Raw genomic sequence first — 72089 nt, forward strand, 5'->3', positions numbered from 1 at the left:
CCTGCTGCTGTGGGTAGTCAGTATAATTCATCTATCCCACTGTCCCTAATTCAGACTGCTGTTGGACTTGGGAAGCAATGAGAAAGGCTCTGTAGTTCTCTCTCCTGTTTCCAAGATTTTTTTGTCAATACACGTTAGCCTTCATACACATTAATATCTGCAGGGCTTACTATCATCTAAACCTACCACCAACAAAAGACAGTGGGGAAAATTCCAATTATACTGATCCCAACATATGAACGCAAGAAAAGAACAAGTCAACTTACCAAGAAGTATTCACACTGAATACCAATATACTGTCAGTCACAGCTCTAGACAACTCCCCCATAACAGACAACCTAGATGCCATGAAAATAGCTTTACTGTATAATAGGCTGACTTTAGTATGTGTATGTGTGCTGGTCCTGGAGCTTCAACTATGGGCCTGGGCACTGTCCTTGAGCTTCTTTGGCTCAAGGCTAGCACTCCATCACTTGAGCTACACATTTTTGGGTTTTTCTGTAATTAGAGTTGAGAGTCTGATGGATGTTGCTGTCCAGGCTGGCTTCCAACCACTATCCTCAGATCTCAGCCTCCTGAGTGGCCAGGGTTACAGGCATGAGCCACTGGTGCCTAACCAAAAGTTAATTTTTAATACATAATTTTAAATCCTGGGAGAAAGATGTTCAAGGTATCATTGTTTAAACTGTCACATTACTCAAATAATAGAATAAGCCCCATTGAATCTCATCAATGAGACGTTCTGGCCTTTACAGCAGTAAAATGACTCTCCTTTTCGGCCATGAAGTATTTTAATAACTCCAGTATAATGGTGCTTACTCACAGATAGCTAAATGTTTATTAAACTTTCAAATTCTATGAAGATAATATGAGGCCGAAATTATTCCACCTATGATACAAATGAATGGCTTTCTACTAAAAACCACACGTATATATATTCCCTGAGAAGTTACAAAAGTTGCCTAGTGTGGTGATGCATACCTGTAGCTCCAGCTTCTTGGGAGGTTGTGGCAAGAGAACTACTTGAGCTAAGGATGTGGGGATCTGCCTGGGCAACAAAATGAGATTCTGTCTCCTAAAATTTATTTTTTTAATTATAAATGTTAAAAAATAATCCTAACAAAAAATACCAAGTATTTATTTCAAAAATGAAATTCAGGTGAAATAAATATAGGAATATACTGACCCATAACAATAACAATGTTTAGTTATTGAAAGTCTGAAAACAAAATTCCCTCACCATTTCACTAATGACTCAAACACACATATCAAAAGTATATAATTTAGTTCTTAATGCACATATAGCCAAGTGACAGTGGCCCACATCTGTTATTCCAGCCACTCCAAAGGGGAAGATCTGAGGATTGCCAGGAAAGGCAGTTCAGGCAGACAAGTGGTGAGAATCTAACCTCCACCAAAAAAGCCCAAAGTAGAGTTGCAGCTCATATTGCAGAGCACTCAGGAGCAATGCCCAGGCTCTTGGAGTTCAAGCCACAGTGCGGGCACAAACACACAAAACAAACTCCAAATATAAGAAAGGAAAGAGTTATGCAACGGCCATGTTTTGCTGAATCCTATTTGGATAGACATGTTTGTGCTTCTGCTTCTATCTGTTGGCATTTTCTTATAGCCTTGAGCACACTGGTCACCCTATTTATATTTTATTTCTTCATGTTTGTATGTGTATTTCAATGTGGAGTTTTCTCTGTTGTTTTACTAGGACATTTTTCAGTCCATAAACTAACTCAATGGCATTATAATAAAATTCAGTACTCATGTGCATGAAGACCAATACAGGTTAAGGTTTAGTTGATGGCACATCCACATGTATACAATACTCAGTAAATTAAACTATTTCAAAGAACTTGGATTTGCTCTCAGGTAAGCTTTACAGACAAACTAATTAGTAATTTAGTTCCAAATACTGAAGATAATCCTGAGCTATTCCACCCAAAGAGCTGTGAAGGTATACAATGGAATAGCTCAGTGATCCTTGAGCAATGAAGACTCTGGTTCCGTGCTCAACTACTATGATGTTTCTAAGCTGTTTCCAATTTCAAAGCTTAAACAGCAGTGACTAATGATGAACTATGTTGAATACTGAGACTATTAGTCCATGCTACTAAAAATCCAGACAATGAAATAAGATAGTACCTATAAATTGTTGGTATCTATTTTTTTCTAAGTAAAAAAAAAGTAGCTAGATACTGGTGGCTCATACCTCTAATCCTAGGTACTTGGCAGGTACCTGAGAGGAATGTGGTTCAAGGCCAGTCCAGGGAAGAGAAGTTTGTAAGATCCTTTCTCAAACAATAGTTCGGTGCTGTGATGCACATCTGTCATTCTACGTGGAGAGGTCAGAAGGATCATGGTTCCAGGCAAGCAGGACAGAAAAGTCCTCTCTCTGTGGAGGAAGACTCCCATCTCCACAGAGGGAAGCCACACAGAGAAGCAAGGACAGGAAGCTGTAAGTGAGTGGATCACAGCTCAAGGGCACTGGCTCAAGAAGTAGGACTCGCTCCAAAAAATAACTAGTGAAAACTACAGCTGGAAGCATGGCTCAGAAGCAGAGGCTCTGAATTTGAGCTCCAGTCAGCACTGCAAAAATAAAAATAAAAGTAACTGGCTTATTGCTAGATTGCTTGCTACCAAAACTAAAATACTAGTGCCTTACTTAAATGAAGACAAAGAAACAGGGCTTCGGTTGTTTCGTTCTCTTCTCAGAAAATCTAAACTCAATGCAGTAAATCAGAACAGATTCGGAATTCTTTATCAGATATGAGAAGAATTTAAATGATGTATGTGAAATATTCAGAGTAGAAGTGACAGGGCTAGACTACTTAAAACATTCCACTAAAGATATATACTTAGCAGGCTGGGTGGGGTAATGCACACCTTTAAATCCCAGCTCTTGGGAAGCAGAATTAAATGGATAGTAAATTTGAGGCTCACAGAATTGGTTTCTGAATTAGTATGTTCATCATTAAAATCTTAGTTATACATACTAGTTTCTAAAAAGAAGTATTCCATAGCAATATGCAGAAACATAGGAAGCCTCTCAATTATAAGACAAAACCATGTCACAGCTTTTCAACACAAATGGTACTTCCTTTTTCTTACAGTGGCAACTCCAAGTTATTTTGAAATAAAATCATTTCTGAAAGGAGAAAAATCTGTGAATATTCTCTTTCAAGCTGAAAACCTCTCACAACTTTTCTAAATTAAATTAAATACTGTAGAATAGAAGTACAGGCTTCAAGACAACTTTTCAGTCAACAAGAGGTAATTTATCTGTTTTAACTACCAGCATGTGAAATTCAAGAAAAAAAATTGCTAGCGTGACCCATGAACATAAAATACAGTTTTTAGTTCTGGGGAGACAAAAGTTTTTAGGTATCTCATATGGTTTTTGCAAAATTTTTGTTGTATTATATTGAAGTATTTGCATTGATATCAGGATACTCAGCATTTCTGCATAACTGCTGAGGAACAGTTACATTTACTTTATGATTTAAAAAAAGACCAGGCCAGGGGCTCAGTTACTCAGTTAACTTTAATCATACAACACTTGCAACACTCATATGGGTTTGAAAATACAAACATCTCAGTTCCAGCGCATTGTTTGGAGGGAGGATTATCCTCCAATATGTAACAGATGCAAGTGAGGACAACTGGGTGGCAGGAAGGAATTATTTTTACTATGGAAAGATGGGGAAAGAGATGGATCCTTTTCAAAAATGAACAGATCATATTATTAAGTAATTCCCTTATAAACTTTAGAGCTTGGGCCAAGTTTCACAGAAATTTTGGATGGGTATTAAAGTCTTACTTTCTTTCTCTTTTCTTTCTGTTTAACAACTACACACCAAAGGTCATCCAATTTCATAACCTTTCAGACAAAATATGGAAGCAAGTCTCAAATCAGATGCAGTATCTGATACAAATTACTTGTTTGTTTAATGACTCCATCACTTCAATGGCTGGCAGTCCATAACAGAGAACTTAAGCTAATTCAATAATTAGAGGAGGAAAAAATGAGAGCCACTAACTAAAACATGTTAAATATGCATCCTAATTCACTGAATAAATTAAATATGAGAGTTTCTAACTCACTCTTATGCAAAAAACACCTAACAAATTATTATTGTTATTTGGCATATAAAAGTGACATAAAAGTAGAGTTCTTATGTTTCTTAAATCCCATTTACCCGCTAAAATTAAAGACAATACTCCAAATGAGAAATACAATAATTTTTCATTTTACTACACTGACTTTCTCAACAGTTTATCAAAACAAAGGAAAATACAGACACCAATTATTCCTCTATAGTAGAGATATTGACAGGAAGAGGAATATGAACTTCAGAGGTCACTGTAATTAGGTGCTGGGGTTACATTTTACAGCTAATCAACATATATAAACACAAAAGGATCCTAGCAAATGCATCTCTCTGGTCAAACAGAAATGCTACTGTATACAAATGCTCCATGGGAAAAAATGCTTAGAACTTCATAAAGGTTGACAATATAATTTTTAAACAAAGGTTTCCTATAAACCAGGAACAATGAAGCAGGTATATATATCCCTATAAAAAATAATTTTAAATAAATGGTGTCTATGTAATTTGTAGTTTCCTGTCCGAGGATGAAGGATTTTTCTCGGAAGCAGAAATGGCGGCACGTCTGCTTCCCACATTATGCATCTGGCCCATCACTCTCCTTGTCCCAGTCTTTCATAGACGCTCCCATCATGAAGTCATCGCGGAGGATTGTCCACCCTGGGCCCTCTTCTGACTTCACCGCACTCTAAGAAAAATTACACAATCAAAGAATTCTGAAGTCAATTTAAAAGTCCATGCTACAAAACAAACTTCTCAATGCTTAGGTTTACAACAGAAGAGAAACCGAAACAACTCCTCAGTTCATTTTATTTACAGAATAATGAACAGGCCAAGAGATAATAAAGAACTATTTATAATACAAGATATTAAAACCCCATAAAAGATGAAAGCAAAATAAAAAAAATCCTGTAGCAAAGCAAAAACATTGTACAGTCTTGGTCTGGCATCCATTTTTAAAATTTTGACAATTTAGGGGAAATTATTTCAGTACAAACAGAAATTTAACAAATGTCTTTAAACCAAAATAAATTAAAGGCAAGAAAGCAAATTAAGGGCCGGGAGTTTGGCCTAGAAGTAGAGTGCTTGCCTAGCATGCACAAAGACCTGGGTTTAATTCCTGGTACCACATATATAGAAAAGAAACCAGAAGTGGTGCTGTGGTTCAAGTGGTAGAGCACTAGCTTGAGAAAGCCCAAACACAGTGCTCAGGCCCTAAGCCCAAGCCCAGGACTGGAAAAAAAAAAAAAAAAAAAGTGAATTAACCTTACTATTCTCCTAGGGTTTTATAGATGATATCTCATTTAGCATTTAAAAAAAAAATTGAACCAAATGTTCTTCATGTAGGCTATGATCCCTCTACCTGATCACCTGATCTAATCATGTAATCAAACACTAATCACATGCTAAATTTATAAATAACTAAAACAAGAAATAAGCAAAATAGGCAGTCAATTCATTGCACTGTTACAATAGGATTTAGGTAGTACATGAGTCTAAGAAACATGGTTGCATTCCATGGTACAACAGTACCACCTTGTGGTATTAATTAAGTAATACAATACCAATGCGCGCAGAACTCTAAGAAATCTATAATCAAGTATACTTCTCAGTGTTCCAAAGACTGACAATGTTAACCATCTATGTGTATCTATTTATTCCTCGTAAAGGTTATAGAACTTTAATGTCAAAAAGCAATTTTGAAGAAAAAATGCAAGTGGAATGTGCTAGATTACAAGAGATTATTTATTGAACTCTGCTAAAGCTTCTTCTTTTTTTTTTTGCCAGTCCTGAGCTTGAGCTCAGGGCCTGAGCACTGTCCTTGGATTTTCTCAAGGCTAGAGCTCTACCACTTGAGCCTTAGCACCACTTCTGGCTTTTTTCTATGTATGTGGTACCGAGGAATCGAACCCGGGTCTTCGTGCATGCTAGGCAAGCACTCTACCACTAGGCCAAACTCCCAGCGCTCTTTTTTCTTTTTTGAAACGCTCACTCTTTTTAGACAAAGGGGAGGAACAGGAAGCTTATTGGATCACTCCTATATTCCTGGATTCAAAAAATACAGCTAGAACTTAAAACCTGAAGATTGGACACCAAATGATTCTGGGTGAAATTTTCAGAACTATGTGGACACTACACAGTTGTATAATTTAACCAACATAAAAACATGTGCCATTTCAAAGCCATGTTCTTTGCTATGTTTCGTTCTGTTTCTTTTTGTGTAGGTTCTTAGGGCCGCAAGGGGTGCTGCTGCCTGGGCTGACACACAGCTCTAATGTTCCTCATCTCGTGGTAAGAGGAATAATATGGAAAGTGGTACTCTAATCATGGTTTGTTACACTTCTCCAGCCCTTATTTCTACAGTATGAAACCTGTTCTCTGGAAACAGAAATTCTGTTTCTACTTGAGTAGGCTAACTAACTGGATAAGAGGTCCTTTTCTCTAATTCAACCCAAGCTTTGTCAATTTCTCCACCTTCAATGAGAAAAGTTTTTTTTTCCTCCTAATTAACACCCCCAACTAGAACACCTTTCCTATAAAATAAGCAGTTCAAAACCCTCAAACTCTAAAAAATGTACTGCCATCCAAATTTTGTGGTACAAAATGACTTGTCCTAACTAATATTGTGTTTAGCAACATCTCAATGTTAAAGCTCCAAACTGAACTCCACCTTCCTGCTGTCAAGTCTCACCAAGAACGGGACAATGCCACATGACTGATTTCTATGCATACTTCCACAGCAGGACTTCCCTTGAATCAGTCCCCTCTGTCAGCCTGAGCTACTGTTCCTGGTAGCACCAGAAAAGCATAGGCAACAGAAAGGCAGGAAAAAACACAGGAAAACACACACATACATACACATACACACACACACACACACACACACACACACACACACACACACACACACACACACACACACACACACACACACACACACACTTTAAAACACTGAATAGAAAACAGAATAAGGAGGGCCAGGAGTGTGGTTTAGTGGTAGTGTGGATGCCTAGCATGCACAAAGCCCTGGGTTCAATTCCCTGGATCCACATACACAGCAAAGGCTGGAAGTGGTGCTGAGGCTCAAGTGGCAGAGTGCTAGCCTTGAGCAAAATGTGTCCAAGGACAGTGCCCAGGCCCTGAGTTATAGCCCCAGACTGGCAAAGAAAGAAAGGCAGGGGAAGGATAGAGAAACAGGAAGATTACAATAAGTCACCTCTGCCAACATTATTATTAACAGTGTAACGGGCCTCACCATTTAGCAGTAATGGTCCCATGCCATTACTTCTGAATAAGAAACTCTGGGAGACAGGTGCTAGCAAACCATTTTTCCAAGCTATCCAGTGATTCTGACACACACAAAACCTGAGAGCCACCAGTCTATATATAGAAGGATAAATACTTCTAAGCAACATTTCTGGCTCACTTTTATAAAGCCAAGTATATGGCATGGTTAAAAGGGAAAGATTTTTCAAAGTATAACATTGATTTTGTAAATCTATCATTAAGACTGGGCTCTGAAGGCCTTAAGTATAGCTACTCCTGAACCCACTGCTGCTTTTGTGTTTTAGTGCTATAAAGCAGTGATTTGCAGAAAATTTTAAAAATGACAACAGATTTAGTGTGAACAAGTATAGATTACCATTTTTAAACATATCTTCTATATAGCAACTGTCAGCGGGGCAGCAAAGAAAAAACACTATTTCAAAGGCACTAGGGTGGCTAATTTTAACACTACATTTGGGCTCAAGAAACATGCAGTAAGAAAATAGACAGAGGACCCATGGCCAACGGGCAGTTGAACATAAACAAGTTTCTGCTCCGGTGAAGAATTCAATAAAACTACAGAACAGTGACTCATTTAAAAGATATGTGCTAGAAGGACAATATCAGAAGAGACAAGAGAAGCATGATTTTATAAGGTCAAGCAGGCTTGGGGTGCTAGCATGCACCAAGCACGCTGTCGGGGATATGATCTCTGGGCACCTCAAAAGTGAAATAGATGGAATTGAAGAAACACATGTTGGGAAAAGGGGATATAGTACTGAGGTTTGAACTTAAGGTCTTGTGCTCGCTAGACTGTTGTGCAGACAAGGCCAGTGCTTTTGGCTAGGGTCAAACAAACACTTTTATCCAAGTCCACCTTCTGAGTAACTGATATCCCAAGCCTGCTCCATCATACTCAATTTTTTTTTCACACAGAATCTCCTTTTTTGTTTTTTACTTTTGTATGCTATCTTTAGTCTGAATTTATGATCCTCCAAATATCCACTTCCTGAGTAACTGAGATTATAGGAAATGACACCGTGATACCCTGCTAGATAAAGAAACTCTAGATAAATAGAAGGAAGCTGAATCCTAACAGTGCAATTATAAAGCTGATAGTCAACTTATTTATACTATGTAGCGTTCAAAGAATAGGAACTGGTAGTCTTGGTTTTTTTTCTAAGTAAGGGTTAGAGTGGAGGGACCAAAAATAAAGACAAGTGTGTCCTTGGAGAAACCAATGGATCTCTAGAGACCCCTTCCCATAGCCATGCCCCAGACCTGAGATTTTACCTCCTTGGCCTACACAGGCAAGGTACTGGCACAGATCTGAAAAGAAAACCCCAACTCTCTTCTGACTCAGGACTCCTACGACACTGGAAGGCAGAGATTCTTCCCCAGGGCAAACTATGAAAAATCTGAACAAAATAAAGATTTAAAAATCCCACCACAAAACCCTAACATTCACACGCTCAAAGCTGCTAATCTTCCTATTAGTTCTAATCATAAACAAGTAACTAAGGATTATAGAAGCTAAACAATGACATAAACACAGATTTTGGAAGCTGAAAACCAAAGCATATTCAAAGAGAAAAATTTTAGAGGAAAAAAAAATCATTAGTATCCTCAGGAAAATGTTCTGCATAAGAATCATATGAAACACTAAGAGACAATAGGTAACTTCCACAAAACAATGAACTAATACAAAAAATGACAAAGCAGGTGACCTCAGGAAAAAAAATATCTTGAGGATCAAAGTAAAAGATCACTCCAGAAGGACCACTTCATATCCAGCATAAAGAACATTCTGCAGCAGTATGACTTCAAGGAATGACATGCTAATGGTTGTCATCACCATGCTATATGCCACTGAACTACCATTCCCACTTGACAAAACCACTGAAGAATGCTTTGCCAAAACTTAGGAGTAAATGGAAAAAAGGCACAGATACAAGAATCACCAATGGGAAATCAGTCCAAGTGAAAACCTGAAAATTGCAAGAAATTTAAATCCCAGAAAAAAATTAATCTATGAAGCAATCTGAGAAAGCAATTGACCCAGACGAATGATAGAGAAGTCTAAGAAAGAATATATCATAAAAAACTATAGCAAATAGGTGGTCTGGTGAAATTTGATTGTGAAAAGTTAAACTGAGATTAAGTAAATACTAAAAGTCAAACAATTATAAATCATGAAGAACACATGGAATATTATAATATTCTGTAGTAGACAATACTTACACAGATAAAATATTAAATATCAAATAATGATTAACTATGCTTACAGCACAGAAAAAACACAGACCATAAGAGAACTAAATCTTTGTCTATAACAGGAAGACCGTAAATAACAGTTAAAATTCATGATTCCAAAACTACAACTATAAACACATTAGTTGTGAACAGAAAAGTATATATGCCAACTAGACTACATAAAGGACAAGTAGTAGTTTTCTTAGGGTAGAAGCTATGCAGTAGGCAGAATGAGGCAGGAAATACTTTTATTTTATTAGTAAAATGTGGCTTTCAAACTGCATGAAAAAAATTAATGTAAAAAGAAAACACAAAAAAAAGAGGGGTGGGGGGGTGGACATACCTATCATTTCTACAATCTTCATTTCCCAAACTTCTCAAAAGGTCTTAAAAAAAATTCCCCAAGAAACTATTTTTGGCTTTTTTAGAAAAGCTAGAGTCTGCTTTACTTTCTAACCTAACTTATTCAAAAAAAAAAAGCAAATCAATAAGTCAATAAGAAAACAGCATATTAAAAGCCTAATCACCTGAAATAACCTACTAAATGCACAGAATTAAACTAAAATATACAGACAATGAACATGTTTAAGATAATTTCCATGGAAATTATATTAATTTCAGTTTATACATTTCATCCATAAACGTGCTCTACCACCGAGTACAGGGCTTGGAGCACCTACAAAGGAAAAATGGATCAGAAATTAACTAACAGGGGAAAGCCTGAAGCACATTGCAAATACGCTTTTCATTGGGAAGAGTTCTTGGAATAATTCCTGAATAGATTTTAGTAACAAGTCATGCTAAGAATTAAGAGTTTTTATTTTGTAACACAGAAGTACAACTGCTGTTCACAAGAAACTTCCCTCCCCTAAACTGCCTATATAAGGAAGGGACTACAATGAGAAACTGGCTTCAAATTCTTCCCATCAACAAAATGTGTACAATCCTGCTCATTCTCATTTCAAGCTTGGGAGTCTGCAGCTGTTGTCTCAAATCTAATCTATTTAAGCATTTTCAGTAAACAAACATTAAGCTGAATTATTTACAAAGTTTGAATTCCACACATTCCATTAGAGTAGCTTTTAGATGAAGTAAAATACTGTTGCTCTGCAATAGGGCAATTTAAGGACAGGATCATCTTACCCCATTTGCAGCAGGACCTCCACACCCCCAACTCCACTTGAAAACTAAGTCCTGAAAAGGGCTTCCCAACTATCTGTATGCACACAAGTCCTTCCATTCCTAGGCTTCTTTCTTTAGGAGCAAGAACTCAGCATGTCTAAGAACCAGAGGAATATACAAGTTTAAAAGTCAAAGCCTGCATTATATAGAACACAAGGAAGAGCTTATAAGATACCAAAGAATTCAAGTATTTGAAAAGCATTCCAAACACTAAATACCTAGCTATTAAGAAATTACAAAGTTGTATTTAAAAGAAATGTGTGAGAAACAGAGCCCCCTAACCTAACTCTACATTTGACATTTGAAGAGTTCACAAGTCCAAAAAAATAAGAACTAAGCGTCTTCCAGTAGTTTTTTGTTGTTGTTTTTTAATGAACTTCTGTTGAAATTTGTTGTCTCAAAATCACTACAGAAATTACTTTCCAATTAAAACTAGCTATACTTTTCCCTCATTACAAAATTACTTTGGTGGCTTAATTACAAGAAAACAAAACCTAAACATTATGTTTTGTTTTGTTTTTTCAGGTAAGAGTATGTAATCCAAGAGTACAAATTGTATAAGTTGTATACAGAGAATGCTTTCCTAACTGCAGCCTACATACTCGGCCGAGACTCAGAGACCTAAGAGCATCACATACACTTGTGTCCTGTCTTCAGGGAAACAGAATGAAATCCCACCATGGAATCTGACAGGAATTTAGTTGGCTTTTTTTTTTTAAAGGAACAAAAGGAATAATAACATCCAAGGCTAAAGAAAAACACTAATACCTCTTCATTCATAAAAACTTTGACTAGGAGCCTGGAGTTTGGCCTAGTGGTAGAGTGGTTGCCTAGCATGCACGAAGACCTGGGTTCAATTCCTCAGTACCACATACATAGAAAAAAAGCCAGAAGTGGTACTGTGGCTCAAGTGGTAGAGTTCTAGCCTTGAAAAAACACAAGCACAGTGCTCAGGCCCTGAACCCTAGCCATGGACTGGCAAAAAAAAAAAAAAAAATTAAGTTCAAAAATGAGTATTATGATACAATTAAACTTGCTATTAAAACAAATCCCAGAAGTGAAGGTGTGGGTAAGTGAGGCGCTGAGCACTCAGGCTCTCTCTGTAGCCGACAGGTCTGTGCTGTAGGTAAGAGGATCTGAGTGCTAAGGCTCTGGTGTCTTGGCACAGCTGCTCTGGGGAATGGCAGCCTGGAATTCTATGCTGTCATCAGAAAGAATGACATCACCTCATTTGTAAGGAAATGGAAAGACTTGGAAAAAATCGTATTAAGTGAAGTAAGCCAGACTAAAAAGGAACATAGGTTCAATGGTTTCCCTCAATAGTAATAATTAGTACACATCTAGGACTCTCCTAGCACAGGATTACAATAGTGTAAAATCTAGATTCATAAGGTCATATGGGATGAGACTAAATGAAAGGATCTCTCTAAGATATGGAAACAAGAGCTTTATCTTGTGTGATTGTTGTTCTTAATGTACTGTTATTTCTCTTCTCTTTTGTTGTCCTTTGCTTTAATTTTATATTGTTACTATATCTAACTCTGTTACCTGGAACATTGTGTATACATTTGATTATTTGAAATAGGAAAGGGAAGTGGGGGGGAAAACAAGATGATTAGGAGGAGGGCATAGAGGGAGGGAAATGAGGAAAAAAACACAAGAAGGGGTATCAATGTGTAAGAAGCAATACACCTACTATCTGGTGAATGTAAATGTAACCCCTCTATACATTACAATTACAAATTAAAAATTAAAAAAAAAGAAGTGAAGGTGTGGCTCAAGTGGTGATACAGCACAAGCCTTGTGAGAAAAAAAAGCCAAATGAGAACATGAGGCCCTGAGTTTGAGACTTACTATCTGTAACAATAATAAAAACAAAAATCCCTTTGACTAAGTCCAGGATCATTATGAGAGAATAAACTTATTCATTTATTAACTTTTTTTTGCCAGTCCTGGACTTGAGCTCAGGGCCTGAGCACTATCCTCGAACTTTCTCAAGGACAGAGCTCTACCACTTGAGCCTCAGCACCACTTCCGGCTTTTTTTCTATGTATGTGGTACTGAGGAATCGAACCTGGGTCTTTGTGCATGCTAGGCAAGCACTCTACCACTAGGAGAAACTCCTGGTCCTTATTTATTAACTTCTTAATCAAAACCTTCCTTAAACAAATGTAGGATATAAGGAATACATTGTAAATCCAAAGGCACCCTTCTTCAAGTTGGTATGTGCGCAATGTGATTGTATTTATTTGGCCTAAGGGAATGATCACATATTCTGAACTAGGAGTTGCCCCTCTCTCTGAAAATTAATTCTCTGAATCTAGACACTTTCAATTTAGTCATGGGCAAAACTCTAAAGTGTGTAATTTACCTTTCCAGATTTGGCAACTGGGCTGACGTCTCAAAGACACAAAGCAACAGCTCTGGCCAACTGGGAGTCTCATCCACAAGACATCCTCTGCTTCTGAGTCATCCTTGTCATTTCTCATGAGGTTCTGCAGCGGGCACTGTCTCCAAGTTTCTACTTTCAAACATGTTCCAACTGTCCTATTCCTGATCTGGGGCAAAGCTGTCTTGTTATCTGTACCTCCCAAACTATGAAGTTCACTTATTTACAATTCCCTATTCTTTCTTTCTTTTCTTTCTTTCTTTCGTTCGTTCATTCTTATTTTTTGCCATTCCTGGGGCTTAAACTCAGGGCCTGGGAACCGTCCTTGGACATTTTTTGCTCAAGGCCACTGCTCTACCACTTGGATAGCACCACTTCAGGCTTTTTCTGTGTATGTGGTACTGAGAACTCGAACCCAGGGCTTCATGCATACTGGTCAAGCACTCTACCATTAGACCACACTCCAGGCCCAATTTCTCATTTATTTTATGCGGAACATGCTAGTCTCAGATCAAGTCATTCTGAATCTCCACACTGAATTCTCAAGTTTGAGGGATTTTGTTTTCTGCTTTTCATCAATATCCCTCCCTCCATCCTAATGCCATTTTTGTTTTTAGAGATAGGACCTTGATGGTTGGCCTTGAACTTGATCCCCAGGCTTAGCCACTGTAATGCTGGGATGATGGGCATGTATTCCCTTCTTTCAATCCTTTCTTTTCCTTACAAACAGTCAAATCTCACCACCACACTAACCTGAAGAAATTGGCCCCTGCTAAAAACTAAATTCCAGATCTCTTAATAGAAGATCTGAGATTTAAATTTTGATCCCAATACTATGGACACATCTTTACATTGTATGATAAGCAACCTAAGAATTACAGGACACAGCACTGAGATTATCTTAAAATACAAAATATTTTTTTCCATGGCCAAACGTAACTATTTATTAGGCTTTTTTTTCTTATAAACATTCAATTTCTTTAAAAAAAAAAAAAAAAGGAAAAAAACTAGAATTTAAATACTTCCCAACCCATCACATACAAGTTTGTATACATTATTTACACCTTTCAAATAAAACATATTACAGATCTTCTGACATTCTGTCAATATCCTCTTTAAAATAATGATGCAATTAAACTTTCATTACTAACAACCTACATAGTTGAGGCACTGCTTACCATGCCCAAGTTACATTTCCAATCTCAGACCATTTGTCCCAAACACCAGGGCTGCATCTTGTTTCCGTGCAGGTTCTTCAATACCTCAACGCTAGGAAACCGCCCTTATGCGGTTTTCTGCTTTTGTCTTCAAAAATGATTTCTATTCAAGTGTTTTAGTACTTATTATACTCTTGTTCATAATTCATGCAACTCTAAGTAGCAAAAACATTTTATATAAATATCTTAAGCAGTCCTGGATTTTGGTGTCCACAGGGGTCTTGAAAAATCCTCCAGAGACTAAAAGACAACTGCATAAAGAACAACAACAACAACAACAACAACACACACACACACACACACACACACACACACACACAAAACAAAAACAGAAAACTGGAGTCTGTCTCATCACTGTCCTATTTGCTTTGTGACATGTTAAATTAATGCTAGGCTTCTTAGAAACACATCCCGCCTGAAAGTAATATTACCTACGAACATCACATTGAATTTTTCCCAACTAAGTCTAGCCAGATGTATACCTATAATCTCAGCTTCTCAAGAGGCATACATCAAAAAGATAGTTTGAAGCCAGGCTTGGTAAAAAGTTAGAAGATTCGTGGTTCATGCCTATAATCCTAACGACTCAGGAGGCTAAGATCTGAGGATCTCGGTTCAAAGCCAGCACCGGCACTAAAGAATGTGAAACTCTTATCTCCAATTAACCCAGTGGGGCTATGGCTCAGGGGTAGGACGGTAGCCTTGAGCTGAAGAGCTCAGGCCCAGAAGTCAAGCCATATCACTGACAAAAAAAAAAAAAAAAAGTTAGCAGACTCCCATCTCAATGAAAAGGCATGGTGATATGTATGTCAGCAATCCTGGCCACTCCAAAACTCTACTTGAAATAAAAAAAAATGGGGCGGAGGTGGGGAGTAGAAGAGAGCAGGAGGCAGTGTCTCAAATGATAGAATAACTGCCTAGGAAGTCTAAGGGTATAAGTTCAAACCTCAGTACTACATATGTACATACACATACACAAACAAAGGTCAGGATAACACAATTATGGCTTGGCTGACTAGTTTACTAATCAGTTAGAAAGGGTTGCCTTCCTTGTTCCTAAATGAACTACTTACTTGGTCGGTTTATTCACAATGTAGACCAAAACTCCATTTTGACATATAGTCCTTTACCAAAACTTTAGAGGCTAGAAAATTTTCTTTTCTTAGACCTTCTCTCTTGATCTATCAGTATCCCTTTACATAGCTCTACCTAAAAAAAATTAAATAAAATAGAGTAAGTTCCTAAGATTAATTTAGTAGGATTATAACAGGATATGATAGTGGAAAAGTAAATGAGCACTGTAGACAAGCAGACAATGGTAGTAAAACTGCATTCTGAAAACCTATACCTACAGAGAGCCCTGGAATGTGAGACATTGCAAAGCAGTAATCATTACTGCTGTGTGTACTGCCAAAGGTGGAATGTGTTCACATCTGACAAAGTCACATATATCCTCTACACCAATGACTGATATAACGTGGTTGCAGAAAAATTATACATTAAGTATATAACTGAAGAAATATCTCATTGCTGTAAATGACATATTACTTAGAAAAATAAGTGGCCTGAGCTGTAGTTGAAAGCTTTCTGATTTATATGTATTAACTGTTATCTCTTCTGAAATGGGCCCATCAAGTACCATTTTGTTTTACTTTGCAGTATTCAGGCTCAGCTCCAAGGAATAAAGTATAATTACTGACTCAACCATAATTTATCACTTTGACATCTTTTAAAATATTTCTAAGTCTTCTAAAAATCTTTCCCTAAAATGATTAAAAAGCTATTGGCTATTTTTCCTTTAAAAAGTTTTCTGAAACATAACTTTCCAAGTACTTTTGCTTCACCTTGTATATAACATGGTGCATAATAAAATTAGAAAATAAATAGATGAGAAATATCAGAGTATTATTCAAGCCAAAAAGATCTCACTAAAAATTCTTTCATAAAATCAATTCTAATTTTTTTAAAAAAAGCTATAAAATTATAAAAAAAAAATACCTAAGAAGGAATTTAACCAGAGGATCTACAAACTGTATAACACCAACAACAACAACAAAAAAAAAAAAAAATGAAGAGAGGGCCAGGAGTTTGGCATAGTGGTAGAGTGCTTGCCTAGCATGCATGAAGCCCTGGGTACCACATATACAGAAAAAGCTGGAAGTGATGCTGTGGCTGAGGAAAGCCCAAGGACAGTGCTCAGGCCTTGAGTTTAAGCCCTAGGACAGGCAAAAGAAAAAAAAAAAAAAAAAAAAAGAATCCAAAGACAAGAAAGCACCAAAAGCATCCACATTCATGGAATGATGGAATAGAAGATAATTATTAAAATACTGACTACTCAGACTGATTTACAGAACTGAAGCAACTGTTACCAAAATTCCAGTGACATTCTCTACAGAAATCTTAAAATCTGTTTGTGATCATCAAACCAAAGACCCCAAGCAGCCAAAGTAATCCTGAATAAAAAGAACAAAGGAGAAGTCATCACAACTTCATGTATATTACAAATTTACTACAAAGTCACAGTAATCAAAAGGTATAGCCCTGGCACTTATACAAAAATCAAGACAGTTTGTATGTTAAATTGTTTGGTTTTTGAAACAGGGTCTTTTTCCTATGTTGCCCAGGCTGGCCTCTTAAGTTTGTGAATTACCAGCCTGTATAATCACACCTGCCACCAACTCTGGTGTTTTGTTTTGTTTTGTTTTGAACTCTGGGCCTGAGTGTTGTCCTGAGCTGAGCTCTTCAACTTGAAGCTGGTACTCTACCACTTGAGGCACTTCCAGTTTTCTGGTGGTTTATTGGAGATAAGTGTCTCATAGATTTTCCTGCCTGGACTGGCTTTGAACTGTGACCCTCAGATCTAAGCCTCCTGAATAGTTAGGATTATAGATGTGAGCCCACCGGCGCCCATTACCACCAATTCATTTCTGGCCAAAGCACTGAGAATAAACACTGAAGGAAAGATAGCTTCTTTGTAACAGAAAAACAAAATATCTACTTGCATAACTCTCTTCTCTTATTGTATATAACTATCAACTTGAATCAAACATAAAGAAATGCAAAATTCCTAGAAGCCTGAGGAAATGTTTCAGAACAAAGATTTTTTTTTAGTAACACCTTAAAAGCATAGACAAAAGTAAAAATTAATTAATAGGATTATACCAATCCTTGACACAACAAAGGAAACAATAACAGAGTGAAAAAACAACTGACAGACTGGGGGGAAAAATATTTGTAAACTATTCACCTAACCAGAGACTGATAGATAAAGAAGCAAAAACTACAGTGAAAACAGGAAAAAAATAAAACCTATATTCTAATTTAAATAAGGACAAATGATCTAAATAGATATTTCTCAAAAGAAAATATGTAATTCACTAAGAGCTATGTGAATGTTCAAAATCATTACCAATCAGGGAAATATAAAGCAAAATCACATGAGTTATCATCTCACTCTAGTTAGAATGGCTATTGTTAAAAAAAAATGTAAAAAAGTTACAGTGAAAATTTGGAGAAAGTAGAACCTGCACACACTACTGGAAGGAATTAAATTGGTGCAGCCATTATGGAAACTTCAAAAATAAACAAATAGAACTCCTATATCATTAAGTCACTATACTACTTGGTATGTGTCTGAAGAAAAGGAAATCCATATGGATTCCATGTTTATTATAGCAAGATTGACAATAACCAAGTTAGGGGAAAAAATGCAATCTAAAACTTAATGAACAAAGAAAATGTAGTACATAAACACAATGAAATATTATTCAGTTGTTAAAAATGTGATTCTATGATTTGTAACAACATGATTAGGCTGGAGAGCATTATATTAAGTGAATTGAATTATAAAAGAAAAAGACCATGTGACCTTATCTATAAAGAGTTAATCTCACAGAAGTAGGGAACAAAATAGTGGTTGCAGGAGACTGGATAAAGGAGGGTAAAGCAATTTAGAGAGGATGCTAACAAAAATAGGTTATACAATATGGCAGTAATTTCCTTTCTTCAACTTAATTTTGCTACATCTTTTGTTTTCCTACAATTAACATCTGCTTCTTTTTCATTTACTAATTCCATGCACACCCAAGTCTTTCCAAACTTCTCAGAAGAACCTTCTCAGATTTTTTTTTCCTAATGGGCATGCTGTTCAATGTCATAATCCAGATTATATAAGAATAAAATTTTGGGGGCCAGGAGTTTGGCCTAGTGGTAGAGTGCTTGCCGTGCATGCGCGAAGACCCAGGTTCGATTCCTAGGTACTACATACATAGAAAAAAAGCTGGAAGTGGTGCTGAGGCTCAAGTGGTAGAGCTCTATCCTTGAGAAAGTCCAAGGACAGTGCTCAGAGGCCCTGAGCTGAACTCCAGGACTGGCAAAAAATAAAATAAAATAAAATAAAATTTTTCAAGTTGTTATGTAGTGTTGGTAGTGGAGTCTGAACACAGGGTCTCAAGCTCTTGGAAGTACGTCACTCTATGCTTGCCTAGCATTCAGGAAGACCTGGGTTGGATTCCTCAGTACCACACACATAGAAAAAAGCCAGAAATGGTACTGCGGCTCAAGTGGTAGAGCTCTAGCCTTGAGAAAGTCCAAGGACAGTGCTCAGGCCCTGAGTTCAAGCCCCAGGACTGGCAAAAAAAAAAAAAAAAAAAAAGGATGTTACTCTAGCATTGAGCTGTACCTTCACTCCATTTGGTTTTTGTTGTTGTTTAGTAGTTTTTTTGTTTGTTTTTTGTTTTTGCTTGTTAATTGGAGGTTTTATCTTCCTAAGCTGGCTTCAAAACCTTGATCCTCAGGTCTCAGCCTCTTCATTTATGTTTATAGCTTATTAAGAGAAAAGCCCCTGAATTTATTTTTTGTGAAATAAAAATCTCAAAGCAAAAATAAATGATTCTACAAAAAATTTCTTTGAAATCAACAGAAAAAAGAAAGTCTTAATTTTCATCTTTCCCATAGTTATTTCTTATCCAAATCTAAACCTTTGTTAAATAGTAAGAATGTTTCTGAATAACCAGAATACAACCTAAGACAATTTAATCATAAAGTATAAATCCCCAAATACTGTGTTCATGTGTTTTACAGCTACTTCTGATAGATGTCTTAAAACACTAAAACTAGTGAGAACCGCTGTACACATTTTGGGCTATTTTAACAAATTTAAATAGATTACAAAAATGAAGTATGCTCTTTCCCCTCAAAAGAGCCAAAGAAGCAGTTATTATGACTAAAATCATGACAAGCATTTATAATTATAATCACCCAATCACATGATCATCACCAATCCACTTCAATATAAAAATGATCATCTAGAGATACTTCCAAAGCTCTCACTCTTCTTCATTTCACATCATCACATTTACCTCGGTGGGTTAAATTCTCAGATGAAGCCGTTGTATTCACCCACCATTAGATTTTGGGTAAGAAAGATGTAAGCCCCAACTATAAATGACTTACATCACCTACTAGACTCCTGAACTCTAACAGCAGGGACATGATATCTACAGTTGGTTAACTTCCCTACTGAAGAAATCATGTGCTAAGGGCATGAAGCAATCTGAACAAAACAAATAAATAAATAAACAAACAAACCTACCTATATAGTAGACTTTTGTTCCATTTTAAAACTCTAGTTTAAGAACAAGAGGCTGTTGCACTGACTCCACATAAGGGTCTTACCTGTTTGGTTTTGGAATTTTTCTCATTTGTATTCCTCTCCGTTCCTCTCAAAACACTGATGAAATCCTTCTTGGAAACAGAAGATATCAGCTTAGCTTGCTTTCGAATAGAGCCCCCTGCTTCTTTTATCTTCTCATCCACGTTCTTTTGATGTTTCTGGACAGCATTGAATAGCTGCACCACACCTCTAAAGGATGCAATGTGACAGAAAACACTAGTTTATTAACAATCGCAATGAAAGACCTGAATGGTTTAAAAACAAATTTGAAAATGAACATTTCACTAAATAATTTTTGTGCAATTAGAACTAAGAATTACTTTTAATGTGAAGTCTTTTTCCCAAAGACAGAGGCACACAAGAGGAAGAAAGAGCCCAGGATTTACTGTTTTGTTGAATAAAGCCTTGGGCACTAGAAAAGATGAGCTGTATTATTTACTATAAGTAAGATATGGAACCAAGCCAGATGCCCCTAAGTAGATGAATGGATCAAGAAGATGTGGTACTTATACACAATGGAATTCTATGCTGCCATCAGAAAGAATGACATTGCCCCATTTGTAAGGAAATGGAAAGATTTGGAAAAAAACAAATGAAGTAAGCCAGACCCAAAGGAACATAGGCTCAATTGTTTCCCTCATTTGTAATAATTAGTACACATCTAGGACTTTCCTAGCAGAGGATTACAATAGTTCAGAGCCAATGTACCTAAGGTCATATAGGATGAGACTAAGTGAAATAAATTCCAGGATATGGAAACAAGAGGTTTACCTTGTGTGATTGTTGTTCTTAATGTACTGTTATTTCACTTTTCTTTTTTTGCCCTTACGGTTAATCTCATGTTGTTACTGCATCTGACTTTGTTACCTGGTATATTGTATACACATTTATTTATTTGAAGTAGGGAAGGGGGAAAAACAAGTTGATTGGAAGGGGAAGGAAATGGGTACAAAAACATAAGAGGAATCAATACGCGAGAAGTAATGCATCTATACTACCTGACGAATATAACTGTAACCCCTCTATAGATTATCCTGACAATAAAATTTAAAAAGAAAAGAGGGTCTGGAGTGTGGCCTAGGGGCAGAGTGCTTGCCTAGCATGCATAAATACCCAGTTCAATTCCTCAGTCTCATAGACATAGAAAAAGCCAGAAGTGATACTATGGCTTAAATGGTAGAGCTCTAGTCTTGAGAAAGGCCAAGGGTAGTGCTCAGACCCTGATCTCAAGACATTTATCTAATGTGCATGATACTCTGGATGCACCTCCAAAAACCATACTTTGCTTTTAAAGATTCTCAATTTAAAAACTTTGTCCCGGGGTCAGGAGTGTGGCCTAGTGGTGGAGTATTTGCATAGCATGTACAAAGACCCAGATTTGATTCCTTGGTACCACGTACACAGAAAAAGCCAGAAAGGATGCTGTGGCTCAAAGAGTAGAGCTCTATCCTTGAGAAAGCCCAAGGACAGTGTTCAGGCCCTGCCTGAGTTTAAGACCCAGGACTGGTCAAAAGCAAAACAAAACAAAACAAAAAAAAACCTTTGTCCTAGATAAGTTCATGCCAAGATGAATTCTGAAGACTAAGGGGCAAGGGGAGGCGCTCATGCCTCTAATGTCAGCTGTATGGGGTTTGGGGGGATAGGTAGGAATATCTTGGACTTAAGCACAACTCTAGCCAAACACAAAACTTTACCTGAAAAAAACTAAAAGCCGAACAGAACTGGATGTGTGGCTTTGGGATAGAGAACCTGCCCAGCAAGTAGGAGTAGAGGCTCCTGAGCACTTGAAATACAACTGGTCTGAATTATATGATATAAATGTAAAACACATGATGAAATTTCAAAGATTACATATAAAATTATATCTTACTGATAACTATTTGATATTACTTTTCAAATTTTTTGAATACATTCAATTAGATATTATTGAAATTAATGTTCTTTTACTTTTATTTTAAAATAAAGCTATGAGAAAATTTTAAATTATAGAAGTGGTTCACATATCTCTTCTAGATAGCATTAATTTATTAATCTCTTCCACCTCTAAAATTCTGTAATATCTGGATCCTTCCTAGAATAATTCTGAGTAGTGGCAATCTGTCATGGACCACATATCTTGTATATTCTTAGAGTTTCTCAAGAAGAGAAGGGGTTGTTCTTTATTAAGTGACTTTTCTGCCAAGATGCCATAGCTCTGGCAAAACATTATAAAACAAACATTCCCCAGTACACTGTGCCCCTAGGCATCAGTGTTGCCCTGTACCACAGAGATGACCAGCCTTTGCCACAAGTAATGAAGTCCCTTTATCTTGGACCCAGAAATCTCTTTATCTTCTATCTTCTCTTAAAATACTGTATTGTTAGCTCATAATAAAATGAATGTCCTTCAGCAGGGCCAAGACCACAATAAAAAAAAATGAAGTGCCTAGAAGATGTGAGGAGGCACTCCTCCTCTCATTCTCTTGTGCTAATGCCACAGTTCACTAACTCTCAAAGAAACCAAACTTACTGGGGAGAAATTAGGTGTCCCGTGATACTCAGTAAGTAGAAGTGCTAGGATTTCAAATATTTCAAGCAGTCTGGCCCTGTCATACATGCCTCTAAGCATCACACCAACCCTAGATGGATTAGAAAATAACCAAATTAATCTAAGTAACACCAACTATAACTGCTATACTTCTTAAGTAGCAGTTTCAATGTCATCTACTCTAGAAGCATTCCTGGCTCACCCTGTTGTATATTCACAGAACACAGAATATGTCCCTGTTCTCTGAGAGTCTGATGAGATGCATGGACCACCAGGCAGCTACAATAATTTACTTATCTTTGAATCCAGCAGCATCAAATAAATGTTGGTGCCAGTGATTTTTAAAAATAAAATTAAAAAGTAAAGGAATGAAGCTGTCATAATGTGTAACTTCTTATCCTATAAATAAATAGAAGATAGTGCCATAAATTCAGACAACCATGATTAGAGAAATGTTCTTGTGACTATTAAGACAAGATGACCTGAATAGGTTGATACCAAATACACACTGAGCACATTCTTGACTTACAAGATGGCCAGAATTTTTGACTGGATACAGGGTTCAACAGCAGACTTAGATATGTATCACTTAGGTCTGAGGAGGCAGTTTAGTGAGTCCAATCTGATGAAAAATCGATCACTATCAAAGCCGTCGTCTATTTATTTTATAAAGAGGAAAAACTCTCTTACCTCGTTGCAATTCTCTGAAGATTTCTTTCTGTTTCTTTGTCTTTGACAACATCTGGCTTCACTCTGCACATCATTTCCCACTCCTGCTTCTTATCGAGCTGTGTTATAAATATTGTTACGTAAAAGGATATTAGGCATTTTTAAAATTGCAGCAAACTTTGATATGATACTCTCTGAAAGGACAAAGGTAATAAATCATTCTGGCTTAGGTTGTCATGGGACTTTTTTTTACAAAAAGAAAACCTCACTTTTCGGGGTTCAGCTCAGAGAGCCTGTGGTTAGCACTCAGCCAGCCACATAAGAGGCATAAAGTGAGTTTCTGTCAGGATCACTGACAGCAGAAGTCTGGAGAGCTGCCAGCATGTTCAACCAGCACATAACATAGGGCACCAGACAGCCACACACCTGACCTGTCACCACCACAACCCCAGAAAGACACAGGCAAGACGCCAGGCTATCTGCTTTGACAACTCAAATTTAAGCACTCCTCTTTATTTTCAAGAAGTGACTTATCCACTGTGACTTCCTAAGACTGTATATTAGCTTTTAAAAGAACTGTGTCACACCCAGATATTCATACAGTGACCATTTTCCTCTGCACAAATTTATTTAAATCTACATCTCCTCTCATAGAACTTCTGACCAATATTCTTTCCAGTGGGCAAAAACAGAAAGGGAGCTGGAAAATAAGAAATCCCCATAGAATACAATGGAGTTCAGAATGGCCTCCAAGTAGTAGCCTGATTTGTTTGGTACATTGTTTAGGTCTGTCAAGCCAACATTTAAGCAAATGTCAAATACACTGATATAATAACTCATTACACCTTAGAAGCTAATAGACAGGAAAACCATCCATACCAGGATAGGTGGAGAAATGTCTCCTTTTATTTCTTCCTTTCTCTATTCATCTATTTCTCATTCTGTACTGATGAAAATATCTAACAGCAAAACATATCCCTGCATTCTCGATAAAGGTTAGCTTGATTCCTTCATAAAGAAAGAAATCAGAAATCTTAAAGATAATTGTATAATGCTGCATAAAAATACTTGTCACTGCTACTTGATGTTCCCAGTATAAATGATATGCTAGCACTAAGTTCTTTGATTTAAAGAAAAATTACCAATTCTTCCTGGCTTCAGATATTCTTGTCCCCACTAGAGTTTTAATTAAATTTTACATAATTAAATTTTCTGATATTTAAGGCCTCTTCTACCTTTATTCAGTTAATAAACAAATATTCAATTTTGGGGCTGAATGCTGAAGTTTTACAGATATTTATCTTAAAGTACAACGAGAATATAGAGTTAATAATACAATACACACTTTGTGCTATATTTCTAAGATGCTTAAAAATGTCCTCTTTGTAAGCGGAGCACAGTGGCTCACGCTGGTGGAGATCTAAGGATTGTGGTGCCCATGAGACTCTTATCCCCAATTACCACCAGAAAACAAGAAGTGGCAAGTGGCTCAAGGGTAGGGTGGTCATCTTGAGCTAAAGAGCTTAGGGACAATGCCCAGGCCCAGAGTTCAAGCCCCACAACTGGCCAGAAACAAAATAAAAAACAGCTCTACCTTTTTGAAGGCTTTTACATGGTGAAAACATCCATAGGGCCGGGAGTGTGGCCTACTGGTAGAGTGCTCGCCTAGTGTACACGAAGCTTGGGTTCAATTACCAGGTTCCACACACAAAGAAAAAGCTAGAAGTGGTGCTATGGCTCAAGTGGTAGAGCATTAGCCTTGAGAAAACTCAAGGACATTGCCCAAGCCCTGAGTTCAAGCCCCAAGACTATCAAAAAACAAACACAAACAGTAAAAACATTTGTTCTGAAACAAGATTAGCACAAGTAAATGAAAAGAAAGATATGTACACTCAAATTTTTTTGCCTTCATTGCTATTTGCACTTTATCAATAAGTACAATTATATAGTTACTTTTCTTCCTTGAGAAAAATCACTCTTTTCCTAGTAATCAAATATTTTAAGGGAGATATTCCGTCAAGGGATTTAAAATCGTAGTTTATTTTTACATCACAAAACAGAAAACATATCTCTCCCCCGTTTTGGGTTTCCATTAAGGAATTTTAATCTTAATGATGACTTAATGACAGGACAACAGATTTAACGAAAGGATGAGTTTATCCGACAGCAAAATGCTATTTTTTAGGACTGTAACCAACCTGATTTGAGTCATATATTTACATTATTTAAAAAAGGGTTTTCAGTTAAAATTAACTAAGGTACTTCTCATAATTCCAATGCTAGTGATGCCAACACATGGACAACTAAAATAATATATTGAGAGCTCAAAGTCCTTGCTCCAAGTATAATTAGTTGATTTGAGAAAGTTAAATTTCCTCAGAGTTTACATTTCTATTGCTCTGCTTAGATGACTACAAGGTAAGCAAGCTCAATGGAGTCATTCAGACTGGTTCTGAATGTAACCTTGGTTAGCCATCACCCACTCCCAACCCCACATAAAAAGCAGGGTTAAAATTGAAATGTCAGTGAAACACAGTAGGAACAAGAAGGGACAGATAAGAACTACAACAAGAAAACAAATGATAGCAGAAAAGGACACACCTGTTTTCTTTTCTCTAGTCTTTCTTGCTTTAACTTTTCTTTCTCCTTCTCTAGTTCTTTGTTTTTGATGAGAATGGTAGGCTTGCTTTTAGGAGTTTTCTTGTTAAGGATTTTAGCCATGGCATCCGCCCAGCCCATGTTAGTCTCATTACTGCATTCTGTAGCATTGTCCATTTCTTTGTCACAGGGCTCCGCATTATCCTCACTGTCAGCTTCTACTGCTTCTTCTTCAGACAACTGATCCACTTCCCATCCACAGCTTCCCTTGGAACCTAAGAGCAAAAACAAACTTCAGTTGCCTCTTGACCAGACCTCTGGTTCCCCTCTTGATGTTTACCCTGCCTCTCTTCCTATAAGGAGGTACTTTTCTGCAATAACTATGGGGAGCAATGTCACGCTGCCATCAGCCCCACACTAACCTGTCCACACTGACAGAGAGGTCTCTGATGGCTTCAAGACCCAGGACTCAGCAGCAGATACAAACACAACTGCAGTCAGGTTGGTGAGAATGCCACCACCATGGAACTCAGCAGGATGCAGACAAGTACACAGAACTGTGACATTAACCTACTTAATGAGACTAATGAACAAAAACCACACAAAATATTTACTATATTAGAAAAACAGTACACTACCTTCTCTAAGGAATCTGGCCTACATGTTTAAAATTCTGAATTTATGTAGAAAAAGAAACTAAAATCCACCTTCAGTGCCGGGAGTTTGGCCTAGTGGTAGAGTGCTTGCCTAGCATGCACGAGGACCCAGGTTCCATTCCTCCATACCACAGACACAGAAAAGGCCAGAAATGGTACTGTGGCTCAAGTAGTAGAGCTCTAGCCTTAAGAAAGCCCAAGGACAGTGCCCAGGCCCTGATTTCAAGGCCCAGAAGAGTGAAAATAAAAATGAAAAAAATAATAAACTCTAGCTTCATTTTGAAGAGTTTGAGCAAAGCACTATAAATGTTGGTCATTTTTTACTTCTTTGGGAAAAAATAATTTACTAATGATGTGCATAAGATAGCAAAAGACTCCACTTCTTCCTTGAAAATACAAATTTGTATGTGTACTGATGAACTGCATCAATGACAACAACTGAAGACTACAAGCCTGACACTGGCTCATCATTTAAGAGTCAAGTAGGGCGGGGAGTTTGGCCTAGTGGCAGAGCGCTTGTTTAGCATGCAGGAAAACCCGGGTTTGATTCCTTGGTACCACATACATAGAAAAAAGGCAGAAATGGTGCTGAGGCTCAAGTAGTAGAGCTTGAGAAAGTCCAAGGACAGTGCAAAAAAAAAAAAAAAAAGAGAGAGAGGGATAGCTGGGGTCAGCAGACTAGCAGAAACAGCAGTGTAGTTGGTAGCTCAGCCTGGAAACCAACTTGTGAGCAGCTGTGGCTTAGTAGCCAGCCTTTCTTCACGTCTGAAATAACTTGGCTACTTCCTTCCTTCCTTCCTCTACTGAAATCTAAAGTTCTTGTCAAGACAATAAAGAAGATTTAGGGTCATGGCACTTCCTTATCTGTTTTGCCAAGGAGCCAAGTTAACCAAATCTCCTTTCTCTGCCCTTCCCTACTGTTCACTCTTTAACTGGTATACTGTGACAAACAGCCAAGTCTGTTGGGAATCCCTGAGCTGAAACTTCTACCCTAAAACGCCAGTAATAAATACATTAAGTCCAGTGCTTAAAGTCAGCAGTACTACACAGAGGTTAATAACAAATGACTCCCAGAAACACTACTTTATCTAATAAGCGGGTATCAAAATATAAAGGAGCCCAATGACTCAAAAGTTTATGTGAATGAATTAAACTAAGTCTTTACCAGTTTGTGATAAAATATCAAAACTACAATAGTGACATCTAGTGTTTCATCCAGGTGTATTTACACACAAATCATAGCAGCAAATTTCAACTATACGGTTGTCAGCCAAAACACATTATCCTTACGTAAACTACTTCAAGTCACCTCTGAAACCTTACCTATTTTTCTTTAGTGAGCTTTACTCAATTTGTATTATAATATGCATCTGATGAAAACATAAGAAGTCTGAAACATCTGTAACATTACGTTATAGGCTGTGCACTCACCTTACCAATAAAAAAGAAAGTCCCAAAGAATTTGCAGCAGCCATAGTTTTTATTTTTAAAGAAGTTTCCAATCTGGCATTTGTTATATATGCAGATGATATTTTATACCGCTGGGTATACGACTGCTGGGTGCCAGCAGCTTGTACCTATAATCCTCACTACTCAGGAACCTGAGATCTGAGCACTGCAGTTCAAGGCCAGCCTGTTCTCTTTGATTTACAAAGTGGTAGTATATAGTATCCTAGAAGCATAGTTTTTTTTTTTCTTCCCTCCTTTCCCTTCCCCCTTCCCTTCCTTCCCTCCCTGCCTCCCTTCCTTCTATCCATCTTCTCTTTCTTTCTTTCTTTTTTCTTGGTGTAGGGATTAGGAGTCCATGAGACTCCTGGCTCCAAGTATCACCAAAAAACAGGAAGTAGAGCTGTGGCTCAAGTGGCAGAGCCATTGTCTTGAGCTCAGGGAAGCCAGTGCAGTGGGTGAGGGGGGGGGATGCGGGGTGCAGTGGGTGCGGGGGTGCCATGGCTCACTCCCATAATCCTAGCTACTCAGGAGGTTGAGATCTGAGGATCAAGGTTCAAAGCCAGCTCGGCAATACAATACAAAGCCAAAGAGTCAAAGCAGAGAGACTCTTATCTCCAATTAATCACTAGAAAACGGGAAGTGGGGCTGTGGTTCAAGGGCCTTGAGCTGAAGAGCTCAGGGACAGCACCTAGGCCCAGGGGTAGGGCAGTAGAGTTCAGCTGAAGAGCCCAGCGACAGTGCCCAGGCCCTGAGTTCAAGCACCATGGCCCCCCTCCCCACAAAAAAAGCTCAGGAATTAAAGCCCCGAATTAAAGCCTAGTACCCTACACCAAAAAGCAAAGCAAGAGCAAGTTATGAAAGATGGAAAGGGAGCAAGGCAAGGAATTAAGATTCTGTACTCCAAGCACACTGTGCAGAGCACTAGGTCACTGAGCCTAACCAGAAACATCCTAGATCTGAGTCAGAGATCTGTATGAAAACTGCTGCTCTACTTCTGGGCAGGAAAAAGTCAGCATGTCCAAAAGCACGGAGAATCTTAAAGATGAAGACATTCTTGTAAAATGGCAAAAAGTTGAGAACAGCTGAAATAGGAAGATTTGAGGACTGGATGGTAAGATGTGAGAATAAAACAGCAGGCTGGCAATCTCATAAAAATCTGACTTATGGGGCCAGGAGTTTGGCCTAGTGGTAGAATGCTTGCCTAGCATACACAAAGGCCCAAGTTCGATTCCTCAGTACCACATACATAGAAAAAAAAGCCAGAAATGGTGCTGAGGCTCAAGTGGTAGAGCTCTAGCCTTGACAAAGTCCCAGGACAGTGCTCAGGCTTTGAGCTCAAAACCCAGGACAGGCAAAAAAAAAAATCTGATTTATGGTCCAACAAATTAAATATTAACTCAAAAATTAAAACGAAGAGTTTAAATGTTCTACATTATAGGTATGTTCTTCCAAGGAAAGGTTCAACTGATCATTTTTTTTGTTTAGTTGTTCTCCTTCTATTACCTACTTTTAGGTTTATATCCTTTGAAGTTTCATTAGATGGTTTTCCTCTTAAAATACCACTTTGGAGCTTTCAGCTGCCTAACATTTAACTTACTTCACACCTTTGAACTTCACCATATACGAAGTGTAATCCCTCACATAAAGTTGACTAAGACCAGCTCAAAAGTCCTCTGGGCTCAATCTCAACTCCAAGCACTAACTAAGCTAAGTGATGTTTTTCAAGTTAGGTAATTCCTGGTGTTCATTTCTGCAAAAAATTATAAACTACCTGCCTCATCAAGTTTTCATGATCATGAAACGAGCTAATAAAGTTCTTAATGCCTAGCCATGGTAAACACTATTAAACTGTGGATTACACAGCACAAATACATGCACATGCAGACATAACACACTGAATTTTTACATGGCTGTGGTAGAAAAGGAGAAAGGAAACTGCCAATATCTGAAATATACACAATGTAATTAAGTTGAACAAGAAACTTTCTGTGACCAGTCATAGCAGAGTCAGATGTGGCATTCTGTCTTGTTTCCACTCTAAGACCAAGTTACCCAACCCCTCTGTGTCTCTCTGCTTCTTTATGACTGGAGTGGGGATAAAAGCTGTATCTACCTCACTCAGCTGTTTGGGTGATACATATAAATAGTACATGGCACATTTACTTAGGGCTTACTGAATAAATGATAATATTCAGAGGAAAGGTAAAGGTAAAAAAAAAGATAAGGAGATTCATCAATGCAGGGAATGTAAGTGCTTAAAGAAGGCCAAAAAAAAAAAAGGGCCGGGAGTTTGGCCTAGTGGTTAAAGTGCTTGCCTAGCATGCATGAAGACCTGGGTTCAATTCCTTGGTACCACATACATACAAAAAAAAAAAAAAAAGCCAGAAGTGGTGCTGAGGCTCAAGTGGTAGAGCTCTAGCCTTGAGAAAGTCCAAGGACAGCGCTCAGGACCTGAGCTCAAGCCCAGGACTGGCAAAAAAAAAAAAAAAAAAAGAATGCCAAAAATGGAAAAGAAATTCATTAAAATGGCCTAATTATGCCTCAGACCATGATTTCAGTCCAGGTGACTGCCATGTACATAAAATAACAAAATTAGGTGAGTTTAGAGCTAGCTAACAAAGCACTTTTATGCATTATCACTGTTCTATTTACATAGGACGACTGAAGCTCAGAACAGTTAAAAACATGCCCCAAATCATAAAGCTAATGGGGCAGAATGATAGAGCTGGTGGATGTCTGGGACACTTCAAGGCATGGAATCAAAGATTCAACTTAGACTAATAATGTGTACTGAACTAACGCAGTAGAAATTAACTACTTTAACAGAGAGTTGAGTGAAACTTGAATAAAGAGAAGGGATTTCTATTTGAGTCTCAGTGAAACAGCAGAGTCCATCCCTTGTCTTCATGCTGATTTTAACTTAAGCATGCACAAGCCCCCTCGTTTTCCTAAGCTCGGCAAAAGTACTACTCCCCAGGCTGATGTAAATCATGTTTTACTCAGGCTGCATAGACTTGCCTGCCAATTTCTACTAAATTTAGAATATTACAACTTGATGCTTTAATTTAAAAAAAAAAAAACACTACACTTTGAGGAAAAAAGATGAAGACATTCCAGTTTTCCATAATAACCAAAAATAAAAGGCAAGTGTCACCATGGGACAATGCTGTCAGATGTAATTACGAGAACTATCAGGATAGGCAAAAGCAGAGAGAGCCAGGAATCCATCTGCTTGTAAAGTCTGTCCTGTAAATTGCTAACCCATTCAAGTATGGCTATGATATACTTCCTTCCTTAGGCCTATCCGTTTGCTATTTTAAGTTACTTAAAGAGGCTATAAGCAATGGGCTGATGAAAAGCACATTTACCTGCTAGGTTATTAAACCTTAAATATGGCTTTGCATTTTGTCAAAAAAATGAAGGGCTTTCTCCTAGGACCTTCTAAATTGGATTGTTATCAAGTCCTGGCTAGAGTAGATGACCACTTTCCTCGCAGGTGAGCAGAACAATTCAGGCTTTTTTTTTTTTTTGGTCCAGAAAACCCTGCAATTACCATGCCTACCATTTTATAATTACCTGGGTAGTATCTATGGGATGGGGTCAACAGGATCAAGGCATTAGATAATCGCCACAAAGGCTTTTTTTTATCTGGGTTCATTTACTGAGCACAGAAGCTTCTTCCCCAGCCTATATCACCTTAAGAATGGAGTTTTTGTTCTGTCTAAATCTCCTTCAATGTACCAAGTCAATAAACATAAATAGTTCAAGGGTAACTTACAGGTTGAGTCTACCCTCTTCTCCAGATAGTATCAGCCATTGTGTTTATTTTTCACTTGAGGAAACTTACTGATTGTGGAGTTTTTGTTTGTATTTAAAAACAAAATTAAGAACCAAGTAGACACTACAACTCCAACCTTAAATTAATCATGTACTAAATCTAGGCAGTTCACAGGGAACACTGGTAAGGGATCATTCATTTATACTACCTGACACTCATCTACTACATTTCACCCTCTACATTATCCCTGTTTCATGATTCTTTCATGATCAAAGTTCAAATCCTACTCAAAAGTATTACAATTTGCCAAAAATTCAATGGGAGTCATTTTACCATCATTTAAGTTTATATTAATATGGACATGATCAAAATAATCATGATGAAAAAAAGCACTAGAGAAAGCGGCACTGACAGATCGGATGGAGGCAGTGAGGGGATGAATTTGTGCATGAAGATGATAGTGAAGGAGACACCACTGAAAGAAAGTCTTTTTTTTTTTAGTATACAATTTGCAGATAGCCTTGGAAAGCCAAGTTAGAAAAAGAAAATGCAGCCAGGCAGGGTAACTCACACCTGTACTCCTAGCTACTCAGGAGGCTGAGATCTGAGAATCAAGGTTCAAAGCCAGCCTGGACACAAAAGGACCTGAGACTCTTGTCTCCAATAAACCTCTAGAAAATGGGAAGTGGGGCTTGGCTCAAGGGTAGGGCAGTAGCTTTGAGCTAAAGAGCTCAGGAACAGTGTCCAGGCAGAGGTCAAGTCCCAGGACCCACAAAAATTAAAAAAAAAAAAAAAAGAGAGAGAACACCTAAAGTAGCCATGATACACTGAATGGCTGAGCATAAAACCCCAAGGAGGGATGCAAAGTAGAATTTTTCAGAAGATAATAAACTTTATTTTGAAGCAGAAAAAGTCACAAACGCAGCATAAAGAGGATTCTCATTCTGATGGCACATCTACAGCTTCTTTACAGCCCCAGGATTCTCTCCCCAATCCCCCCCTGCTTCCTAGTGAGTTCCTCTGTAGATACAAGCACTTTCTTTGCCTGGACAACCTCCTCTTGGATCTCCAGTAAGGATCCTCTATTCCTGAAACCAGCTGGAATACCAGGATCTAATTACCCCTAGATCCACCACCAGGCCCTCTTCCAGATGGAGGAGCTGGATGAAAACAACTACAGTGAAACCAAAAGAAGGGATCCTTAAGAGACACTGATGAGAGAGCATGTTACTAGCACAGCATAAGCAGGTACAGGATATGGGAGATAGCACACAGAGTTCAAGGAACCAGGAGCTCTGAGAACCGATCTGTATTTGCAAAATTACTCACATGGCAATGTTTATTTGGAAATACAGACAGGCTAGTGGAGTTGTGAAGCCTTCTCATTTTCCCTGTGTTCAGATATGCAGCTAAGGTCACCTTGTCTTTTCATTTCATCTTTCATACTGTCAATAGGTGCCCTCCTGATTCTATCCCAAGACACATTTTTAAGTTTTGTGCCTACTATTAGTAATATCATTATATAAAATGCCTGAAAGGGTACTACATAGTAAAAATCATAAAGTACTGTCTAGTGTGCCTAAACAAAAAATAAAAACACAACTTTCTCCTTTGTTAGATAAGTTTTACTCAAACACAAGTTATATTGCTGTTGGGCATGAGAATTTAATGTTAATACAATGCATTCTAATAAATAGAATACATTTAAATGATGAAGGTATGATGAATGAAAACAAAAAAAGATCCTGACCAAGACCTCATGGAAGCTAACATTGTATTTCTCCTGAAAGCATTAATTCTGTGTTAGTTAGGACTTTTATGGAGCATTACAGTAAATAGTGAAAGTCCATACATTCATAAACAGTTAAGCACTTACGGACTTTCGTGGCAATAACAGTCTTACATATCAATAATTAGAGTTGCTGTAACATAACAAAATTTAACTCTTCACAGAACTGAAATGAATAATTAGGTTTCCACATTTTACAGAAACTTCCTTAACTCATGATGTAAATGACCTAAGAGAATCTTGGAACCTAATCAGTAATTGTAATAATCCATTAACAGAAAAGAACTTTGAATTATAGAGAACTGGAACAGACAAATCCATTTTCCATCCAAATTTGTAAGCAGTATTGATACTTTGTTTCTATTCTGGACAAAATTGACCAGAAAGCTAAAAAAATTACCAGAAAGCTAGGCACCAGTGGCTCACATCTATAATCCAACCTACTCAGAAGGCTGAGATCTGAGAATGATGGTTTGAAGTCAGCCCATGAAGATTTTTAACTCCAACTAACCAACAAAAAGCCAAATGTAGAGCTGTGATCCAAGTGATAAAGTACTAGCCTTGAGCAAAAAGGCTCCCAGGCCCTGAGGTCAAGCCCCAGGACCTTCTTTACCAAAAAGAGAATCTAATTCCTGCTCAATGAATCATTTTTCATCTTTCCTTTAGTAAGGGAAGAGAACACTACCTGGGGTCTGCAATTGCATAGAGCAGTTTTTTCTTCATTCATTCTTTTTTTTGGGGGGGTGGGCCAGTCCTGGGCTTGAGCTCAGGGCTGAGCACTGTCCTTGGACTTTCTCAAGGCTAGAGCTCTACCACTTGAGCCTCAGCACCACTTCCAGCTTTTTTCTATGTATGTGGTGCCGAGGAATTGAACCCGGGTCTTCGTGCATGCTAGGCAAGCACTCTACCACTAGGCCAAACTCCCGGCCCCTCTTCATTCATTCTTTTGCTTAAATACCAGTGAAAAATCCAGTCTGCAAGAGACATGGGGAACATGGTACTTTGTATTTCTATGGAACTGATATTCCAGTCTGGAGAGACATAAAATACTTGCCCAATAGTTTTAAAAGGGGTTAAGAGTAAGGAATAGTGGGGTTAAAAAGTAAAAAAAAAAAAAAAAAAAAAGGAAAAGAGGCCAGGAGAGGAGTTAGGATACATTAGAAACATACATTAGAAAGGTAAGGGACAATTCTCTTTGAGACTGGTTGAGAAACTGACAAGTGTGCCAGATAGACATCCTAGGATGTGGGACAGTGAAGCCTGCAAGAATAGAAAACCTCAGCACAGGAGCACTCCGCGTCAAACCAAGAATATCAAATCCTTATGCAGACCAGGGAGTTGGGACTTATATTCTGAGATGGGAAGCCACTAGATCATCTTAAGCAAATAGTTAATATAATCAGGAAAAAGAACCACTCTTCCCTTTTTGTGGCTACCAACTGTTAACAAGGAGCAGAGGTCCTTGTAAACTAAAAAAAAAAAAAAAAAAAAGAAAAACCAGGTGCTAGGAATACAGGTCACTAAAGAGAAGCCAACGGCCAACACAATCAAAATATCTCCTTTCCCCTCATTATCAAGGGTCCCTGAGAGGATATTATCCAATATTATTCTTATTTATCCCATTTTCTCCACCCTCCTGACTCCCCAGCGCTATCATTCACCTGGTGAGCAGGACTGGTGAAGGATAGCAGGCATTTTTGTGGGTTTTTTTCCACTCTTTAGACCTTTCGCCGCTCGCTTCCACCTCCCAAGCCTTCTTCTCCCCACGCCCGGCGGGGATTACAGGCCGACGGCTGCCGCACAGGCCTCGGCCTCGCAAGCTCAGCCTCCGTAGGTTACCTTCGCTCCCGGAAACATCTTCCGCTTCACCTCCCAGCTCCGACACCGCGGCGCGGGCCAGCCTTCTCATTTTCTTCTTCTTCTTCAGGGCCCGTTTCAGTTTCTTCCCCGCACTTACACGTGAGTCTTGCACGGCCGCCGCCATGTTCCCCCTCACCGGAAGTGTCCCCGGAAAGTCGCCTCGGGGCGGCAACGAAAGGAACTTCCGCTCGTGGTTCCGGAAGAACAAGGTTCCGATCCTTAACGGCCCGGGCCCCCTAAGTCCCAGGGTTCGAGGCTATGGAGGTCGACGGAAAACCCTTGAGTGTCCTTATACGAAATCAGTTCCAGAAAAGTATTAGTGAATAGACAGCCTTAGCCCACTGCTCTGCCATCGCCCAGGTCCACCCACCCTGTTCCGACCCCACTGGCCTCCAATGCCTTCCTTTGGCCTCTCCCCCTGGGCTGCCTTAGTGAATGTGAGTCTGGAAAGTGCCACATGAGCCCCTGGATTGAGGCCTGCACTGCAGCTAGGAAACAGGAAAAAAAAAAAAATGCGTTCAGCATCGATGATTAGGCAGAAAAAACATCTTCTTTCCCCTCCAACCACCACTGATTCTCACAAAAGAACTTTTTTTTTTAAGCAAAGCGGCTACTTCTGATTTTCCTCTTAACAAAAATCATATTAAGTAAAATAAGCCAGACCCAAAGGAACATGGGCTCCATGGTTTCCCACGTTTGTGATCATTAGTACACATCTAGGACTCTCCTAGCAGAGAATTACAATAGCTCAAACTGATGTACATAAGGCCATATAGGATGAGACGAAATGAAGTCTAGGATATGGACACAAGAGGTAAATCTTGTGTGATTGTTGTTCTTAATGCACTGTTATTTCTCTTCTCTTTTTTTGCCCTGATGGTTCATCTCATGTTGTTACTGTATCTGACTTTCTTACCTAGTATTTGAAATAGAGAAGGGAAGGAAGGAAAACAAGATGACTGGGGAGAGGGGAAGGAAATGGGGACAAAAACATGAGAAGGGGTATCAGTATGTGAGAAATAATGCACCTACTACCTGATGAATGTAACTAATCCCTCTATACATTATCCTGACAATACTATATCTATCTATCTATCTATCTATCTATCTATCTATCTATATCTATATCTATCTATATATATATATATATCATCCAGTTGCAAACTCAATAGAGTCTCCCTTTCTTCCCAGGTGTGAGGAAATCCACCAGTACCTGCTTTCCACCCTCCTTCCTGGGAGCAGAGAACTGATGACAGGGTGGGGACAACCACAGGTGTTGAGTCTCACCTTCCAAGCAACTAGTATGTGTCTCTCCATGTGTTAAAGACTCAATGGTAGAGCGCTTGCCTAGCATACACAAGGTCCTACTTTAATCCTTGGTGCTCAGGGGAACACATACACCCACTTGCACGTGCATGTATGCACATACACCCATACACACTCACTTGTCTATATAAAGCAACTGATACCCAATGACTTGAGACCTAAGCCAGACATCTTAATGCCACACCTATAGCTCTAGAGTCCCCTTAGCATGGCTGATTTTATTGCTACCTATTTATACTTACAGATCTTTTTGACAAGGTTATTTTACCTTGCTCTTGTTAATGCTGTTAGCATTGAGAAACCTCTGTGATTTTGCTGAAGAAAAGAGTTTTCATCTCAGTGCCAATATTACCTCTTGAGCTGCCTTTGACTGGTCCCTTAGTAGCTCAGTGAACTTTCGATTGCTAATTCCACAATAAAACAGACTGGGTAAATGCTAAAGAAAAGAGACTTAGTTCAGCTATGGCTCTATTCTCTGATGTAAAGGATTGCAGTGATGGCCTAGTTGCTGGTAGAGTTCTGAGCTGGTGCAAGTTCTCACATATGTGTGGGCCTGATTCTCTTCTGTTTTTTTTTAATGTTTAATTTAATTTAAGTTTTTGATCCTGGAAATTGACTGTATGCATGCTAAGTAGGTGCTTTGCCTCTGAGTTGGACTCCCAGCCCTACCTCCCTTTTCTTATAAGGCTACAAGTTTTCAAACATGAATGCTCTCATGTTCACATCTAATCCTGATCACCTCCTAATAACCACCACACACACACACACCCAACTGTCTGCCTTCTTTATATTTCACAACAGAGATTCCGTTTCAGCATGGATTTCAGAAGGGACCAACCAGATTCAAACCACAGCAACTTTTGTAAATCTATATACTTAGGATGACTTTGGGTCAGAAGCAATTCCAAATAACCACCTGAACAGGAAAATTCTATTTCATTCTGTTGAGTATCTCATTATTTTTTAAGTGTCTTTAAGTAGTTGTACAAAAGGGGGAGCTTCTTTTTAATATGAAAAGTAATAATTGAATCTACAGGGATGGAAATTCATATTTAGAAAAGGTATTAGTAATATCTTGCTATTGTTTCAACATTTATTGATGCTCTGTTCTCACTCACAGGAAAACCAACAACCATGACACTGAATATTTTTCATTTTGTAGAAGGACTCGGTAATGGCCCAATTATGTTCTCTAGTAAAGGGTTTCTCTAATTAGGGGATAGAACTTGCAGGGAAGCTATGACCTTTTGTTCCTTTTTTTGCTAATGGAAAAGGCCTTGTGCAGTGTAAGGGTGGGGATAATGAGACTGTGATGAAACCACTAAATAGGGTAATGAATATATTCTGACTATTGTTGATTTTCTCCAAGATAACCAGAAGACCATTCTGTTGACGTCAGCAGGTGCTTAGTGTGCTGCAGATTCACCTATATTTCTTCCGTTAAACTTAGGAATTTCTCCCTGAGTATTTCTTATAAAATAGAGATCAATGAGGGTATTAGGAGCTAATTTGACAAGCTGCTAGAAATTTGCATCCAGAAGAAAACAGCACACACACACACACACACACACACACACACACACACACACAAACACACACACACATGTAGAAAGTCAAAAGGGGCATGATTCTCATTTGGAAAGGAGTGCAATTTTTTTTCTCAAATCACTATTCCAAGGTCAACCTTAATAAAAGGTGTAGTTAAGAATTACCTTCTAATATAGTAATAAGCAAAGGTTACTGAATTTGAACAAAACAAGATCCATGGAAATCAGATGTTGTAAGACAGTGAGGAGCCCAGTTCAAGGCCTGGAGGAGAACTTGGTAAAACAGGGGAGTGATCATGTTCATAAACACGCTGAATGCTCTTACGTTCTTCCCAGTGTCTCTCAATCCTATTGTCCTTTCTCTGTCCTTTCAGCATCTCAGTCCAAACCATCATTGCTCCAGTGGACTTTCTGCAGCCAGATCTCAGCTACTTCCCTGCATGCACTCCAGATATTGTGCACGTTAAAAGTGCATGCTGGGGCAGAGCCATCTCCTCTGCTTTGCTCATGTCCCTTTTGTAGCCTATCTGGCCCTGCAATAGCCCTACAGCTCAGCATTTCTCAGTCCCCAGAAGGATAGTATCTGTGAGCATTTTTGACTGTCACCCAGGAGTGTACCGTTGCCATCTAGTTGCTATGCTTCTCAATATCATATATGTCACAGGACAGATCCTCACAAAGAATTCTCTGGCCCCCATTATTCACAGTGCTCAGATGGAGAAATGGTAGACATTAGCCTTGGCTCACTCTACCTTTTCTCAGACTACTCTTGCCTTGACTTATACTTCAGGCATGCTGAATTTAGGCTCCATGCATGTTGTTCTCTCTTCCCTTCTAAGTATGGTCTTTTGCACATGCCACTCATTCTGAAGGATGTGCCTGTTCCCCTACATCTCCTATCATCATCTCATGGCCACCTTCAACATTCCTGTTGAATGTTTGCTGTGCTATGGAATGATGGCCAACTTCATTGGCCTTTACCTTTTCTGCATAAATTATATCATGTATTGTTCATAACTCCTACTTTCCTCATGAACCCTTATTATTAGCCCCAGCTTCAGAAAGAAGGAAAACAATTTCAGAGAATATAGTGGAGTAAAATGAAATTTCATCATTCACACCTCTGTGTCTCACTTGCTTCTCTGTTTTAACTCTAGGGGCTGTGTGTACCGGGTTATCGCTATGGAGTTGTTTTCGTGTGTGCTGGTCCTGAGGCTTGAACATAGGGTCTCACACTATTGTTTGACTTTTCCTGTTTCCAGCTGATGTTTTACCACCTGATCCAGAGCTCCACCTCTTCTTTTAGGGGCAGTTAACTGGACATTAGCGTCTCATGGATGTTCATTCTGCGGGTTGGCTTTGAACTATAATCCTCAGATCTAGGCCTCCTGAGTAGCTAGAATTATACACAGAAGCTACCAGCACCTATAATGATGTTCTTCATCAAAGAACATCGCTTGCTAAATGAGGACTCAGACTTCTTTCTTTTAAAGTCCATATTCATTTTTACCACATCAGGTTATAGCATGAATCTATAGTTCTCAAGGCCCGTTTGTACTGTGCTTCAATTTCTGCTTTCACTGAAGATCTACCGGTGTACTTAGCTCTTATTCCTTGAGTCATGGTGATGGGACATATGAAAACAGGGCAGGAAAAATCTGTATCAGCAGAGCAAGAGGAATGTACATGGTCCTTCATTTCTCTATTGCCCTTCAGCTAGATGGAATCCCTGGAGTCTCAGGCTGGTTCTCTAATGAATCCCTTTGGGTTCCCTGGTAATAACAAAGTATTCCATTTGACATAGAACTTACCTGGTAGCACAGAAAAACTTACACAACAAAAGGAAAGCTTCTTTTCTACAGAGAAAAGATGTAAATTAGAGAAGTGAAGTTTCTCCTGCTGGCCTGTGACTTGTGTATATGTATTCATAACATATATATCCAACTCTGGATAAATCATACATAATGGAAAATGTATGAGAGAGAGTATGTGTGCGTGTGTGTGTGTGTGTGTGTGCGGTGCACATGTACATGTGTGTGCACGTCTGTGGGGATCAAAGCCAATGACGGATGCACACTAGGTTTTACTATTGAACCATCCTCAGTGGAACTTGGTAAGAAATGATTGTTCTTCATCCCAAACATTTTCTTTCTGACTCACAGTTGTGCGTTCTGGTGACTACCTCAAATTGATATGGTTGACTTATCTTAAACTGATAGCTGCTCCTGGAAAGATTTGTGTGAGAAGCTAATAAATAGTAACCCTGTGCAGAGATGCTGACATATTTGGGGACAAAAACAGAAGAAACTGCTAGATACAATTTTCCCTCACCAAAAGAACTTAAGGAAACATGTAATACTTAGGCTTGCTTTTTCCCATCTTTCCTAAACAGTGTTACTGTAGAAGTGTGATACTGAGTAGATGTTTAGAAGATGAGCGAGGGAGGGGAGGGAGAACCTATGTAAACTAGAACTGCCTTTCACACAGAGAATCCAGGGAACTGCCTGCAGGAGCTAGGATGCCAGGTTTCCTAGGGTTAATTACAAGTATCTCAGACTGAATGACATAAAGTGACAAATTAATTTCTTACAGTACCGGAGACAGAAGTTTAAAGTTAAAGTGCCAGCAGGATTGTTTCCTTCTGAAGTCTCTCATGGAGAATGAGTTCTCTTGCATTCTAGGCACCATCTCAGTTGGAGCTGGAATGTTGGAACTGAGGTATGCTGGCTGTTTCTTGTTCTAGAGGATGGAGTGGGTAGAAGGAAAGAGAGAGAACAGCCAGCAAAGTGCTTCATTAGTCTAATTAACCCCAGCTCTTCTCAAGGCTTGCTGGCTATAACTACCCCATGTCTACAAGCAAGAAGGATCCATGTCTGTGAGCAATAGATTTGTGAAAGGATTGCAGTTCCTCTTTGTGTGTGTGTGTGTGTGTGTGTGTGTGTGTGTGCGCGCGCGCGTGTGTGTATGTATGTACTTTATTCCATGTTCTTTTTTCTCTCTCTCTCATTTTTGGTCACTGGGCTTGAACCCAGGGTCTGAGTGCTGTCCCTGAGCTTTTATTTTTGCTCAAGGCTAGCTAACACTCTACTGCTTTGAGCCATAGCTCTACCTCTAGGTTTCTGGTGATTCAGAGATGAGTCTCTGGGGCTTTCCAGCCTGAAGTGGCTTCAATCCACCACCCTTATATATCAGCCTCCTGAGTGGATAGGAGGCCAAAAACCACTACTGCCAGGCTTTTTGTTTCTTTTGGGAGTTCCCAAGGTTTGCACTCAGGGTCTGTGCTTGCTGAAAACTCATCTACCACTTAAGTCATGTCTCCAGCTCTTTTTGTTGTTTTATCTTTCAGGCAGGATCTTACTTCTTACTTCTTACCTCTTACCTCTGCCTGGACATAGCTTGGATTATAAGCATGCACCACATGTTTTTAAACCAGGCTGGCCTGATTGCTTTCAGTCCTCTTTTCTTCCTGTGTAGGTGGGATGGCATATGTATATCAACATCTCTGGTCTCCATCTATACTCACACGAAAGAAAGGACAGAAATAAGTACTTGCCAATAAATAAGAATCCTATCATGCTTGAAATCTCTATTGTCATTCCTATATAAAACATCTTCCTTTCAGTAATAATTCTCAGGACCATGAGATTCTATAAGGAAGAATTATTTTGCTATGATTACTGTATAAATGTAAACCTATTGATATTCTTTTGTGATTGCTCTGCTGGTAGTAGAGCTTGAGCTCAAGTTCTTGGTGCTGTTTCTTAACTTTTTCCACTCAAGGCTAATGTCCTACCACTTGAGCCACACATGTAGTTATAACTTTTGGGTAGTTAGTAAGAGACTCATGAACTTTCCTGCCTGGGCTAGCTTTGAAACAAAACATGAAGATTTCAACCACCTGAGTAGTGGATATTACAGATGTGAGTTACTAGTGCCAGCTCTGTAAATATTCTTTATAACACTCAAGTGACAGATTCTAAAATTGATGCACAGTGACAGGGAATCAGGATTTGGGGATTACAATGTTTTCATATTTTTATCATAATTAGGGAATGGGGTCCTCAATTAATTAATTTAGTAGTAAATTTATATAATATAAATTAGACTTGTGTAATCTATATTTATTGTTTTAGACTATTACTGTTATTTGACCTCTGTGCCGGGGTGCTGTCCCTGAGCTTCTTTTGCTTAAGGAAGCACTCTACCACTGAAGCCACAACACCACTCCTAGCTTTTTTTTTATTTGAATAGTTTACTGGATATAAGAGAATCATGGCATTTCCTTCCGAGGCTGTGTTCAAATCACAATCCTCAGATCTCAGCCTCCTGAGTAGCTAGGATTGCAGGTGTGAACCACCAGCGCCCAGCTCTTAGAATGAATGTTTGAAAACTTTGAAGAAATGTTTTCTATGCTGATATGGGAATTATACAAACTAACAGATAAAAAGTTATATCTAAATAGTAAAAAAGCATAAAATCCTTCCTGATTAGTATTTTCTCATTACAACTATTATATATATACACATATATATGTGTATATATATATATATATTAGTTGAAAATGAGTCTCATGAGCTTTCCTGCTGAATTTGAACCCTCAGATCTTACCTTCTTGATTACAGATTACAGATGCAAGCCACAAGCACCAGACAAACTAAAATATTCTTTAAGTAAGTTAATAAGAGTTATTTGTTGCATGAAATGAATTTCTAGGCTTTGAGACAGCTTTGCTTCTTCAGACTTTGCCTGAGATCTAGGGAAGGAAAAATCCAGGAGAGCTACATTTAAATTAGTAACCTCTTGTCAGCCTCTTTATTTGCATTGTGCTGTATTTCCTTCATGACAGTCTTTCGATTGGCTTTAATATACAGATGTGCAAAGCTATTTTCCACTAAGTTTACATATAATGCTACTAAATAGGAAAGAGTGGTCATTTCCTAATTATAGATTTATCAACTCACTACCTTGCCATAGCTCAATGAAAAAGTTGGCCATATCTGAAATCTGAAAATGTTCTGTCATTTTCCCACCAACACTTCTCTCTCTCCCTCCCCCTACTCTCCTTTCCTCCCTTCCTCTCTCTGTCACTGTCACTGTCTCTGTCAGTCTCTGTCTCTGTCTGTCTGTCTGTCTCTGTCTCTGTCTCTCTCTGTCTCATTGTCTTTCTGTCTGTGTCTTTCTCTGTCTGTCTGCCTCTGTGTGTGTGTGTGTGTGTGTGTGTGTGTGTGTGTGTGTGTGTGTGTCTTTTTAAGATTACCATCCCAGGTCTCACTTTTGCATTCTTTATTTGTATGCGCTAGCCTTTTTATTGCAAATAGGGTTCTAAATCTTACTTTAGAAATGGATATTACACTGCATGTGAGTGCATGTGTGGGAGAAGCTATCAATAATGTTAGTTATGAAAACCTGATCATAAGTGTTTTTAGTCCATTAGCCATTTCCATTTATTTATGCCCCTTTCAGGAAGGATTTGAAGCCAATATTCAAAAGATGAAGTTTGGATGAAGAGCAACACCAGAGAATATAAAACACTGTCACATTTTTTCAGGCTGGAAAATATTTCTTCCTTATATTATTTCTTTAAACAGCTCCTTGTGATAAGTAACCCCTGGGGGAATTAAAAAATGGAGAGAACAAGAATTGAGCTAAGAGTTATTTTATATTTATCTACCTTTCTAATTTTCCTTTAAAAAATCATTATACTTAATTACTCTTAAATTTGACGAATTATGCATTGTGCCTCCCATAAATATGCCTATAGGCAACTCACATATATTTGCTTCCTTTCATCTAACTGAACTTCAGTTCATGATTTATTAATAAAATCTCATTGACTCTTATATTCCCCATAACATGCAAGATGAATAGTTGAACTTGTAAAGAGATAAGGCTTACTGTCCCTTTCTTGGCATAAGTGGCTATCGTGGGTGAGAGCGCACTGGTTTTTGTTTACCAATTTAATGCTTCCTGGAGGCAAATGCTCCATTCTGCTGTGGGAATCGCAGCTCATGAGCTTCTTGGTATATCTCCCAAGCTCTAAGTAGCAGGGCTGTGACAATCACCTCCCAAAGCTTTGCTGATAATTTCACAATGCTCAGGAGAGACAACAAGCCTGGCAGGGAAAACAATGAATACCTCTGCCTCAAATAATAACCATTCCTGCTTTTATATCATCATAAATCCCACAATAATATATCTGTAAAGGACAATGCATTTTCTCCAATAGGTCAATATGCATCTAGAGGGTCTTTTAGGACAAAAATCAAATGTTTAGCTTAGTGTCTGGGAAAAAAAAAGCAGTGTTGTAAGTCAATGTTGGGCCAAATGTCTCACTTGAGTGTTAAGCTCAATAGTGAGCCTCTGACTTCTACATTAATTTCCATTAATGACAATGCAGATACCTTGTTGAAAATCTTTTTGCAGACCCCCAAAGAAAGCCACTCAAGTCACCTAGCCTTTCTCAATGGAATCATATTCTAATTGAATGTTAAGATCAAAGTTTAAGTTTATGAGAAAGAAAAACAAGTGCAGATAAATAGATATCATCTGACATCCTTATGAAAATTCATGACCTGCAGTTTTATCAGAGGCCTTATAAGAATTCTAATTGTGAAGTATGCAGAGCTATTAAATGGCGAGTCTGCTTCAGTCTCTTGATAAGAAGTGAGTTAAATAATTGTCCTGTTTAACTTGAGCTTGTTAACCTTTAAGGTCAACTAGTTTGAACATACGTTTAATGAAATCCTGGAGCCAGAATTTATGATACTGCTGCTGAATGTTAAATTGGACAATTTACATAAGCAGGACATTAACCTTCTGAGCACTAAATAGCATTTTAGCACTTAGCCGCTGGGGACAATAAGGGACATGTTCTATATATTTGTGATTAGCTTGCCTGGAAACTCTCATGATGACCAATTGGCCTACCAAGTTTAGCAGCATAATTAAATGAATGGACTCAGCCTAAGTAAATTATCAGTGCTGTGTACAGTATATCATTACCGTAGGAAAGGAACAAAAAGATATGAATAATTTAATAATACATTACTAATTTATCAATGCTAAGTGACTTCCAGGAGGCCCTTTGTAGTTCATTGTCTTAAATTTGATATTTGATTTACTGTTCATGGGATTAAAACTGAACCCATTTCCTCTCTTAGCAAAACTATGTAGAAGCAGATTTTAATTTTATTTATTTATTTATTTTTGTGGAGAGGAAAGCAATGCCTTTTTCTGCTTTGGTGATGTTGCAACGTACCTACTACTGTGTGATGATGAGCAGGTCAACTAGTAATTTGTCACAATCAGATGTATGTAGTCCTCGCTGCTCAGTAAGCTTACAGAGGGGAGGGCATTAGCCCCCCTGAGATGCTCGGAAGCCCATCTTGCAGCACAGCAGCAATTATCATTATGGCTAGGAAGGGTCAGGCACCAGGAAAAGCAATTTGTGCTCACCTACGAATGTTCTGCTGACGGTGGACAATCAGTCCACTGCGCGGACTCGCCTGCAGTTCCATTCTGTAAACTCAGTTGAACACAGCAGTGTGTTGAACTTTAATGGTCAAGTACCTATTGGGAGAAATAGTATGTCACTGTTAAGTCAGAGGGTCCTGGATCCTTAGACTTATGAAGTATTCAGAGTCACATCTCAATTGTGTCAGCCACGGTCCCCAAGTCTTCCTTTTATTCCAGGGAAGATGCTGGGTTTCTCCGTCTCTCCCCATTCTCTTTTCCCTGTCTCCCTTTTGTTCTTGAGAATATCTCTAAAATGTGTCTTTTTCTATGTAGGATGTTCCCTGTCCAAAATCTACACATTTTCACCATTGAGGTTTCAGTGACAGGTAACATGGGCGTGTATGTATGTCATGTTGCTGAGTTCCTCATCTTTTTCAAAACTCAGTCAGTATGCTTTTACCTCTCCCCTGACACACTTTCATCAAAGGAACAGGCAATTTCTTCTCATCACTGCGGGGGCCTCTCTGATTTACCTTTTCCTAAGGAGAACTCACCCAAGAATGACTCCAAATACTGATTTCCTCCTTTGTAGAATTATAATTACTTCCCCAGCCAACTGCAAAACTAAAGGACATAGAACTGAGAGAGGTGGCTAGTTTGCAAATATATAATTGCTCTGATACAGAAAATCCCATTGTACCTATTAATTCTTTCCTGTCTGACTTCACAACTTCCTGATGTGAACCAGAGCCCGCCTTACAAATAAACAACCGTGGCAATAATCATTCTTCCTTTTGCTTTTACACTCTAGATGATACTTTATTATATATTTTGCATCTGATCTGTAAGATGTTGTATAGTAGGTACTCATATCAATTTTGTGTAAGAAGACATGACAATAGAAAATTATGCCCTTATACTAAGAAACTGTGTCAGAGCCAAGTTTTAAAATATCTGTTCAATTCCCAGCCCAGTGCTTCTGGATTCGTGGGTTCTAATCATTGCTCAAGTCCACAAATACTGACTAAAAACTTATCATTTTTATTCATGTTTAAATACCTTTAGAAACCCATGAAGCCAGACGCAGTGGCTCACACCTGTAATCCTAGTTACTCAGGAGGCTGAGATCTGAGGATCAAGATTCAAAGCCAGCTCAAGCACTAAAGGACCTGAAACTCTTTTCTTTTTATTGTAATGTATAGAGGGGTTACAGTTATATTCATCAAATAGTAGGTGCATTACTTCTCACACATCAATACCCCTTCTCAAGTTTTGGTCTCCATTTCCCTCTCCCCTCCCCAACCCCTCCCAAACACCTGAGACTCTTATCTCCAATTAACCTCCAGAAAAAAAAAAAACAGGGAAGTGGAGCTCGGCTCAAGGGTAAGGTGGTAGCCTTGAGCTGAAGAGCTCAGGGACGACGCCCAGACCTAGGGGTAGGGTGGTAACCTTGAGTTGAAGAGCTCAGGGATAATGACCCACAAAAAGAAAAAAAAAGATATCTGGTGAATATAATGTAACCCTTCTATTAATTACAATAAAAATATATTAAAGAGGGCCAGGAGTTTGGCCTAGTGGTTGAGTGCTTGCCTAGCATGCACGAAGACCCGGGTTCGATTCCTTGGTACCACATACATAGAAAAGAGCCAGAAGTGGTGCTGAGGTTCAAGTGGTAGCCTTGAGAAAGTCCATGGACAGTGCTCAGACCCTGAGCTCAAGCCCAAGACTGGCAAATATGTATATATATATATATATATATATATATATATATATTAAAGAAAAAAGAAATCCATGAAAATGATAAATTGAAACAACACAAAGAATTACATAGGAAATATAGCCTTTTGCTTTTGCCAGACTGACAGCCCTCTCCAAAGATAATACCAGAATATTATAGATCCTCCCAGTGACATTTTATACTGTATAAATTTGTTTCCAGAAGTTTTAAAAAGCAATTGCTAACAGACTAGACACACCAGTGGATAGTTTGACTTAGCAATGTTATCATGGTTATTGAACCCATGTACATCTATCTAGTTTCTTTAAATGATTGTCCAGAATTCCACCGTATATGATTGCTTCATTATTTATTCTAAGAACACTTAATTGTTTTTCATCCTTTTCTGTTTTAAATAATGTTTTAAAAAAATCCTGTGATCAGCTATGGTGACTCATACCTACAATCTCAGCACTTTGGAGACTAGAGCAGGAAAGTTGAGTTCCATACCAGCCTGGGCTATATTGTGAGACTCTATGTCAAAAAACAAGCAAGCAATTTGTAACTCCTTTGAACAACTCCTTAGTAATAATAAAGGGGAAAAAACTAAAATCAAATAAACACAAACAAAAAGCAAACCATCTTTATAACATGTTTTCATAGAAATTCAAATGCGTTTGGAATAGTGTGTGTGTGTGTGTGTGTGTGTGTGTGTGTGTGTGTGTGTGTGTGTGGACTACTAGTGGTCTTGATCTCAGCATCTAGGTGCTGTCCCTTAGCTTTTTAGCTCAAGTCTGATACTCTACCACTTGAGCCACATCTCACTGTTAGCTTTTTCCTGGTTAATTGTAGTTAAGCATCTCACAAATTACCTGTCCAGGCTGGCATTGAACCTGGATCCTCAAATCTCAGCCTTCAGAGTAGTTAAGATTATAGGTGGGAGCCACTGACACCCAGTTTAGAACATTTGTTTGAGAACATTTTTTTCAAAATAGATATGATTTCACAGCTCTTTTCCTATTTGTTAGCACAATGTTAGTTACTACCGATTCTCAATGCATATTTAATATAGCCATGAGACAGCTTTCCTTTTCTTGTTGCTACTCTTTCTGTCTTCTCCATGTTCTTTTTGTCCCTTTGACTAGAATAGATCATTTAATTGGGCAAGGGTTGACCTTACTTTAATCTTAATAACACCTGAGAAATATATACAAATGGATTTTTTAAAAAAAATCTAACAAAACAAACTCAAAAGAACTGGAGAGATAAAAATATTGCTGCAGTTTACTGAAAAGACCCAAAACTCTTTCAACTCTTTGCAACCATTACCTGCTTTGCAAGGAACATCCTCCCCGTTAACTATAAGGGAAAGTTTCTCTGACGTGTTTTCTACCTAGCTTTCTTCAAGAAAATTCCTTTCATTGCTTTAGTAAGTCAATCATACTAACAGGTACCAGTTATTCTGTACCTGCCTTGGGCTAAATGAAGCAGGTGACAAAAGCTCTTTCAGATTGTCAGATATTAATGTAAAATACCTCTAGACCTCACAGCATATTCATCTTTATCAACTTGACTAATGCTTTTCCCATGCTGTTACATGTTGGTAAATTAAAGGAACCTTCCAGACAGTTCTGTCAACAGTTTACTGAAATGTACCTCATTAGTGAGGTTGAGCTGTCATATGAGTGTAATTTAATCCTATTGAATTATCACTCAAAAATGCCTAACTGTCCGGGTTTTATACACTGGATAGAGAGTTTGCTACTAACGCTGTCACATTTCCATTTGATGAGAGAGGAAACAAAAAATATGCAGCACCCCTTTGTCCCTATCTGCCCCCCCCAACTATGTCAACTCCTGAACAGAATATTATATTTCAAGAAGATCAAAAACTTGCCCATGGTTCATTTCCTCTTCAAATCCAATATGTGAAGAGTGAATGTTGAGTTGTTCTCTTCTCATCTTTCCAGTCCACAAACAAAAGGAATCATTGAGAGAAAACCAATTTCAATGGGAGGTTCAGGTTCTCCAACGTTGATAGAACTTTCTTTGTTGTAAGGCATTGGGAACTGTTGTAAGTGGGGCTGTGATTAGCAAATGACAGCCCCAGCATGGGAGATTTCTCTGTGATCCCTGACTATCTTCATAGTGATTTTTGTGCTCTTTGTACGTGAGCTATGTCAAAGAAACAACAAGAACCAATCATTGGAAGACAAGATAGACCAGGGGCTATGGAATAGTTAATCTCTCCTTCCCAGAACATATTTGTAACCATCTCCTTAGTTTGTTTTTACCCAGGTAATAATGACTATACACATACTTAGCTTTTGTAACTTGCCAAGTAGATCATCCAAACTTCGAGAAATTGAGGAATTATTTTAAAAGTAGTTAAAGACAAGTTGTCAAAAGCATATTGGCAAATGATATACTAGTGGGATTTTTTTTTACCAGTCCTTGGGCTTGAACTCAGGGTTTGAGCACTGACCTTGGCTTTTTCAAAGCTAGTACTCTACCACTTGAGCCACAGCATCACTTCTGGCTTTATTTTGTATATGTGGTACCAAGGAATTGAATCCGTGCATGCTAGGCAAGCACTCTACCACTAGGCCAAACTCCAGGCCCACCAGTGGGATTTTATGAGTATTTAATATTTCTTGTGCACTTACTATGTGCCAACTCCTATAAATATTTTACGTATTTTATTCTCTATCTCCTTTCTTTTTTTTTAATATTGGGGTTTAACCCAGGGCCTTATTCATCTTAGACTGGTGCTCTATCCCTTAAGCCATGCCTCCAGCCCCACTTTTTGCTGGTTATTTTAGAAATATAGTATTGTGAACCCTTCTTCCTTGACTAGACTTAAGCAAATGATCCTGCAGATCTTAAGTAGCTAGGATCCCAGAAGTGAATTGCCAGAACTCAGCATTTTTTTCTTATAGTTTTACTAACATCAATTAATCGCACAAGTGAGTTTGACCATGACATGTCCATGCATGCATACTCCACAACATAAGTAGACTCACCCTCTCTGTCATCCTCCCTCCCTCTCCTCCCCCTTTCTAAGCCAATCTCAAGGAGTTTCACTGGTCTACTTGCATGCATGTACATAAAGGATATTGATCACACTTACCTCCTTCACCTTTATCTTCTGCATTCACCGTCTCCCTTCCTATTAGTACCCCATGATCTCCTGAATAAGTCCTATTTTACAGTCCTGTCATTTTTTTTCGTGGGTCTCACATACATAGCCCAGCTCGGTCTGAATCTCACTATGAAGCCCAAACTAGCCTTGAATGTAGGTTCCTCTTCCTTAGCCTTTGAGCTGCTGGCTTTATAGCACCATCACAATTGACTGAAGATTTATGTTTATTTTGTACATGGAAGAAGTTGAAACTTAGTTTACAATTATTCAGCCCACAAATGGTAGAATTAGAATTTCAGTCTGGTGCAGCACTGTGTCAACAGCTCCAAAGTCAAAAAGTCAGAGATGGAGCAGCAGTTTCCTATGTTTGTCCTTGTCATGACCTTTCTCTGAAAGAATCAGGTGGCCAGAGAATGCTGGCTCTATCCTTGTTAGACTTCCCAGTTACTGTTTCCTTATTTGACCATGGCAGATTAGCTACAGTGCTGGAGTAGAGACATTCGTGCACTGAAATTCCAGTCATGTGATCGTGAAATAGAGGTCTATAGCTTATAGAGGCCTGGGTGCTGCTTCTGAGATGACGTGCCTGATCTTACCTGTTTGCTGGGCTTTTATGGACCTAAGGATTATAAATTATATGGCTGCTTTCTTAGACTGCCTGCCTGCCTTCAACCTCCCTCCATTGACCCTCCATGTAACTGTCAGGCATCCACAAAGATGCACTAAATTTTACATGGTGGAAGACTGACTCTGCATCACAGAAAGGTGAAAAGAGGACACCGAGTCTTATATTCCTATTTTGATGTTAATGGCAATCAATTTGGCCTGAGCAATAAAAAGGGCCAAGGTTGGAGAAAATAATCTCAGAGAGAATATTGTGTTCATACTCACTTTTCTCTCTAAATGCAGAGCCAATACTGTCAAGATCAGAAATCAGAATCAAAATTCCAACACATTTCTTCTTGATTTTCTACTGATGGAATGAAACCCATACGCAATGCCCGAGATTGTTCTTAGGTCTCCACATCTATTTTCTATGGACGATCTAACATTGAGCAGATTCTGGTCATTTTTCTAGGTCTTGGAAACCTTTTGGAAGTCACAAAGAAAGTGGAGAAGCTGAATCCAAACTTCAGATTTTAGGCCTACCCCTACAAAACATAAGTTGAATTCTGGTTATGTGCTGATTCATTGGGAATATATATATATACACATATATACACATATATATGATATTATATCATCATCACCTTTCGGAGCAGTGCCACCACATGTCTTGACATAGAAACAAGAATGGAGAATTATATACCAAAACTCTAGATAAAAACCATCACAGGTCCTGTAAGTGAAGAAGTAAGTGGCCAAGTTTCCTGGGGAATGACAGAGTGAAAAACATATCCCAGAAAACTGAGACAAGTACAGGATAAGAAACTAACCCAAGACCTCCTGCTTATAGATGTTCCAAGTACCACCAATGTCTTTGAATTCTATGAAAGAAAAATAAAAAATTCTAATAATTCTGGGCATGTTCTTTGCAATCAAATGTCAAAGTAAAGCACTTAATTAACTCAAATCTAAGCTTTAAAATTTCAGTTAATTTTTTTGTACTTAACTGAGGATAACAGGGTCAGTGAGACTTCTTCTTTTCCTCCCTCCCTCCCTTTCTTTCGTCCTTCCTTCTTTTTCATGCTGGATGCGATAGCTCACATCTGCAGTCCTAGCTACTCAGGAGACTGAGATCTGAATCCATTCAGGCAGAAAAGTTTGTACGACTCTCAGCTCCCGTTAACCAACAAAAAGCTAGAAGTAGAGATAGAATTTAAGTGGTAGAGTGCCAGGCTTGAGTAAACAAACCAAGCAAGAGTGCTAAGTCCTGAGTTCAAGAACAAGCACTGGCAAACAACAACAACAACAATAATAATAATGACCACAACAACTCTAGTTATTATTCAAAATATGCTCATTCTATAATTTTAAGGTAATACATTCTTGTAGAAAGGAGGGCAGTGTCAATAAATTAAATCAAAGTGACAATGCTAACCCTTCACAATTACAAAATGTTCCGAAGTCATTACCAACAAAGCTAGTTTTTGTTTACTGACTAATCATTTGAATACCTATGTAGACTCTCTATATAATTCTATTTAAATGTAACAATCATAGATATGGGTGATTTCAGCAGTCTAAAGAGCTATAGTAGATATTTTGACAAAAAATAAACCTTCAGACAACTTTTCTCTTTTCTCTTAGAGGAGCAGGTAAAAAGCAACACTTTGTTTCATTTTTATCTTTTTATCCCTGCAGATCAATGAACAGTTGAAATATGGAAGCCCCAATCTCTCTAGCACCTAATTCTTTCTTTAAGAAGAAAGGAATATACAAACTACTTGAGTACTTCCTACTCTCTCCAAGACATCAAAACATTGTAATCTTTTTACTAACTAATCTTCTATGTGTGTTTTTGCCTTATAAAACAGTGTGCCTTGTTTCATTAAGCTTTGTTGAAATTTAGCTCTATATTTGGGGAATATAATTCTATTTTATTCTTAATAAATATGAATTTATTCTTTTTAAAATCTAAAATCCTTATAATGTTTGTGTTTCCCGATTATACCATTGTTTATCTGTTTATTGAATTTAAATAATACATTAATCTATAAAATTTAAAAAGTTAAGCATACAAAAAGGAATTAACATTCCCATCTATTCTTTTCTACCCTTGCCACCCTGCCCCCCACAACTCAGTATCAGTGGTGGATTGGTGAAATTACTTTTATAAATTAAATGACTGTGTAACATTATTGATTTGATTTCTCACTTGCTAGACACAGTTGGGCCTTGACTTGTATGCTAGGTAATTCAAGTCTAAAAGCAAAACACAAAAGATATAAAACTGAATGGTAGCTGTTGGCAATGGGAATGGAACTTGGGACCTATGCCCTCTGCCATTAAGCTACAACCCTAACCCTATAGTGCCATTTGCAGTTATCATAACTAGGAAGAGATCTTCATAGTACTCACTAAGTAGAGAACAGAGACTGCTGAGTACCTTATAATGTACAAGAAAGGCTTCAAGACAAAGTATGATCCAAAGAGTGAAGAAACCCTCATATGTAACAAGCACATAGAAGATGAGCAGAAAAGTGTGGGTATTTCTATAACCTATGGTATTTTGATACATTTTATGTCAAACACAAATGTGGGGAATCAATTAAATATTTCTCTAGCCTGTAAACTGAACCCACCCCACAGTTTCCTGAGAGATGTTTATAATCAGTTATATGGTTTAACTACCATTCTCAATAGCTCTGGTGATGTGTAAATAAATATCTAGACTATGACAGAGTTCTGTGAGTGTTGAAAGGAGCTTTCCTGCCAGTATTAAAATATGTCAAATAACAAATCTCTTGGTATACATGACAACTAAAATGAAAGACAGGCATTGGCTGAAAATGTCATTTAAAATAATTTGTTGAGGTTAATTTACCAATGTATTCTCTGGCATAGTAATTCGATTAGTTCTTTCCACTCTCACTTACCTATAAGCTTTAGGTATTCTCCTTTTGCATTTCCTTCCAGGGACAATTAAGGTTTGTGACAATGAAACATCACAGTTACCTTTAAAGTAGAATCTAAGGCTTTTGGACTTGACAATTCCTTAAATTAATTCAGATCTCATATTTCCTCGGTCTTCTTTATCATAGAATTGTCCTGTGTGATGTGTTTCTGAAGGGATTTCTGAAAAATTAGAGCAGTCACCATGAATGACATTGGGCTCTCTTTTAACATACCAATAAAACAATGCCTTCTTTCCCCTTTTAACTTCAGCCCATTAAATCAGATTCTGACATTTGAATATTGGTATTCAATTATCTGGCCTCACACACACCATTTAGTGGAATTTTGTAGAATTGATATCCCATTGTACAAGTTTTCTTCTTTGTTTTGTCGTAGGACAATCTTGAGTATCATTTCTTTGAAAGCTCCCTTCCCAACCTGTCTCTGGTATGTGTTCTACCTCATTCTTTCTGCTTTACTCTATTATCACTGTGGGCATTTCTAATGTTGTTCATATCTTCTCTGATTACTACTCTTTTATATTCATTTTGCAAATTTAGTCATACTACACCAAACAACAGTGGTTATTACATTCATCTTTGCATTATTTCAGGCTCTAGCACAATGAGAGTACATCATAAACCCGCAATAAAATTTGACTCAAAAATGGAGACTCATACACATTCAGCCAGATTACATAAACATTGCTGATTCCCAGAGTACTTTGTTTATACTTTCTAACCATTGTCTCCTTAGTTCTTTCTATTTAACGTTGAAAGCATTGAAAATGGTTATGAACATATTATACTCAGAATGTCTCTGCAAGTAGCAGATCTTAGAGTAGATCTAAGCTTTGTAGTTATAAGGAAGATTCTGAAAATAAGTATTACTCAATTTTTGTATCTTTTACAAGTCACTTAAGATCCATGTATAGGATAAGTATTGTATGTATGAACTGAAATGAAATTGTGAGGAACAATAATTAAAAATAAAGGGATATATTGCATTAATGTACTAATTACATAATTGCACACCAAATTTGACTGGTATCAAAAAGTCTTTTCCAAATATTCAGCTTAATAGCCTACTATCAAAATAAAGAATTTCAAGATAATTTCAAAATATTAATAAATGCTATTAATTAAATCAGAGGAAATAGTTTAGAGTTCTCTTTAATGCAACAAATATTTATTGAATTTGTATTGAGTGTTAGATACTTTTCTAAGTACTTGAAACAATGACCAATTTTTTTGTCCTTAAAGCTTATGCCATGTCTGTATTTATTTTGAACTGGAGTAACATGGAAACAGCAGTAATTTGCTTCCTAAATGCATTATTAAATACTTTTTTGCATTTTTCTAATATATTAGTAGCTTGATGATATGAATGATAACAAAAGAATTTTATTACTATGAACAAATAAGTTCTTTTTTGTGCTACGTCTAAATTGTTGAGAATAAAGAGTTCAAAAGCTGTTTCCTAGCCTATTTCAACTGATAGTCAATTGAATCCTCAATCAGTATAATTTTCTATTCTGTTTTCTAATCTACTCTTTTATTTACATATAATCACTGCTCATTGTCCTATAAATAGGTAAGAAATTGTATCATCTAGCCACATGTCAGGTGATATATTCAAGATTTAACCTTTCGCTTTAAAATAAACAAGTGGAGAAATCATCTGAGGGAAGGGATAAAGAAGCAGGGGGAGGGGGAGAAAGCCCTTACCTTTGGTCATTAGTGTAAATCTAGTTGTCTACACATTACAGGGAATTAGTCGCTTTTTAGAAAGAGTTTTTAATTGCTTAATCTAAGTAATGTGAGCAATGGCATACGTGTTTTATTTTAGGGTCTATCTAGTGCACTCAGAAAATATAATGGATCTAATTTTCATTTAGTATAGGTCTGTGCAGTTCCTAAAACATCTAAATGGCTATTAATTTAATCAGGTAATTTAACTATAGCTCTAGAAAAGGCCACCAGCTAGTTGTCACGCAATGATTATGAGGATGACATTTCTATCCCACGATGCCAGAGGCAGACTTTGATACATCATTTTCCTTTTGAAGGTTAAACTCAGATAACCTGCCTTTGGCATTTAATTAGCTACATATTAAACACTCTTTTAATAATAAAATGATTAAAAATTTTATTGCTTCTCAAATGAGGCCCTTTTAGGTAGATTTAATGACTTGGATAGAGCTCTGTAGTTTGTGAACCAAACCTTACTTAGACCAGTATGTAGTAATGATATGCTTTATGGCTTACAATATCGGCATTTTATTCAAATGATGGCTGTAATTATTTTGGCCAAAACTTACAATGCTTCCATCTGTATTTTTAAGTCTAACTATTAAATGTCACTGGAAAGTAACAAGAAACCCACTGATTTAAAATTTCCAGAAATTACCAAGTTCAAGATTAATAGAGGCTATGAAATCGGTTTAATGTTCTGTATCTTATATACTAATTGTTTACCCTTTGAAAATTCATTTTTCACCATTAAGGACCTGCAAACACTATCCTGGAAATGATGGAGCAGTGTGAGAGGATTGCAAATCTCTACCTGTATTTTTAGTTAATTTTAGCTCTCCTGTAAAAATGGTTATCGAGAGACCATTCATTGTTCATCCTCAGCATAAACTGGGACAGAGAAGAGAGGAACACTGTAAATGGAGTTGAAGAGGCAGAATTCTATCACACAAGAGTATGAAGTATCAACTGGAATGTAAGCAATCATTTTACTTTTACACTTGTTTTCATTTTAATTTGACGTATTTTGCTATTTAAGCATGCACATCTTTTAAGGCCCAGGAGTTAGAGATCCTGGTCCCCAACTTGGTGCTATTGGAAGTGGAGAGCCTCTAGGGGGTGGGACTGTATGTCACTGCAGGTATGCCTTTGATTTGGATGGTTAGATGATGGATACTTCCTCTTTTTCACCTCCTGGCCATGAGATATGTGGTTGTACTCCACTAAACATTCAGGCCATTGTGAGCCCAACCTGGCTTCAATCCATGACTCTCAGATCTCAGCCTCCCAAATAAGTAGAATTATAGGTGTGAGTCACCAGTACCTGCTTCCTGGGATGTATTGAATTCACAGATCTAAAAGACATGGACACAACCTGCCAACTGTATGCTCTCCACAACCCATTTTTAATAGCTACCAGTGAGGCCTATGATCCTAATATTACCAACGAAGAGGGGAATTTTCCATTTTGTTCCTCTTAACAGGAATACCCATTTCTATAATTCCATGTAGTCTGCCTTTAGCAGAATCTATATACAAAACATAATGGATATACCAGTTAAGTATTTTATTTGTAAATTCATTAAGAAGTTTTGTTGCTACTATTTGCAAAAATTTATTTGCTTATCTTCCCTTTTTTTTTTTTTTTTTTTTTTTTTGCCGGTCGTGAGCTTGAGCTCAAGGCCTGAGCACTGTCCTTGAACTTTCTCAAGGATAGAGCTCTACCACTTGAGCCTCAGCACCACTTTTTTTTTTTTTTTTTTTCCCGCTCCGGCCCTGCTCGCTCCGGCCCCGCTCGCTCCGGCCACCACTCGGTTGGGCTCCGCTTGCTTGCTTTCGCTCTCTGTCGCTTGTTGCAGTCTTGTCTCTGCCACTTCCGGCTTGGTTGTGTATGTGGGATACCGAGGAATCGAACCCGGGTCTTTGTGCATGCTAGGCAAGCACTTTAACCGCTAGGCCAAACTCCCGGGCCCCTCAGCACCACTTTTATGTATGTGGTACTGATGAATCGAACCCGGGTCTTCGTGCATGCTAGGCAAGCACTTTAACCACTAGGCCAAACTCCCAGCCCTACCTTCCCTTTTATAGACAGACTCTTTTTGGAACACATCAAATTGAATCATGATAGTATTTTCTCCACCAAACAGAATTATCTATGCCTTCCCAAACAAGATTTTTCAGTTTAATCATCTCATGTCTTCATAAAACCAGATGAATATTAGTTTTAAAAATTTGTCTTGGCTACGAGGAAATACCATCTAATCAATAAGCTTCTTTTTCTATAGTAACCCAACTAGCTGATGTATTAGAGTGCTTGCATTGAAGTTTCTAGTCCTTCCTGAGATAGGATTTTAAGAACTATTATTTCTTACCATATATGCATTCATGAATATGACAACTGATTTCAGAACTGTGGTACCCAGGTCTCTTGGTATAGCCTTAGCAAATGTGGTATATACGTATAATTATTCATCAGAAACTCAGGTAGTCTATGGTATAGCCATTAAAGGCAAAGAAGCTGGAGCAAGATTGGAGTTCTCCCACCTACCATCTCTTCTCTAGGCACTCACCATTCTGTGTCATTTCTTTATCATTAAAATAGGGTAATATTGGTAATTAAGTCATGAAATTTTTCTGACAATTAAAATCTTGAAAGGTTCTCTGGAAAGTGCTTAGCATACATAAATACTGTTGTTTGCTGCATTTTGTTTTATTTTATTTTATTTATTTTTCTGTTTTGGTGCCAGTATTGGGGCTTGAATTAAGTGCCTGGGTACCGTCCCTAAGCTTTTTCTCTCAAGGCTTGTTCTTTACTGCTTAAATTACAGCTCCATTATTGGCTTTATCATAGAAGGATCTGTGAATTATCAAGTTGGCTCGGCAAGTCACTTGTCTATCCCATAGGGCCTAGATTGTGAAATAGACCAAGTACTAATTTCTCTTGGCTAGGATCAAGTGTGTTTAATATACTGTAATCTCTCTTTAAGTCTAGCTCTACTTGTTTACAACTAAATCAACATTGTAAATTTTTTTTCATATGTGTCAATAGAAAGGGAAAAATAGGCTTGATTTCCTCTCTCTGGGCAAAACAAGATCAATTTGTTCTTAGGGTAACAGAGGTACTATGAGTGTAGTATGATAATATACTTTTTCATCAACAAACATTCCCAGGCAGGGACTTGGATCCTGGTATGATATGTGCCAAATGTGTATTTAATGACTAGATCCATATTTTTAGCTTGCAGTGCGGTGTCTACAAATTAAACATATTTATTAAATTTATGATGAAACCGTTTTCTCCTCGTCTTGTGATTGATTTGATTTGCTTAGACTTTCAAATAGATAAAATTGTAACAACTTTATAATGTGAACTTTGGGATTGCTAAATAAATTATAATATATCCACATAATGGAGTATGCTCTCTTCATTAATAATGCAGTCTTGGCAATGTATTTATAGACATGTAAGCATGTCTTAATCTTCTGTGAATAAAAAGGTGACTTACAAAGCAATCTTAAGAGTGGGTCTCTTGGTTTTTAATGTTTATGCACCAAACTATTGACGATTATTAATTTAAGGAAGTAGGAAATAGAAAATTTTATTCTGGGGTGTGTGTGTGTGTGTGTGTGTGTGTGTGTGTGTGTGTGTGTGTGTGTATGTGTGTGTGTGTGTGTCCCACAGCACCATTACTGGATTTTTTGGTAATTAAAGTTAAGAGTCTCACAGACTTTTCTGCCCTCTTTGGTCTCAAGGCACAATCCTCAGATCTCAGTCTTGTAAGTAGCTAGGATTACAGATGTGATCCACAAGTGCCCTGGCCATTTTCTTGTTTTTGTGAAATTTAAAAATATAGAAATTATGAAAGATATGTTGAGCCAGGTTGTAATACACAGAGTGAATACCATTTTAATTGATATATTTGAGAATGTGAAAATTTAGATAGAATATAGTATAAATTAGTCAACAATGCTTTCACTTTCTTGAATGCTCACTATTTTTAGATGCTAATTATATAGCATTTACATAAGTCCTTAATTAACATTATCACATTAATTGTATCTCCTGTATTGTTTCTAGAGAGAATGAGTAAGTGAATGCATGAATAAATGATAATGAAGTTTTAGAAATTGTCTAAGGCATTAGCAATGGGATTTCTGACTTGCTGTTAAATTTAAAACAAAACTACAAAGCAGAAAGTGAAGTTGTTTAGCTTCCGAGGTACCCACAGGATAATCTGGAATGGTATGATTTTGAAATTGCCTTCCCAGAGAAAGGTTGCTTTATTATTTGCACTCAAATAGGTATGGCTATTTCTATAGGCATACTTGTATCATTTCTCAACATTAATCATGCATTAGTAGGAAATCTTTGGGCAGGTTAGGAAACATGTTAACAGGGATTTGTGGAATAGCAAGTATGTTTTTATTTGTCCTATTCTTTCTTTAGGCTTCTGGACAGCTCAGGGGCTTGTCCAAGGGAGAAATTGCTACTTGAATCCCCACTTTGTTAATGAAACCATCCCATCTATCTTCAAGTGAAAAACTGTGCAGGTTTCACTTTTTGATCTTGTTATGTAGAGAGTCGTCCTGTTTTCCTGGTTTTGTTATATCCTTAGCTACTAATATTTGTTTCGGTAGACTATTTATACCAGTCTTACGAAAACCAACTCTCTCTTTGGGTTTGTTTCTAGAGGTATCTTCTTCATGCTAGTGTCAAAATTTGGGGGACATATTTGTAGTTTTTTAGAAATTTGTGTATTTCACTAGTCTCCAGAAGATTGAACAAAGATACAACCATAAACTTGGACTTCAACAGAGACCTAAGAGTGGAGGGAAAAAGGGATTTTTCTTCCTACCTGTAATTTCACAAGATGGGCTATCTCTGCATTGATGATCAGAAAAGACATTTGCAAATGCTCACAGACTAATACAGATCTGTTTTAGATCAAATATTCAGAATAGGAAAGCGACATTGCTGGCAAAACATATGCTACAACCCAAGGCTCTGGTGGTGAGAATGTATCTGTGGTCAGGTTCCTCAGAGGGGTCTCAAATATCCTGGGACTGTGCAAGGGCTCCAATGCATAAGAGTTGAAATTGCTTCCCAGATGTGGTCCTAGCAGGGACATCAATTCTCATCTGTTCCCCACCACTGAACTCTCCAGTATCAGCTAGATACAAGCAGTGCACTGGCTACCACCACTGGCCCCTGGCTTTTAGAAGTAAGATTGAATGGTTATTAGAAGGGGTGACGGCTGAAACCTAACACTGTACAGAGAAGTCAGCATAGGCACAGAACTGTACAAGTGGTTGCTCTCTAGTTATCAACCTGGTTTTTCTCTTCATTTTACAGGTGAAGAGATGGAGGTCCTTGGAGGTTAATTGACTCACCTACAGTCACATTGTGAATTATTATCCTATTGTTGATCCAGGTCACCCTTAGACAAAAAAAAATGTGTATTATGGTTTCTAAGGGTTCAGAGTTCAGCCTACAAGAATTTGAGATACTTGCTTTTAGGACTCCTTCATTCTGCAGGATTACAAAACAATTTATTAAATGATTCCCTACGTTCTAAGAGATTTTTCAAAAAGAAAATGTTACCTCTACACGAATGGCTCTTACAATTGAATGGATGATATCAGAAATATATAAATACCAAAAAGAAAAACTAAAATGCTTGATGACTCGTGTAAGAAAACCTATCATGTGAAGAAAACATTGAGTAGGTGCCTGCAGCTTTGTCTTAAAGAAACCTGAACACAAAATCTAGCCTTGAACACAGAAAAGTAAGGGACAGTGCCCAAGTCCTGAAATCAAGCTCCAGGTTTAGCATGCAAGGAAGAAAGGAAAGAAAGAAGGAGAGGATGTAAGGAGGGAAGGAAGGAAGAAGAGAGGGAAGGAAAGAGAAAGAAATACAGAGAAAAATGTGTGTGTGTATGAGGGAGAGAGCGAGAGAGAGGGGGGGAGAGAGAGAGAGAGAGGAAGAAAATAGAATGAGTTATGGATTTGCATTCATAGCACCAGCACCACTTTCCTAGTAAATGTAAAACAAAGAAGAGTTTATACCTTGTGATCTAAACACACTATATTATCACAGCAATGAGGGACCCAAATTAGAATTTAAAATATTCCAGGTATTCTAGGGGATTTATAGATAGATCTGACAAAAGCCCTGATATACCTTAATAGTTTCAAATTATTTTAAGTGATAAAATATCATTGAAGCTTTTTTCAATGGAAAACAATCTTTTGCTAGGAGTTATTATTTTTAATATATGCTTATACCATGGTATAAGCACCACTGACAATTTTATATAAGATGCCCCTGCTAGGAACACTGGCTCTAAATCTATGCACTGTGGATCTTGTATTTCCAGAACAGATTTGGGTTAGTTGTTATGAACTGCATTGTGTAAATCAACGTTTTGTATCAGTGTTTTAGAATCCAAAGACTCATACTCAGGTTACATAGGCTGAAATTTAACAACCAGAACATGACTTTTGCATCCCTCATCACACTGCTGCATGCATCCCTTTGTCCACACATCACAATAATTGTCAGAGACAAATAATCCCTCATTATCTATGTGAACTTGTCTAGGGCTGTCATCATAGTTATTTCAAAGCCCTGAGTCAGCAGTGTTCATTTAAGCAGTTCCTGTGAATGATAGAACTCCTATCTGCAGATGGCATTTACCTGAGTCTAGTTTTTTCTTTCCTTTCTTTTCTTTCCTTATCTCTCTGTCTTTCTCCTTTCTTTTCTTCTTTCTTTCTCTTCCTTTCTCTTTCACCTTCTTTTGTCTCCTACTTGCTAAGTTCACATGATATTTCTGAGTCCCACTCCCAACTTTCTCACTAGCTTTTTGTTTTGTTTTGTTTTTTTGCCAGTCCTGGGCTTGAGATCAGGGCCTGAGCTCTGTCCTCGGACTTTCTCAAGGCTAGAGCTCTACCACTTGAGCCTCAGCACCACTTCCAGCTTTTTTCTATGTATGTGGTACCAAGGAATCAAACCCGAGTCTTCGTGCATGCTAGGCAAGCACTCTACCACTAGGCCAAACTCCCGGCCCGCTTTTCTCTTTTCTTTTTCTTTTTTTTTAAGAAAGCATCTTGCTTCTCACTTAGGTATATGCCTGTGTCTGCATTTAGGCTTTCCGTCAACACCAGGATTACATTTCCCTACGTGGAGATGGAATGCTATGGGAGTTTTCTGCCTAAACTAACTTGATCTTCCCAATCTCAGCATCCCACAGAGTTTGGGATGAGAGATTCACACCCCTGTGCTCAGCTATAGGTAAAGAAAAGCTCACATGAACTTTTTTTTTTTTTTTTTTGGTCTGGACTAACCTTGAATCATAATCTTCCCATTCTCAGCTACCCAAGTAACTAGAATTATAGACATGAGCCACTGGCTCCTGGCTAAACATGGACTTGCCCTCCTTATTGAAATACCAGGATATTGAAACAAAAGCCATATAACGAATGATTGTTGTCCTTAATGTACTATGTTATCTCTCATCTCCTTTGCTGTCCCTTGGGTATCTCATATTGTTACAGTATCTCACTTTGTTATCTGATATATTGAATTTATTTGTATTTGGTTATTTGAAATTTGATAGGGAAGGGGGGAAAACCAAGACGGGGGGGGGGGGGGGGGGGGGGGGGGGTGTAGGGGGAGGGTAATGGGTACCAAGACATGTGAAAGGGTATCAATGTATGTGAATTAATGCACCTTCTCTCTGGCAACTATCATGTAACCCTTTTATTAATTACAATAAAAAATATATTAAAAAAATAAAAAAAATTTTTAAAAAAAGAAGAAAAACTTAGCAAACTAAGTAGGTTGCTTAATGCTCTTCTGGAAAACAATAAAAGTGAGATTTGAAACCAGAGTTTGATCTCTCAGGCAATCTATGAATCACTCTGTGCCTCCCACCTTGCCATATTCTAGAAAACAGATCATGTTTTAAGTTGTATTGAATAACTAGATGTGTTGAGTTTACCCAGCAGTGTGAGATATGATTAGGGGCGGAAGGTGAAAGATGTTAATGTTTATACCTGAGTTTCAGTGTTTGGTGTCACTAAGGGCAGAGATGTTTGTGAAAGGATGAGCAGACATCATTCCTACAAAACCTTCTCTTTGGAGACACTAAACATGCATCACCTAGTCAGAATCTGAATAGAGTTCAGAAGCCATCTCATTATGCAAATTTCTGATTTGCAACATTGTTTGAAATACTGTTAAGAACTTAATCCTATGGAGTATCAGCACACTCCCCCCTCCCACCTCCAAGATTACATCTAAATAAAGGTCCTTAGTATTTATATGACCATCCCATATTTTTTAAAAATCCCACGTTAAAAATAATAACATGGAGAATCCACATTGTCAGACTATGTAACAGACCAGTTTACGATTGTAACTCTGACCATTTGACATTGACTATTTTCGTAGCTTGAAAGACCTTAGTACCCATAAGACATTTCTTTTTTTTTTTTGCCAGTCCTGGGCTTGGGCTCAGGGCTTGAGCACTGTCCTTGGGCTTTCTCACCACTTCCGGCTTTTTGCTATGTATGTGGGGTACGGAAGAATTGAACCCAGGTCTTCGTGCATGCTAGGCAAGCTCTCTACCACTAGGCCAAACTCCCAGCCCCCCATAAGACATTTCTTAAGAGCATTACAGTTCATTAAATGTTTTGCCTTGAAAGAGAAACTATGTCTTTCAAACATATTTATTCCAGAGCTATTCTTACACACCTGGAGTTTTCTGTTATGGTCTTCTCAGAGTGCAGTTCATTATCCCTGTTCATTATTCAGTTTGTTGGGCTTTGAGTACCTGAGTAACTGAGATCTATGGAAATATTGTAAATTATATTGTCTATGTTCATAATCCCTGTTACAGAGTTTATAGCTTCACTGTAAAAAATTCACTGTGTTGGAATCTTGTATACAAGGTCTTATGTTTCAAACAAATCGATTTATAAATGTGGTTTTCTTCCTTCTCTAAATTCTATTTTATCAAATCTTACATTTTTCATATATGGTTTTTATGGCTTTTACTACCACAGCAGACCAAAGAAAATTATATTTTATATATTGACTTATATTTTTTTCCCTAAAAGCTATTCTCTTAGAAAAGAATAAGAAGGAAGGCAGGCTTTTCAGGCCTGCATCTTATGACCACCTCCTTCAAGCCCTTTCCAAACTGAATATTAAAATACAAATAAACAATAAACAAACAAAAATCTCTTTATCCTCAATACCCCCCCACCCACTTCCTTGCTCCCAAGTTGTATAGTTCACTTCTAACATAGAAAAGTCAGAATTGGAGCTTTGATATAAGAAGTTCAGTACTAATTTTTAGCACAATTGCTCAGGAACAGCTCAGGCCTTGAGTTCAAGCACCAAAAATAAATAGCAAGCAATTTTAAAAATACCCACAAAGATTAAAAAAAATAAAAAGAAGAAGAAAACTTGTGGAATAGATTAAAAGACTAACATTGGATTAAATTTTATGCATACAAATCTGCTATGTTTGTAACTTTATTAAAAGAGAAAAATCTTTTGTTATTTTTTCTTTCTGAGTATGAGAGCCACAGTGAACATTCTCCTTGAAAAAAAAGCTGAATCAATGGATAAAAACATATAATAGGAATTGAAAATAACCTGCCAACGCATTTGTTCACCATCAGTTTGGCAACTAGTTGAGACACATATTCTGTATCATGTGTGCCTTGAATTCTCATGCACAAATTTAAACATCAGCTTCTTGTGCCTGCCTGCCTGCCTGCCTTCCTTCCTTCCTTCCTTCCTTCCTTCCTTCCTTCCTTCCTTCCTTCCTTCCTTCCTCCCTCTCTGTCTCCCTCCCTCCCCCTTTTTTTTCTTTTCCTTTCTTTTTTTGTCAGTCATGGGGCTTGATTCCAGGGCCTGGGTGTAATCCCTTCCAGCACCACTTCCAGTTTTCTGGTGGTTAAATTGGAGGTAAGAGTCTTGTAGTCTTTCCTGTCTGGGCTGGCTTTGAACCATGATCCTCATATCTCAGCCTCCAGACTATCTAGGATTACAGGTAGGATTCACTAGCACCCACCTCTTTATTTATTTTGTTCCAGTCCTGGAGTTTGAACTCAATGCCTGGGCATTTTGTCTCAAGGTGTCTTGAGCCACAGCACCACTTCTGGCTCTTTTAATGCTTAATTGGCAATAAGAGTCTCTCAAGGTTTCCTGCCTGGGCTCACTTTGAACCTCAATCTTCAGATTTTAGTCTCCTGAGTAGCTAGGATTACAGACATAAACCACCAGCACCCAGTTACTATGTTGCTTTACAAAAACACTTACATAATTCTGTCAACTGAGTGATCAATCTTCACAAAATCTGTAGGCTGGTCACAATGAAAGAGGAGAATTTTAAGGCCTTTCCATTCTGTCCACCTGAAAGTTGTGTTTATTTTCTAGCAATTTTGTTTTTCAATTCGTTTAAAGATGGCCTTTCAAATCAAATGTAATCCAAGGTTTCCATTGAGTTTTCCCAAGTGGTCTCCATAACAACCATTAAACTAGCTAAGTCTCTTGATACAGAGTTACTTCCTAGCCATTGCTACTCTATAGTTGGAGTGTACTCACCCGGTCTTCGTGCATGCTAGGCAAGCACTCTACCACTAGGCCAAACTCTCCCCTGGTCCCCAGATTGGTACTATCAGGAAGTGGTGGAACTTCTAAGAGGAGGTCTCAGAAGAAGGTGTTTAGGTCTATGGAAGTGTGTGCTTCGAAAGGACTGTGGAACTCTAGCCTGTCTTTCATTCTCTCTTTGCTCTGTGGCCTGGTTTATCCTGCATGCTCTCATGACCATGACAGAGGCCTTGTCACAGGCACACCTTGACCATGGGCTAAAATCTCTAGACTCATAAGACCAAATACACCTTTTTTCTTTTATTTTATAAGTTGATTATATCACACATTTGTTACATTGCTGTGCCTGTGAGCTTCCATATGTAGAAATGGTTGCTCTTTGTAGTACTGGATTTAAGGGGTACAGCTCACATCTGTGCACTTAATTTTGAAATGACATAGGGAAAAGTCTAAGATATTTATCCTATGGTAGACTAACTGTTGCATTTGATAATTTTCTTCCTTTAAAGATGATTTCAGATACAAAGAGATAAGAAGAACAGTAGTAATGTAAAAAGCTCATGTTCTGGGTCGGGAGTTTGGCCTAGGGTAGAGTGCCTAGCATGCATGAAGACCTCGGTTCGATTCCTTGGTACCACTTACATAGAAAAAAAAAAGCCAGAAATGGTGTTGTGGCTCAAGTGGTAGAGTTCTAGCCTTGAGAAAGCCCAGGGACAGTGCCCATGTCCTGAGTTCAAGGCCCAGGACTGGCAAGAAAAACCCAACCAAGCAAAAAACAACTCATATGGAGCATATGGAGTAAATAGTAAAACCACTGCTGATCACAAGATCTGTTGTTCTGTGATCCCCATGCCTCCCCAAGATGGCAAAAACCTACATTCCTTTTCACTTTGAAGAATGTACTTCTCTTTATTTGCATTTGTTTAACAGTTACAGCAACCTCATAGATAGTTTCACTATCATTACAACCTTTATATAAATGATAGCCAATGAATGTTTTCTCCATGTCTTTTTTAATAGAATCCTTATTTAGGAGACGCTATGATGACTGGTGCATGGGTCTTGGATAACTTTCCAATATATTGTGCCATTGTATGATTATACCTTAGTTTAGCTATTCTACTCTTTCTTTTCTTGTAAACTATGGTAATAAGTGTAAAACCAAATTGTATTCAAATAGTTGTTTCAATATATACTCCCATCAACAGCTCATAAGAGGCAAGCACTCTACCACCGAGCCATAGTGCCACTTCCAGCTTTTTCTGTGTATGTGGTATGGAGGAATCCAACCCAGGGCTTCATGCATGCTAGGTAAGCACTCTACCACTAGGCCACACTTCCAGCCCCCAGCTAATATTTTTTAAGCACCTGTTATAATTAAAGTCATTGTCCTATATATTGAAGACAAATTAAAAATATAAAGAATGGACTAAATAGTGTTAGTTCACTCCCGTAATCCTACCTACTTAAGAGGCTGAAACCTAGAGAAGGTTAGTTTTGAAACCAATCTAGGGAAAGAAAAAGTCTCCAAGACTGTCTCTGATTAACAAAAAACAAAACAAAACAAACAACAACAAAAAAATCCCCCAAAACAGATTGAGTAAGAGGCATGGCTCAAGTTGTAGAGAACCGACATGAGGGAAGAAGCTAAGTGAGAGTGTAAGGCCCTAACCTACAATCCTTGGTACTGACAGATTCATACAATGACACACACACACACACACACACACACACACACACACACAAATGCACAAATACACAAAAGAGATATAAGGACATCTTTGCCATCTGAGTTAGGATAAAAGAATATGTGCACAATGAAATTTTTCCAAGGATACATTTATTGTTAACTACTTCATGCCAGGTATTTTTCTAGGCAATAAGAAAATCAAATGGGTTCACACAGTATCTGTTCTCAAAGCTAACAAGTTCAGGTTAGCTAGTATTCCCATGGGCTGAGAGATGTAAGGGTGCCCTAGAGATGGTAAGATTTGACCCAAAAGGTGAGACTAGATGTGGGATTAAAAATTGGAAGATATGCTAGGAAGAAATGTAAAATGACTTGTATATTCTCTTGGCTGTTCATCCTTTTTGTGCCAGTAATAAACACATACCACATTGATGAATTTTCCAATTACTGGGGAAGACAACTCTGAAATGAAAATATTTTATAAACGTAAAACAGATGACTTGATTATGTAAGGCTTTTATTATTATGGATAACATCTTGTATCGGAGAGAAAATATATTTAAGCCAATATGCTTTTTATTATCGTAAATGCACTTTGGAAAATTCCAGCTTTGCATGTACAGACTTTTGTTTGCTAGAGAAAAAGAATTGTTATAAGAGGATATCACTTATTTTTTATGGGACCTCTGCATAAATCTTCTATCTCTAACATGATCGAGTGACATAAATTTTCACAGCTTGCTTCTGTTTCACCTGCTGGGGAACCAATGCTGTCCTAAAGCCTTATCCAGAAGTGGAACTCAGCCATTTGCTGGTGTCATAAATAAGAAAAGCTGTCATGGCTGTTTTCATTTGACTGAGCAGTAATGGAGTTAATTATACTTTCCGTCTCTTTGTTTTTGATCTGTGTTTCCAAAGTCATCTAAGCTTTTGGGTGTTCTCATATTTTAACTCTTCCCTTGTCTGATTGCATTGCAGAGCTTTTGGGGTTTTATACCTATGGACTTTATTTTTAAAAAATATTTTCCCTTTTATTTGTAATGATGCCAATCATACTTTACAATTATTCATGAAGGCATATATGGGAAATGACAACCTGATTTTTGTACTTAGTATGTAATTTTTGAGACATTTTGTATAAACTACCTCTGGAGAAGGAAGAATTTTAGCCCAAATTTCCACTTCACAAGGATGCAGGGAAAAAAATGAGTTTTAAAGCATAGCCTAGAAATTTAATAAGAAAGTGAGGAATGGACTTAGAATTCTCTTTAGTGTTTCTCTTGAGATTATGAACTACAACTTAAATAAAAAAGACTTTTGCTGCTGACCATAAGTGACTGATTAACATGAAGTAATTTAAGTTAGTAAAACGTATGTATATATGTATATTTATATTCATGTACATATGTATATAAATATAAAAAGAACATATGAAAGTGTCAGATTTAGGGGTTTTTTTTAGTTGCCATTGTTTATATAGATGCTGTTTTATTTACTTGCCACTTAAAATGCTAAGGAACAAAGGTGAGAAAATAATTATTGGCATCTTTTATAGTTATGAAAACAGATATTCAGATGTTTATAAATAAAGAGCTTTAATTTCTTTTGTTTTTATGAATGACTGGGAAGTTGGAATAGCTTAGACACAGAGAGGTAAGAGGCACATACTGTTTTCATAAATATACACACATACACATGCATCATATACATTAAAAACAAGATAAATTAATATGTTTATGGCTTTTCTCAGTTTAAAAAGTTATTTTGCTTTTCAACAGATAGAATTCTTCTTGTAATATATGTAGTTAAGTTTTTCCAAGTGAACATTATTATGCTCATTTGATAATGAAGAACTTTAAAGAAGATCTTTATAATATAGTATTCTTACAGGTTGGGGGGTTATTTTCAAAATGTCAAAGAATTACCAATCTTCTTATTTTTGCTCAAATTTAAAAGATGTGGGGAATCCTGGCATAAAATTATTTCTTCTTATCTCTTTTTTCATCCTGAACAAATGACTTTTACTATGAACCATGCCCTTGTTGTGATTACCATTGCTTCTTTGAAGAATCTAATGAATCAGATGTGCTTGTTAAAATTTGCTTTTTTGAGAATTGATCTCACTATGTGGCCCAGGATGGCCTTAGTTTCATCATTCCCCTTGTATAGCTTTCTAAGCTTTGCGATTATAGGTGTAATCTGTAATCTGGCTAAATCATTATTGTGTGTGTGTGTGTGTGTGTGTGTATGTGCACACACACACACACACACACACACACACACACACACACACACTGATCCTGAAACTTGAACTCAGGGCCTGGGTACTCTCCTTGAGATTTTGTTCTCAAAGCTAGTGATCTACCACTTTTTGCTTGTTGGTAGTTAGAGATGAGAGTTTCACAGAATTTTCTGCCCTAGCTAGCTTTAAGCCATGATCCTCAAATCTCAGCTTCCTGAGTGTCCAGATTTACAAGCATCAACCACCAGAGTCTAGCTATTAATTTATTTTTATCACGCAAAGAAATAGTTTTTATGCATTATTAGGGTAACCCTGAACTTGCACTATGAGGCCCATGGACTGTCATGACCGAAATCCCCCTCTAAACTTCTAGAAAGGTCACATGTGTGAAATTCTATACTTTTCATTTGATGATTACAAAAAGAAACAATTGGGGACATTGTTAGACAGTATTTTATGTTAATTTAATGTCTTGTTTTCAGCATGACTACAATCATGACTATATTTGGATTTACTGTATTCACAAGATAATATGTTGGAAATTAACTTTACAATTTTGGAGGGGGTGAGGGGCAGGGAATGTGGGGAAAAAGATGGGAAGTGGTAACAATGTTCAAGAAGTAATATACTCACTACTTTATGAATGTAACTGTAACCTCTCTATACATCACTCTGATAATAACATTTAAATAAGAAAGAAAGAAAGAAAGAAAGAAAGAAAGAAAGAAAGAAAGAAAGAAAGAAAGGAAGGAAGGAAGGAAGAAAAAAAGAAAGAAAGAAAGTGAAATCACCCGGAGTATAGCCAAAAATGTGGAATGAGAAAAATAATATAACAAACTCAGTCTCTGCACTGGTTGTAGATTAAGAAGAAGCCTTTTTGTGGTGTGCCTTAGTGTGGAGAAATCATGGACATCCCTTGGTGCCAATTACTCTTTAACAGATACATAATTCAACCCTGAGAGTCACTTTCAGAGTAAATGGAGCCAGGCGCTGGTGGTTCTGCTTAGAATCCTAGCTAGTCAGGAGGCTGACATTTGAGGATTATAGTTTTAAGCTAGCTGGAGCAGGAACATTGGTGAGATTCTTAACTCCAATTAACCAGCAAAAAACAAAGGCGGAGGTGTGGTGGCTCATGTAGTAGATCTGTGTGGAATAGCTATAGGACAATGCCTAGGCCCTGAGTTCAAGCCCCACATACACACACACACACACACACACACTTAATTCGAAGACACTCTGACATATGGAATTTGATATATTTTTGGCATTCAGGAGAAAAATGACAAACTGAAATCCCTTTTGACTGTTTTCCTGAATTGTCTTTTAAGAAGTCACAAAAAAAACTGCTATCTGCCAAATGTTTTATGAATTGTATACTTAACAATGAATCTACCTGAGCAACAGCCTCTTAGAGGAAGGTCACATTTTCAGGCTCCCAAACCAGTTTGTATATTGAGCTTCCCAGATCCATTTCCCACTAGCAGGAGCAGCTGAGCATGAAGAACGCCATTCTCATGTCTTTAGCTACAAATTGGTAGGGAAATGGGCTCCAGAGGCCCAGTGAAGGTGGAAGCACATCTTTTCAGCCCTGAGTGTTTATTACTGAGGAA

At 37.8% G+C, this 72089-nt stretch overlaps 1 protein-coding gene across 1 annotated transcript; it reads right to left on the reverse strand.

The window, feature by feature from the left end:
- Window positions 1–4238: 4238 nt before the first annotated feature.
- On the reverse strand, window positions 4239–35565 carry LOC150038947 (RRP15-like protein). The gene is made up of 5 exons (XM_090328177.1): window positions 35406–35565; window positions 25898–26169; window positions 23318–23415; window positions 20103–20289; window positions 4239–4806 (listed from the first exon to the last, which is right to left on the reverse strand). Exons 1-5 carry the CDS (start codon window positions 35548–35550, stop codon window positions 4696–4698), a joined length of 813 nt encoding a protein of 270 aa, XP_090184303.1. The 5' UTR covers window positions 35551–35565; the 3' UTR covers window positions 4239–4695.
- Window positions 35566–72089: the final 36524 nt, after the last annotated feature.

This window comes from Megascapheus bottae, unplaced genomic scaffold (genome assembly GCF_031878675.1).
Source record: "Megascapheus bottae isolate mThoBot1 unplaced genomic scaffold, mThoBot2.hap1 H_2, whole genome shotgun sequence".
In the NCBI taxonomy this organism is placed as follows: domain Eukaryota; kingdom Metazoa; phylum Chordata; class Mammalia; order Rodentia; family Geomyidae; genus Megascapheus; species Megascapheus bottae.

What these genes read in the sequence shown, in the direction of transcription:
- LOC150038947 (XM_090328177.1), bottom strand. Translation starts at nt 35,550, where the DNA reads ATGGCGGCGGCCGTGCAAGACTCACGTGTAAGTGCGGGGAAGAAACTG. An exon ending in GACTAGAGAAAAGAAAACAG is followed by an intron (nt 23,416 to 25,897) that starts GTGTGTCCTTTT and finishes TTTATAACACAG; the next exon opens with CTCGATAAGAAGCAGGAGTG. An exon ending in CTTCAGAGAATTGCAACGAG is followed by an intron (nt 20,290 to 23,317) that starts GTAAGAGAGTTT and finishes TGCATCCTTTAG; the next exon opens with AGGTGTGGTGCAGCTATTCA.